This window comes from Panthera leo, chromosome C2, assembly GCF_018350215.1.
Source record: "Panthera leo isolate Ple1 chromosome C2, P.leo_Ple1_pat1.1, whole genome shotgun sequence".
In the NCBI taxonomy this organism is placed as follows: domain Eukaryota; kingdom Metazoa; phylum Chordata; class Mammalia; order Carnivora; family Felidae; genus Panthera; species Panthera leo.
In genome coordinates this window covers 150,168,235-150,239,613 of record NC_056687.1, presented here as the reverse complement: position 1 = coordinate 150,239,613, position 71,379 = coordinate 150,168,235, and the positions used below count along the sequence as shown (strand labels likewise).

At 46.8% G+C, this 71,379-nt stretch overlaps 2 protein-coding genes across 2 annotated transcripts in view; both read left to right on the top strand.

The window, feature by feature from the left end:
• The first annotated feature begins 16,132 nt into the window (after window positions 1-16,132).
• Window positions 16,133-54,440, top strand: ENTPD3 (ectonucleoside triphosphate diphosphohydrolase 3). The gene is made up of 11 exons (XM_042955957.1): window positions 16,133-16,200; window positions 17,149-17,200; window positions 22,622-22,749; window positions 30,430-30,547; window positions 38,153-38,303; window positions 40,894-41,053; window positions 42,042-42,275; window positions 48,773-49,045; window positions 49,220-49,330; window positions 50,737-50,874; window positions 53,115-54,440. The coding sequence occupies exons 2-11, from the start codon at window positions 17,161-17,163 to the stop codon at window positions 53,349-53,351; spliced, it is 1,590 nt and encodes a 529-aa protein (XP_042811891.1). The 5' UTR covers window positions 16,133-16,200; window positions 17,149-17,160; the 3' UTR covers window positions 53,352-54,440.
• Window positions 54,441-70,287: 15,847 nt separating this feature from the next.
• Window positions 70,288-71,379, top strand: part of RPL14 (ribosomal protein L14) — a 3,731-nt gene continuing 2,639 nt past the window's right edge. Inside the window, exons 1-2 of the mRNA XM_042903096.1 lie at window positions 70,288-70,614; window positions 71,130-71,231. Of these exons, the coding sequence (XP_042759030.1) occupies window positions 70,303-70,614; window positions 71,130-71,231 (414 nt within the window). The 5' untranslated portion in view covers window positions 70,288-70,302. The remainder of the gene's footprint in view (window positions 70,615-71,129; window positions 71,232-71,379) is intronic.

The window sequence follows — 71,379 nt, the reverse complement described above, 5'->3', positions numbered from 1 at the left end:
CCAAAAAACAGAACCATTTTCTCCCAGAATTACAATCCTGGGTTTTATTGTCCACGCCAATGTTACAGAGGGGTGGTGGGGTGGGGTGGGGCGGGGCAGGGCGGGGCGGGGTGGGGGGAGTGGGGAGGTTGGTGGGCACGTTCAAGGGCTAACAGCCCTCCTGAGGGGACACTTAGATCTTTGGGGAGTGCAAGGTGGGGACCCAAGGTTTTGCTGGGCTAAGAAGAGGGATGCTTTCTTCTTCCATTATAATCTGCTTTCTATCTTATAAAAACGTGTTAATTTTAGAAACAGAGAAAACAGGGGCACCTGGGTGGCTCAGTCAGTAGAGCATCCATCGCTTGACTTTGGTTCTGGTCACAGTCCCAGGGTGGTGACATCGGGCCCTGTGTTGGGCTCTGCACTAGGTGTGCAGCCTGCTTGGGATTCTCTGTCTCCCTCTCTCTCTGCCTCTCCCCTGCTCACCCTCATGCTCTCTCTCTCTCTCTCTCTCTCTCGAAAAGAAATAAAATAAAAAACATTTTAAAAAATCAAATAAGAGAGATCATGGGTATGGTACAACACATACTAATTTAAAAAATACAGCAGCAAAAAGTGTTGGCCGGAGAATATGGAAACAGCGAAGTGTTAATTATCGAAACTAGCTTATAGGAGTTCATGACACTATTTTCTTCGTTTCTGTATATGGTTAAAATTTCCATAATAAAAACTACTTAAAAAGAAGCAATGGAGCACAAAGAAACTGGTGAACATAACAATTGAATGAAAAAATAAGCCACGAAATCTCTCGTACAGAAGAATTCTAAATAATTTATGTAGATGCTTCGCCCTCCAGGATGTGGAAATAACTCCCCACCCCTTAAGGCTTCCTTCTCAGAAGTACACAATGGAAAAGAAGAAAAGAAGAGTATGTTTGGATAGAACTAATGAACATGCTCTGGCCAGGTGTTCAAGGTCAACATCATCAGTGACGGTCATGTTGACAGCTGGTACCCCTGACAGGAAGTGATGAGAAGGGCGCTTCACCTCTGTGTTCTTCCTCTCCCAAACCTGTAATTCCTCTCTGACCCTGAGAATGTCACACAAACCCAAACTGAAGGACAATCTACAAAATTCTTGCCCAGTGCTTCTCCAATTTGTCAAGCTCATCAAAAATAAGGAAAATCTGAGACCCGGTCACAGTCTAGAAGAGCCTAAAAGGAACATGATGACCACATGTAATATGGCATCCTGGATGGGATCCTGGGTCGGAAAAAGGACAGTAGGTAAAAACTGTAAATCTGAATAAATATGGGCTTGAATTCATGATCCGTATCAATGTATTAGTTCTGAGAAATGTACCATAGTATTGTTAATGTTAGGGAAGACTGGGTATGAGGAATACAGAAACGCTGTGATATTTTGGCAACTTTTCTGTAAAACTAAAACCATTCTAAAATAAAAAGCTTGGGGCGCCTGGGTGGCTCAGTCGGTTAAGCGGCCGACTTCGGCTCAGGTCATGATCTCGTGGTCCGTGAGTTCGAGCCCCGCGTCGGTCTCTGTGCTGACAGCTCAGAGCCTGGAGCCTGTTTCAGATTCTGTGTCTCCCTCTCTCTGACCCTCCCCTGTTCATGCTCTGTCTCTTCCTGTCTCAAAAATAAATAAAACGTTAAAAAAATTTTTTCAAAAAACAAAAAAAAATAAAATAAAATAAAAAGCTTATTTTAGAAAAATCACTACTTCTGAGGAAGTGAAAAATACAGATGTAAAGGTAATGTCATAGTAATACTGACTCCAGTTCACTTAAATCAATATCAGGCATAGTTAGGGTTGTTGTTGTTTTTTTTTAACGTTTATTTATTTATTGAGAGACAGAGAGAGACACAGCATGAGTGGGGGAGGGGCAGAGAGAGAGGGAGACACAGAATCCAAAGCAGGCTCCGGGCTCCAGGCTCCAAACCATGAGAACCTGACCTGAGCCGGAGTCGGATGCTGAACCACCCAGGTGCCCCGAGGCTCTATCTCTAAATGTGACTATATTTGGAGATAGGGCCTTTAGGGAAGTAATTAAGGTTAAATGACATCATAGGGTGGGACCATAATCCAATGGGACTGATGTCCTTATACGAAGAGACCAGATGGGGTGCCTGGAGGCTCAGTGTCTGATTCTTTATTTCGGGTCAGGTCATGATCTCTCACAGTTCGTGAGTTCAAGCCTCTACACGGACAGTGTAGAGTCTGCTTAGGATTCTCTCTCGCCCTCTCTCTCTCTGCCATTCCCTGATCTTGCTCTCTCTCTCTCAAAATAAATAAACTAAAAAGAAAGATTTTGTTTTTAAAGAACAAACCAGATAGATACCCCCCCACACCCCCGTCTCTTTCTCTCTCTCTGTCTCTCTGCCTATGCACAGAGGAAAGGCCATGTGAGGACATAGTGAGGAGCTGACCGTGTAGAAGCCAGGGAGAGAGATTTCACCGGAAACCAAGCCTGACAGCCCCCGGATCTGGGACTTCTGGCGTCCGGAATTGTGAGAAAATAAATACCTGGTGTTTAAGCCACCCAGTCTGTGGTATTTTGTTATGGTGATCCGACCTGACCCAATAATGGCAACAGAAGTGGCAAGCGGAAGTCAGAAGTTGGGAACAGAGTGATTGCCATCTACGGATTGTGCATTGTTTGGGGCTAAGATAATAAAGTTACCGATTACCTTCATCAAGCATGCATTTTACATCTTTGTTGTAACAAGTGCACATGTTGAAGAGTCACTGAAAGGAAAAAACCCCACCTGTTTTGCTCTACTCTTAACCTCTGACACCAGATGTGGGACAGCTTTCCCCCCGCACTAACTTTCCAACTCTCCAGACATTAACTGGGTGTCCTAGAATCCAAATGTGACATTAACTACCTGGGGTGAGTGCAGTCCCCACAGGCGAAGGGCTTCGTCCTACAAGACTGTCCCCCTGTTTCCGCGGCCAGTCGCAGGTGTCTGGCTGTCGCTTACACTTGTGACTACTTGGCTACAAATTGGGGGTTCCCACAAGCCCCTACTCAAGTTCAATAGTTTGCTACAACTGCTCCTAGAACTCAGGGAAACACGTTTATCGATTCATTATAAAGGAGAGAACAAAGGGAGAAAGGATACAGAGCGAGAGATACATAGGGCAAGACCCAGAAGTGTTCTACGTGTAGTGAACTTGGGATAAGCCACCCTCCTGGCACATGGCCAGGTTCGCCCAGAAGCTGTCTGAAGCCCATAGGTTAGGGATTTTTATAGAGGTTTCATCACATAGCGTGATTGATTTTTAACTCAGTCTCCAGCACCTTTCCCTCCTAGGAGGATGGGGGTTGTGGCTGAAAGCTTCAAGCTTCTAACAATGCTTGGTCTTTCTGGTGAGCAGGCCCCATCCAGGAGCCCACTGAGGATTGTCTCATTAGAATAAAGTATGCTTCTATCGCCTAAGAAATTCCAAGACATTTGGGAGCTCTGGGTCACAAACCAGGGTTAGAAACCAAATATGTGTATCTTGCTGTCATAGCAACTAACAAAAGAATAAAAATAGGATGTATGCATTAAAAAATGGCAGATGGATGGGGTGCCTGGGTGGCTCTGTCAGATAAGCATCCGACTTGGGCTCAGGTCACGATCTCACGGGTCGTGGGTTCGAGCCCCGTGTCGGCCTCTGTGCTGACAGCTCAGAGCCTGGAGCCTGCTTTGGATTCTGTGTCTCCCTCTTTCTCTGCCCCTCCCCTGCTCATGCCCTGTCTCTCTCTCTCTCTCAAAAGCAAATAAACATTTAAAAAAATCAAAACTGGTGGATGGAAAATAAGGGAATAAAGAAAGCTCAATAAATTCTAGTGGAAGGCAGGAAGGAAAGGAGGGAGGAGAGAGAGTTAAAGCACAGTGCATAAAGGTCGTTAAATAAGATGGTAGAAAAATGAATGAAAATATATTAGTAATCACCAATTCATCTTAAAAATGGAGTGGTTTTTTTTTTCAGTATATTCATTTATTGTGAGAGAGAGAGAGAGAGAGGGCGAGCCTGAGCAGGAGAGGAACAGAGAGAGAGAGGAAGAGAGAGAATCCCAAGCAGGCTCTGTGCCGTCAGTGTAGAGCCTGACGTGGGAGTCGAACTCACACACTGTGAGATCATGACCTGAGCCAAAATCAGGAGTCAGACGCTTAACCGACTGAGCCACCCAGGTGCCCCTCCAAAATGGAAAGGTTTTAAGAGGCACATGAAATCTAGGGACACAACAAGTCGACGGATGGAAAAAAATCTACCAGGTGAATCAGTCTGGGTTCCAGTAGAATCCAAATCAGACGGTTCAAAAGACTTTAGGGACAACCCACAGAGGGACAGCCCACCGAGGGAGGTAGAGGAAGATTCAGGAAATAAAACAGGGATGAGAAGCGGAGAGAAATTGTTGATACTCTCAGGTGACAAGTGACCTGGGGAAGACAGTTTTGCTAGACTTCAGAGGATGTCAGAATCCTGGAGGAGGGGTCTCCATGCCCTACAGTCGTGGAAGGATGTCGTTTCTGCCATATAATGCAGTTTGGAGTGAGGAAGAAGAGGGAAGGAATACCTGACCTCTCTTCTCCATTCTTACCTCTCCTGCCTCCCATTGGCAGCCTAACCACAGGCAGCTAGCAAGAGAGTCTGGGGTGGGGTGGGGGGACAGTTTGTGCGCCAGGCAGAGAAGAGAAGGGGGGCAAAAGGTATGGCAGTTTTCACGCTCAGTACAAAGGGCTATGGGGCGCCTGCGTGGCTCAGTCGGTTAAGCGTCCAACTCTTGATCTCAGCTGGGGTCTTGATTTCAAGGTCATGAGTTCCAGCCCCACGTTGGGCTCCACACTGGGCATGAAGCCTACTTAAAAAGGACGGGGGTGGGGGGAGGCTTTAAAGACAAAAGGCACTATTAGGCGTGAAAGGGGGTTTTGCATAATGGTAGAACAAATAATTCATCTAGAAGATGTAACAGTCCTGTAGCTATATGAATCCAACAACATAAGCTTTTCAGTATATAAAGAAAATACCACAGGGGTTATAAGGAGATAATAACAAATATACTATCATAGTGGGAGGTTTTGACATATCTCTCCCAGAATGCGATGGAGGCAGCAGACAAGAATTTTCTAAGTCTACAGAAAATTTAAACAACACAATAAGCTTCTTTTAAAAAATAGAGAGAGTATTCTACTCCCAATAATTTAAAACATACAGTGTTCCTGGGGTGCCTGGGTGGCTCAGTCGGTTAAGCATCTGGCTCTCGGTTTCAGATCCTGTCATGATCTCATGGTTCATGAGTTCGAGCCCCGCTGACAGTGCAGAGCCTGCTTGGGATTCTCTCCCTCCCTCTCTCTTTGACCCTCTGCCCCCCTCTCAAAACAAATAAATAAACTTAAAAAAAAAACAACAACATAAAATAAAATATACAGTGTTCCTGAAAACCATACCAATTTCTTTCAGCTGGTGGATGGATAAAGGAATGGCAGTACATCCACACAGGGGAATATTGTTCAATAATAAAAAGAAATGAAATTCTGTTACTTGTAACAATGTGGCTGAATTTCAAACACAGTATGCTGAATAAAAGAAGCCAGACTCAAGAGGTCACATACCTACGTGTCCATTAATATGACTACAAGAGGCAAAATTAAAGGAACAGAAAGCAGGTTAGAGATGGCCAGGAGCTGGGGGGCAGGGGGGCAGTGGAGGATGACAACCACTCTAGTCCCATCATGGTAGGTACTTACTCGACCCGATGCATCCGCGAAAACTCACTGAACCGACCACCAAAACCAGGAATGTTACTGCCTACAAACAAACTTTTAAATTGAGTTTTAAAAACATAGTCTATTGAAGTTCAATAAAATATATACTTGACCAAGTGCCTGGTCACAGAAGGAATCTTAAGAACCAGGAAAGATCCATATTACACACACAGATCTTCTAACTACAGTCCAATAAAACTCTGAATCAGTTATAAAAATTTAGCTCCCAGACGTTATCCTTCTGGAAACTAAGAAGATGCATGTTAAAAAAAAAAAAAAAATCAATGGGGAAAAGAATAGCATGATAGAACCCATAAAATATTTCAAGCAGAATAATAACAGAAGCATTAAATGTGAAAACGTGTAGAACACAGCCCAAGTGGCCTTTGGAGTAAAGAGCATAATCAGAGAAGACAGGAATTTTTTTTGTTTGTGTATTTATTTTGAGAGAAAGAGAGAGAGAGGGAGGGAGAGAGAGAGTGCTTGTGCTCAACTGCGGGAGAGGTGGGGGGGGGGTGGAGAGAGAGAGAGAGAGAGAGAGAGAGAGAGAGAGAGAATCCCAAGCAGGCTCCCTGCTCTCACTGTGGAGTCGGACCCAGAGCTTGATCTCCATGAGATCATGACATGAGCCGAAATCAAGAGTCAGATGCTTAACCTACTGAGCCACCCAGGAGCCCCAGAAAACAACTTTTTTAATAATAAAGTAACCCTTTGGCTCAAGGAGTTACAAAATGGACAATGACAATTTAAAAAGTGGAAAGAAGGAAGTAATAAAAATAAGAACAAAACTAGCTGTGATGGCAAGTAAGGCACACTGCAGAGAGGACAGTAATAAAATGATAATGGAATTGCGACTGCCAGCCAGCCAAGAAAGCTGTTGAAAGAATGCAGAATCCAATCAGGCAGAAAAAAAGATACACTGAAGCCAGTCACGTGGAAAAGGAAATCAGGCATATTCCAGCTCGGAGTGCAGAAGTTCATTCCCTGAAATCAAGTGATGGAGAAAGATTGCAATTATTGGTTCCCCAGGAGAAACACTGGTTTCTTTCTTTCTTTTTTTTTAAATTTTTTAAAATGTTTATTTATTTTTGAGAGAGAGAGACAGGGAGACAGAGTATGAGCAGGGGAGGGGCCAAGAGAGAGGGAGACACAGAATCCGAAGCAGCCTCCAGGATCTGAGCTGTCAGCACAGAGCCCAACGCGGGGCTCGAGCTCACGGACCACGAGATCATGACTTGAGTCGAAGTCAGATGCTTAACTGACTGAGCCACCCAGGCACCCCAAACTTGTTTCTAGATCTCAGTCCACCTGAAAGGTTTTGGCCAGGTCCGCCCATGCCCACCTGGTCCTGGGCACAGACAGGGCCCCATCCTAAGAAAGGGCTGAGTATGTGCTGATCTGTGGCGCAGGCAGAATTGGCCTAGAATAGTTCTCAGGACCCCAAACGGCTTTTATTTTCATGGATTTTAGCTACCGATATTCACTGTATTCAAATTTAAAAAAATTTTATTCACTTAAAAATAACAATAATAAATTCAATACATCATTCACAGACAATGCGAAATGATAACAAGGCAAATATCCATAACTGTGGAAAACCATGAGTGAACTGTGCTTTATTTGTTTAATAAAATAGTATACAGCTTACTTGTAACTAAATCTATAGATGACGGGTGAGTCTCAGGGGAAAAAAAAAACTCTTGAATGGGAAAGGCAGGTTGGCAGAAGAGAAGAAGAGCCATATACAATACCATTTACATAATTTTTCAAGTTAGAAAAGAAATTAATTGGTAGAAGCAAATCTCTGAATGTCGGGCTGAATTTGGACTTACTTTAGCAGGCAGTGAGAGCTCACTGTTGAATGAATGAACCACCAAAAGATTTTGAGCAGGAAACCCACACTTCTGCTATAAGATCAGTCTGGCAGTTTCTTAACCTGAGGTCCACAGACAGAAGTCAGGGGGCTTGTGTCCTTGCCTGGGGGGAAATTTATCTTTGTTTTCAGGAAATGGGACGTTTCCTTCCATTAAGTGTAGTCAACAAAACACAGTGCTATTGACAGGAACCGTGACTTTGGCCCTAACAGAAACCGCAGATATTTTCCTATCACATTATAGTTGCGGTAGATTTCTTTAAATACCCTTCTACTCATCACCCTTGGAAATTACAGTAGGCTTTAGATCTGCTGCTGGGTCTCATTACTTAGTAAATTGATTTAAAAAACACACATAGGGGCACCTGGGTGGCTCAGTAGGTTAAGCATCTGACTTTGGCTCCGGTCATGATCTCCTGGTTTGTGGGTTCGAGCCCCAGAGCAGGTTCTGTGCTGACAGCTCAGAGCCTGGAGCCTGCTTTGGATTCTGTGTCTCCCTCTCTGCCCCTTGCCTGCTCACGCTCTCTCTCTCTCTCTCTCTCTCTCTCTCTGTCTCAGAAATAAACATCTAAAAAAAATTTTAAAACACACATATATATTACATCTCAAAATTGATTTTTAAAACATTTCAAAAATGCATTTTAATATGAAGGTTTCCTTTGTAATTCTGTGTTTCATTTTATGCGTTTAAAAAAATGATTCTGAGAATGTTCATGTTCATGAATGCCAGTTCACTGGACTGGCAAAGGGGTCCAAGGCCCCAAGGAAAAAGAAAAGTGAAAAATAAGACGGCTAAGAGTGGGAAGAGGAGGGAACATGTCTGAAGGCTGCAGCAGTCTGATCCAATGATAGCGGGGCTGGAATGAGGGTGTGAAGGACAGAGGGGAAGCTCAGCCCTACAACCCGATCTGACTCATTTCCTGCCCAGCCCCAGCCCCTAGCACAGTGCCTGGAATACAGAGGCCACCAAGTCTAATTTGTTAAATGAATGGAAAATGGAACTGGCGTGGGAAGCAGCAGTGAACTGGGATATACTGGGCTGGTCCAGTAAGTGGGCTTATGAGGTTAGAAAGAAAAAAGGATCCTGGTCCCCGGGGGGCTCAGTCAGTTAATCGTCTGACTTTGACTCAGGTCGTGATCTCGCCATTTGTGAGTTTGAGCCCCGCGTCGGGCTCTGTGCTGACAGCTCAGAGCCTGGAGCCTGCTTCGGGTTCTGTGTGTCTCTCTCTCTGCCCCTCCCTCACTTGTACTCTCTCTCTCTCTCTAAAATAAATAAATATTTAAAAAAAAAAAAAAAGAAAGAAAGAAGGAAGGAAGGGAGGATCATAGGGGGATAGAAGCTGTTGCATCAAACCCGGCTGCATTCCAGTGGGGTCTGGCCCCGGGGGCAGGTCTAGAAGGATGGAAACGTGCAGGGAGCCCCTACTAAAGGGCAAGAATAGCCCAGAAGTGCGCAATGGTCTCACTTTTCAATTTCACTGATCTTGTTCCAGATTTGCCTTTTCTCCTTTCTAGATGGGACTCTGGAGCCATTGCCACAAAGCACATCTGTCAGTCTTCCTGAACGTCTCCACAGAAGCAGGTTGGGACAAAGCTTTTCCCGGCCCAGAACTTCTATTGCAAAGAATGGCTTGCCTATGTGACACCGCCCAGGCAAGATGTGGATCCGGGGCCAGGATCGACATGCAAGAAAAGGCAACTGGATTTGAGAAGAGTTAATTTTATATGTCAACCTGACTGTATCATCCCATGCTCAGATATCTGGTTTAACAGAGAAAGGCAAACTCACTGTGCCTGTTTTGGAGGTAGGACTTGGTTTTCTCCGGTCTCCAGACTTGGACTCAAATTGAAACTCACGGCATCGGCTTTCCTGGTTCTCAGGCCTTTGACTCAGGCTAGAAATACACCATTGGCTCTCCTGGGTTTCCAGCTTGTCCAGTGTGGATCCTGGGACTTCTCAACCTCCATAACCACACAATTGATTGATTGATTGATCTATCGATCTCTCTATCCCCTATTGATTCTGTTGCTGATTCCACAGCAGTAGAAATGATCTTTGTCCATGGCCCTTCACCTACGAAAGTGGTACAGATGTGACCAATGTCGTAAATTCAGAGAATACATGCTCCTCGTGCTTTATTAAATTTGCTAAATCAACAAAAGAACATCAGGGAAAACGAGGTAATGAATTTCAGTAGAACTTAAGTTTGGCTCAAATGGTGGAGGTGAGGACTGCTTTGGAGGGGGCAGGAATTTGGGTTGTCGGGGGCACATGGACACAGACACACACACACACACACACACACACACACACACACACCTGCTTCACATCCTCCTCGTGCATTCTTCATGATCTCTGGCAACATGACTTCCACCCCGAGACTCCACTCTTAGATCTTTACCCTTGGTCGCCTCTAGTCTCCAAACTCCAGCCCTTCCCAGCTAATGATGTATATCCCTAGCCTTGAGCTTTCAAAAATAATGGAAACATAGATAGTATGATGCCACCCAGTGCCTTCATTTCACAGATCATAACATTGAAGAGCTTAGAAACCTAGAGATGTGTCCAGGGACGTGTATCTGCTGGTAATTTAGCAGAGTTGAGACTAGAAGCCAGATTTCCCCAATAGAACTCTAGCACTCTCTCGGATAACCTGGTTTTCCCTCTGGTCTATATCCTTGTTAGCTATCTGCTGTCTTCAATTAGATATGCTCTGTTCACCTCAGATACTACAAATCCTCAACATACAGCAGTCACCCGTAAAAACATTGAGTCTTTTTTAAATTAAAAAAATTTTTTTTTAATATGAAATTTATTGTCACATTGGTTTCCATACAACACCCAGTGCTCATCCCAACAGGTGCCCTCCTCAATACCCCTCACCCGCCCTCCCCTCCCTCCCACCCCCCATCAACCCTCAGTTTGTTCTCAGTTTTTAAGAGTCTCTTATGTTTTGGCTCCCTCCCTCTCTAACCTTTTTTTATACTACGTGGCAATGAGAAAGAATGAAATCTGGCCTTTTGTAGCAACGCGGATGGACCTGGAGGGTATTATGCTAAGTGAAATAAGTCAGGCAGAGAAAGACAGATACCATATGTTTCCACTCTTATGTGGATCCTGAGAAACTTAACACAAGACCACGGGGGAGGGGAAGGAAAAAACATTGAGTCTTAAATAGAAAGCTAGGGGCAAGTATTTGTCCCGTCGGAGAGTCACAAGGTTAATATCCTTAATTTGTAAAAGAGCGTCCTGTTCATTCAACACGTTTATTCAGTGCTCAGCAGGTGCACTGTGCTAGACATTAAGAACACAATGGTGAGTAAGAATAGCACGGTTTCTCCGTGCGTGGAGTTCACTGTCTAGTGGGCAGAAACAAATGAATCTGAAATCGCCATTGGGAAAGGCAGTCACGTGCAGCTTCTAGGCTCCTGCATCGGAGGGCGGCCCTGGGCCTGGAACATTCCCTTACAAAGTGATAAAGAGCCCTTATGACCTGTGCTGGGTATAGCTCTGGGCTCTGGAATATCTTTTCCCATCCCACGTTTGAACAGACGTAGTTCTTTGTTCTATTTAAGCGTGGTCAAAGGCCCTCGGGCCTGACTTCAGCTTTCTGGATTTCAGACCCCAAGGGGGAGGGCATGGGGTCCTCGGCCTCCAGTGCAAAGGGGGTGCGTGCAGACCATCTCCCCGTGTGGGCTGTGAGGTAAAGACCCGCTGGCCATGCGTAGGAGACAAACACGGCTATTGAAGCCGATCTTGCTCTGTCTCTTCTCTACGTGAGTGAAGTGTCCTTCCACCCAGGGCCCGCGTGAGTCATGTCTTTCCTGGCAACCTCGACACCTGCAAACTAGGCAGTGGTTTGACATCCTGGGACTCCTGTCCCTGCTGTTAGGCCACAGGTGCCACTCACCCGACAATTATCATAATGAAACACGAACTGGAGGAAAGGAATGCCTGCCGAGGACACATGTCATGGAGGGCCTGACCCATGCTGGATGTGTGACCCAGACTGGGGAGTGTCGGGGGCTATGAATGAAGTTCTGAGCTGAGAATGAAAGCCTACACAAGCACGAATTAAGGAAGGGTGGAAGAAGGGGCAGACACCACAGGCCAAGGAAATTACGTGCAAAGGCCCTGTGGCATATTTGAAAAACTGAAAGAAGGCTGCTATGCCCTCCGGGTATAAAGTGGGAAGAAGGATGTGGCTCAAAGAGATTGGAGAGGGAAGCAGGCACCAGACAGTGCAGGGCCTTCTAGGTCACATTAAGGATTGAAACCTGCATCGACTGAGGAATGGACAGCACAGGAGCGATTGTTAAGGAGGCGCTGACACAGCGAGATTTGTGTTTTGACGAGAGGAAGCCGGCGGTGGTGGGAAAAATGGATCTGAAGGGGAGAAAGTAGACACCGAGAACTAGGTGGGACCGTTGCCAGCATCCAGGAGAAAGAGAATGGTTGCTCAGGCCAGAGGTTCTCAACCAGGGACATGTTGCCCCCTCGGAAGACACCTGGCAATCTCTAGAAACGTTTTCGATAGTCACACCGTGCGTGAGGATGTTACTGGCATTTAGCAGCTAAAGGTCAGGGTTGCTACTAAATAAACACCCTATAGTACACACGATTGTTCCCGCAACAAAGAACTACCTGGCCGGAAATATAAATCGTGCCTAGACTGAGAACCCCTGGCTCCGACTGTGGTGGCGGTGGAGACGGGGCGCACACTGCGGGGAGAATTAGGAGGGGAAAGTCAGCCGTGCTCGGTGACTGGTGGATGATGAGGGAAGAGGGAACGATTAGCAAAGGGAACCCTCCGCTTTCTGGCTTGCTCACTCGAATGAGTGAGGCTACCATCCACTGAGACAAGACACGCAGGAGAAGTTGACGGTTTGCTGGGGGAGGATGAGGCGCTCGGCTGGAGCCCGACAAAACTGAGACGCCCCTGAGACATCCAGAAGAAATCAGACAGGCCATTCCCTGGGTCCACGGCTCAAGAGGAAAAGCCTGAGCAGGACACGTGCGTTTAAGAGGCTTCGGTGCGCCTTGGTGGGGCGATTGAGCGACTGACTTGATTTCACCTCAGGTCACGATCTCAAGGTTTGTGAGTTCGAGCCCAGCACTGGGCTCTGTGCTGAGAGTGAGGAGCCTGCTCGGGATTCTCTCTCTCCCTCTCTCTCTGCCCCTCCACTACTCTCCCGCGCACGCTCTCTCTCTCTCAAGATAAATAAATAAGCTTTAAAAAAAGAGGCTTCTGTGAATAAAACGGGAGCCACAGGCATGGATGAGATTACGGAGAAAGGGGGTACAGGGTTTGGAAGAAAGAGGGCCCGGGGCAGAGTCTTGAGAAACTCTTGGGAGAGGAGCACAAACCAGCAAAAAGCATCTAGAGAGCATCTGGGGAGGCGGGAAGAAAACTAGGGGCATGTCACCTCCCAGAAACTTCAAGAAGTGTTTCCCCCACACCTTCTCCAACACAGAGCACCTACAGAGTTTTTTTTAAAGCTTTGCTAAACTGATAAGTCAAGAAAAATCTTGTTTAAAGATGTCAAGGTTTTTTTTGTTTTTTGTTTCTGTTTTTTCTTTTTAGAGAGAGAGAGTGTGTGTGTGTAAGTGGGGGAGAGGGAGAAAGGCAGAGAGAGAGAGAGAGAGAGAGAGAGAGGGAGAGAGAGACTCCCAAGCAGTCTCCACGCTCTGTGCAGAGCCCCACATGGGGCTCAATCCCACGACCCTGGGATCTTGACCTCAGCTGAAATCGAGAGTCAGACGTTCAAGTGACTGAGCCACCCAGATGCCCCAAAGATGTCAAAATTTTAATTGGCAATTTTGGGGTAAGTAATGAGATTAAGCACCTTTGCCATATTTACTGGCCATTTATACTTCTTTTGTGAATTGGCCAGTGTATGTCGTTTGTCCATTTTCCTTTTCTAGATACTCCTATTTTTCTAGATGGGTATGACCTCATTATATATTTTGATTTTTCACTCTTTGCTGTCACATTCTTATATATTGCTACACAATTTTTTTTTTTTAACTGAGCTCACAACCGTGAGATCATGACTTGAGCCCAAATCAAGAGCCAGATGGTTAACCGACTGAGCCACCCCGGTGCCCCTCTTTTCTCTTTTAAGATGTCTTTTTCCACGCAGTTGTTTCACGTTTTTTTTTGGGGGGGGTGTTTTTTGGTTTTTGATTTTTGCAAGATTGTTAACTTTGTCTTCTTGCTTTGGTTTCATGCTGGAGGACGCTGTTCCTTTCCAAGGATCATAAAAATGTTCTCTTCTATTTTCTTAGGATAGTAAATCCTTTTTTACATTTAAACTTTTAATCTGACTAAAATCTAGTTTTGTCTGTGATGAGTAATTGGGATTTTTTTTCTCAATTCAGTTGAGAAATGTCATCTTTCAATCCCCTCTTTATGTTAAACTAAATCCCGTAGGCCATTAATCTGATATCAGCCTATCTCTTAAATTTTTTTTTTAACGTTTATTTATTTTTGAGACAGAGAGAGACAGAGCATGAATGGGGGAGGGTCAGAGAGAGGGAGACACAGAATCTGAAACAGGCTCCAGGCTCTGAGCTGTCAGCACAGAGCCCGACGTGGGGCTCGAACTCACGGACCGTGAGATCATGACCCGAGCCAAAGTCAGACACTTAACTGACCGAGCCACCCAGGCGCCCCAATATCAGCCTATCTCTTTTGTTCTTTAGATCTCTTGATATATTCTTGTACCCAAACCACCTGCTTTAATTACTGTAGCTTTATGTTATGGTTTGATATCTGGTAGTGCACATCTGTATTACTTTATAATCAGGAAAACCCATAACGGTTTACATATGTATGAATGTGTATGCACCTGTGGAGGGTTGATAGGGAAGTGTGTGTGTGTGTGTGTGTGTGTGTGTGTGTTCTTACACGTGGAAGGTTGGTGGAGAAGTGCCTCTGAATGACTAGGAGTAGTTTGGGACCTGCAAAGGAATTTGAGACAGTGCCAGGAGCAGAGTTTCCAGGGACATTTGGAAAATAAAGGAGACCATTGGGCCCTCAAAGGAGGTTGGTGCTCACATTTCCAAAGCCTCTAAATTGAGGGAAGCAAAGAGGAAAGCTGGCAACACGGACGGGTCTCTGTTATCTTTAGAACGAGCACCAACTGCATTTCAAAGCCCCTTAGGCCCAGGAACCTTCTCTCAGCTCCTGGGGAATCACTGAGGATCTTAAGGTCAGTCATTCACTCCATAGCCCAAAGTCACTGACCTCAGGTGTCAGTGCAGCATCAGCAGCTGTTTGTGGGTTTACGGCCCCGGGTGCAGAGATCAGCTCTCAGTCGTGTGTCTTGTCTCTCATTGGCACAAAGCTTTCAAAGAAAGTAAGTCTTGTAATTCAACAAGCATTCACTGATTGTCTGACATCCTCCTCGAAGACCCTCTACAAATCTCCCAGAAGGGCCCATTTCAAACAACTCAGAGTGACGGATGCTCCTACACACACACACACACACACACACACACACACACACACACACAAATGCACACGCCTAGCTTGGAGCCCTTGTCTCTGGGCTCAGAGGTCTCAAATGAGGGCATTCTTCTCTAAAGGGCCCCATAATAGTGGGTTTGGCCCCATCTGCACACGACAGGAAACCTAGTGGCACATAGGGTCTAGCTCTCCAGGAGAACAGGCAGACACAGCCCAGACCTTAGCTCTTCCTTCCAGGTAGTCTGGAGCCACTAGGAGGGGTGGTCAAACAGAAGCCCACTTAACCCTTTTGCTGGATCATTCCAAGAGTCCTTGAGGTCGCTGAGTAGAGCCAAAAGTCTGCCTGCTGCTGCATTAAAAACAGACTCCTGGGACATTTGAATCGCTGCATTTCTGTCCTGTTTGGCCTCTTCCAGGAAGAGCTTGCCCTGAATCATAACCTAATGATACCCATATAAAATGAGGTAGGAAAAACAGATAGATAAGAAAGGAAGAAATGAACTGCGGTGGGGTAGATCATTGCTGAGTAACCAGTGAGGGGGTCCTTGGGCAGGGTCACCCTAGTTCTTCTAAAATACATGCCAGGAAACGTCTCTGTATTACTTTCCTCCCCTGGCCCAAGTGACTCAGGGACCGGGGTGCCTGCTGGCCTCACGCTCAACACTACGGGTGTTTACCGGCTTCCACTGCACGGAGAGATGGGGCACAGGGCTCACCTGTGCGCACCCGCGAGGCGCTTTCCGTGGCCCCACTCCCCCTCCACTTGGGCTTGGGGTGAGGGTGGAGGAAACCGAAAGAGAGGTCCAAGCGTTCTTGGCCTTGACGTTGACGGAAGAGGGGGTCGGACAGTCGACACCCTCCTCACCTTCTCCAGGTAGCGCTGGCGGGGCGGGGACGGAGGGCACTGGAAGAAGTGTGTACGAAAGGTGCTGGGCCTTGACCCCGCCGAGGGGGCGGCGCCGGGCCGCGGCGGCCCCGCCCCCGGCCCGCGCAGCCCCGCCTCCCCCGCCTCCCCCGCCGCCGCAGAGCCTCCCGCGAGCTGGCGGCCGGCGGCCACTGCGGCAGCGCAGCTCGCCCTCCGCCGAGCGTCCGCGCGCAGGTGAGGACCGGGGACCCCGCGCCCCCGCCGCCGAGGGAGGCGCTGGAAGCTTCGTGGCGCTGGGCGCTGGGAGGGAAGGAGGCGAAATCGGATTCCGCAGAGGCAGGGAGGGAGGGACCGAAGGACGCGCGCCCCAACCTTCGGGCGGCGGGGAGGGGTCCGTGCCAAGCGGGGAGAGGTGGCCGCGTCTTCCCCGAGCGCATCTGTGGGCCCGGAGATGCGCCGGCGCGCAGAGAGCCTGGCTGCGCGGAGACGCAGTTCCAGAGCGGGGCCTCCCAGATCCTGGGGCGCCGGAGCCGGGGGGCCCTGGATCCCCTTGCAGTTGGTTCCAGCCGGCAGCTAAAAATAAACCTCCCGGGGCTTCCAGGGGCGACTCCAAGTTCACGGGTCACCGACCCCCCACAGGAACCTGCCCTGCTGCTGTGAGTTGGAGAGCCCTGCCTCAGCCCTGTGAATGTTACCAGAAGGTGGAAGATTCGTTCTGCCCAGGGCGGTGTGCACAGGTGGAAAAATCTGCAGGAAGTGATTGACTTCTTCTCTGAAGATTTTCAGTTTAAAATTTGGGCAGACCCGGTCTTTTCCTCGCGTCTGGGGAGGGGACGCTAGAATTTCAGCCGAGCTTTGGGTCTGGGGCCGAAGATCTTAGGTGTCTGTGTCCCCCGGAAGGTTTTGATTTGGAAGAAGTGAAGTGGGTTGGAAAGCGGGTTTTGCTTTGTGATGGGCTTTTCTGCTGGGACCAGTGAGATTCCTTTGCTAAAGGTAATCATAGCCTTTCTATCTGAAAAATAGGATTAAGAGGCAGCTGCGTGGCTTCCACATCACCCCCCTCCTGCCCCCCGGACAGATGTTCTTTAGTGGCGCCCCCAAATTGGGTTTGACACTGCACTTTTGGGGAACTGAAGTCAGGGTCCACGGACACACTGTCATTCTGTGTTCTCTCACCTACAGTTGGGAGGAAAGATGTTCACTGTGCTGACCCGCCAACCCTGTGAGCAAGCAGGTTAGTATCTCCGAACAGGCAGCAAGTGTGATATTGACAAGGCACAATCCCGGCTTCAGCCCCCAGTGTTTTAACGCCTGTCCCCTGCCAATGACTTTAAGGTCTTTGGTTTGAGCCTCAGTTGCTCGCCAGGCTTTCACCACCAGGCATGCCTCAGGTGGAAGTAAGGCTTTCCATCAAAGTTAACACAAAACGAGGACTAACGTAACGTGCATGTTTTGCTTAAATGGTGTTTCCGGGTTGCATAATCCACTAATTTGGCCCTTTGTGGTTTCCCTTACCAACCTGTGTGTGAAGGTTTGCCTGAGAGTATTGTTGATTCTGTGATGAGTTGCGAGGTACTCAGATCACTCCTCTACTTCCACCCAAGTGTTGCTGCTGGCACAGCACCTACGGCACCCGGCGCTCCCCACCCCACCCTAGGTCAGCGTTGTTACCCCTGACACCGGAGGCACATGTGCAGAACTCTCACACACCCGCTTGCAAGCTTGCCCTGCCTGCCTCTGGAGTATGTTTTGCGGTTGTTCGTGTAGAAGCCCAGAAGGGTCTGGCCTCTCTACTCTCAGGTAGACCCCTTGTAATTACGGGGTTTGTTCACTCCTAATGACAGCACAGCTCTGGGCTGTATCCCCTAAATGAATGAGACCTGGTCTGGTCCATTTTGCCTTGTGATACGCTTTTCTGCTGGGGCAAAGTTCTGCTTAAGGGTAATCATAGCTTTTTACCTGAAAACTGCTGAGGCGAAGGACTGGGGAGTCCAGGGTGGTCAGCCACTGCTCACGTATCACCCCCCTCCCTGCCCTGGACAGATTATCCTTAGTTGCGTCCCAAGACTGGGCATTCTTGTCTTCCAAAACGATATGATTTTAGGATAGTAGAAGCAGTTTATACAAACCTTTTTCTGTAGAAGGAAATTGTACCTAAAGAGCTAATTTACTTTGATTTCCAGGTTTTCCCCCAAAATGCTTTCAAATTTTAACACATATGCTGTAATACCACACATCAGGCTAACTTGTTACACTGTTTAATTTAGCAAATTAAAGTTCTCCCGTGTCTTGTTAGGGGGCCGGAAAGTGCCTTAAACCTGTAAAGCTGACACTGACATGTGACATATTCTTTAAATGTTGATGCAGACTCATGTCCGCGGATAAACTGGTTTCTGGCTAGTTCATGTACTTTTATCTGGAATCACAGAAAAGTGATCTGGGACCCATTTAGAGGCTCTGAAGGTCAACTTCACAGTGGCTGGCCTCCCTCCAGTTGCTGTCACATACAATTCTGCAGTGAGTAACTTTAGGTACAAGTCATTTTGCATGCACGGGGCTAGTTCCGTGGCATAAATTCCCAGAAGTGGGATTGCAAGTCAGATGGCACACACCTCTGGAACTTTGATAAACATTGACAAACCACCCTCCGTTGATGGTGTGCCGGTCTACACTCCCAGTGACAAGGTAGGAGAATTAGGTGTTGGGTGACCATCTTGAGTAACAGGAAGTGTCTGTACCTCAGGGAAATCAGAATGGGCGAAGAGAGTTGGCTGTTCTGAGCTACAGAGATGCACTACGTGACTGGCCTTGCCAGCTACTCAGTACTGTGATATAATCGGATATTGAGACCGAACCTAATTCTATACAGTTTTATACACATGCCCTTTTTTCTTTCCAGAAAAATGTCTCCTAGAAACAACGAAGAAGCAAAGCCTGGGTTATATGATCTACAAGTAAATGTTCTAGAATAGGAACACACGTGGCTATAGAACACTTGAAATGTAGCTAGTGAGACAGAGGAACTGAGTTTTTGATTTTATTTTAATTCGTCTACATTTATTTTTTTTTAATGGTTATTTATTTTTGAGAGACAGAGAGAGACAGAACACGGACAGGGGAGGGGCAGAGAGAGAGGGAGACACAGAATCCGAAGCAGCCTCCAGCTGTCAGCACAGAGCTCCACACGAGGCTCGAACCCAGGAACCGTGAGATCATGACGTGAACCAAAGTTGGATGCTTAACTGACTGAGCCACCCAGGTGCCCCGATTAATTCATCTACGTTTAAATGCCCAATTGGTGATGTTTACAGCAGCACTTTCAACAATAGCCAGATTACAGAAAGAGCCCAAATGTCTATCAACACATGGATGGATAAAGAAGATGTGGTTTATATATACAATGGAATACTGCTTGGCAATGAGAAAGAATGAAATCTGGCCATTTGCAACAACATGGATGCAACTGGAGGGTGTTATGCTAAGTGAAATAAGTCAGAGAACGACAGATACCATATATTTTCACTCGTGGGGAACTTGAGAAACTTAACAGAAGGCCACGGGGGATGGGAAAGGGTAAAAATAGTTACACACAGAGGGGGAGGGAGGCAAACCATAAGAGACTCTTAAATACAGAGAACAAACTGAGGGTTGATGGGGGGTCAGGGAGAGGGGAAAATGGGGGATGGGCATTGAGGAGGGCACTTGTTGGGATGAGCACTGGGTGTTGTATGTAGCGATGAATCATGGGACTCTACCCCCAAAACCAAGAGCACACTGTATACACTGTATGTTAGCTAACTTGACAATGTTAAAAAAAAATTAAAATTAAATAAATAAATAAATAGAATGCCCAATTGGTAAGAGACATATTGGGATTATCTGAATCCAGTGATCCTTCTGTGATGCTAGTGTTTATCATATTTCAGCCAATTGGGTATCACCATTGACATTTATGTCATAGTTTTACCAAGACTATTATTTAGTGAATATTTTTTTTAATTTTATTTTTGTTAATTTACATCCAAATTAGTTAGCATATAGTGCAACAGTGATTTCAGGAGTGGATTCCTTAATGCCCCTGACCCATTTAGCCCATCCCCCCTCCCACAACCCCTCCAGTAGCCCTCTGTTTGTTCTCCATATTGAAGAGTCTCCTCTGTTTTGTCCCCCTCCCTGTTTTTATATTATTTTTGCTTCCCTTCCCTTATGTTCATCTATTTTGTCTCTTAAAGTCCTCATATATGTGAAGTCATATGATATTTGTCTTTCTCTGACTAATTTCGCTTAGCATAATACCCTCTAGTTCCATCCACGTAGTTGCAAATGGCAAGATTTCATTCTGATCGCTGAGTAATACTCCACTGTATATATATGCCACATCTTCTTTATCCTTTCATCCATCGATGGACATTTGGGCTCTTTCCATACTTTGGCTGTTGTCGATAGTGCTGCTATAAACATGGGGGTGCATGTGCCCCTTTGAAACAGCACACCTGGATCCCTTGGATAAATGCCCAGTAGTGCAATTGCTGGGTCGTAGGGTAGTTCTTTTTTTAATTTTTTGAGGAACCTCCATACTGTTTTCCAGAGTGGCTGCACCAGCTTGCATCCTCAAGTCAATATTTTAATTGAATGCCTTTTTATGTTTAAAAAAAAAAAGTATAATTTATATACAGTGAAATGGATAGATCTTAAGTTGTGCCCCTAAATTGGGTACCCTTGTCTTCCAAAAGGGGATGTTTTTAGGATGGGACAATTTCTTTTTTTAATTTTTGTCATGTTTATTTATTTATTTTGAGAGAGAGAAAGAACACAAGCAGGGGAGGGGGGGGGGGAGAGAGAGAGAGAGAGAGAGGGAGAATCCCAAGCAGACTCCACATTGTCAGCACAGAGTCTGACACAGTGTTCGAACCCATGAACCGTGAGATCATGACCTGAGCCAAAATCAAGAATCAAACCAATTGAGACTCCCAGGCACCCCAGGATGGGGCAATTTATTGAAAAAAAAATTTTTTTAAGGGAAATTATACCTAAGGAGTGGTTTACTTTATTTATTTGTTTGTTTGTTTGTTTATTTTCTGCCCTGAGGAATTCTGTCAGTCTTTTATTTTTCTTAAACCTTTTTTTTAAAATTTCCCCCCAGAAGGGTTTACTTACTTACTTACTTATTTATTTATTTATTTATTTATTTATTTATTTAATATAACTTATTGTCAAATTGGCTAACATACAGTGTGTAAAGTGTGGAGCTGGTTACTTTAATTTTCACATTTTCCTCAAAGGACTTTGAAAGTTTTGATGAATTTTGACAAAAGCACACACCCATATACTCCACAATTCTGTGAAGATATGGGGCATTTCTATTACCCCAGACAGTGCTCCTGTGTTCCTTCCCGGGGAACCCCTGCCCCAGCCCTCTAGACTGTCACTGTTCTCATCTTAGTCACCTGCCTGTTTTAGAACTTCACGTGAATGGAATCATTTCGGTACAGAACGGTATTTGTTTCTTTCTTTAAAAAAAAAAAAAAAATCTGTTGCTACTGCATTTATGAAATTTCCATTAGCCCATACTGGTTTCTTACGACCCAAGTAAATATCTGCTCAACATGATCTAGTTAAGTGGGGCGCCTGGTTGGCTCAGTTGGTTAAGCATCCAATTTCAGCTCAGGTCATGATCTCATGGTTTGTGGGTTCGAGCCCCGCATCAGGCTCTGTGCTGGAGCTGGCTTTGGATTCTGTGTCTCCCCCCTCTCTCTGCCCCTGCCCAGCTCATGATCTGCCTCAAAAATAAATAAAGCATGAAAAACATTTTTTAAGTGATCTAGTTAAGCAATATTAGTTAATCATTAGTCCATTATGGTAATCATGTACCTTTATACAATACAGATATAATTATCTTTATTCAGAGGCTATGTATTTAGATGAAGATGATTCATATGCTTCTTCTTTTTGTTTTGTTTTGTTTTGTTTTGTTTTGTTTTGTTTTGCTTTGCTTTTAAATGAGTATAGTTTCCATGTTGTGATTAAACTACGAGTACCAGAGATGACATGACCCCTTTGGGAGTGAACACGTGGGTCTAGTGATTCTTTGTGAATGTAGGGGAGACCCTATACCTTCACTGAAGACACAGGAAAAATGGCTGAGGTTGACGTCTTACTGGAAACTCAAATATTTCAGAAATACATACATGTTACTGTTTCCTTGACAGTATGTCACTGAGTACTGAGCCTGATAATCATTGACTATATCTGAAGCGTAGTATTCATTTCTCTTTGTCTGATGTTATTTTTAAATGAAATATTATACCGCTGGCATTAATAGAAAACCCATATTTTTTCATCTACATTGAAGTAAATGTTATTGTAAAGCATCTCAGGGCTGACCGATAATATGCATAACACGTTTCGGGAGATACCAGGAAACTAAACCACGCACCCCTTCTCTGCAAATGGCGTTTTAGTTCCCTTTCTGGAGAAAAGATAAATGGGCTTTGGAGCCCAATCACTCCTCTGCCTCAAAAAGTCTTGGCCTTACTAAAGCCAGAGGAAGTGCTGTAGGCATGCAGTCGTGCACCCAGTCCTTGGATGCTACAAAGAAGGCCAGTGCCTTGTTCCTACTTTCCCCTCATGTGTCTTCTGGGTCTTTCCATTTTAGGCCTCAAGGCCCTCTCCCGAACCCCAGCCATCATCGCCTTGGTGGTCTTGATTTTGAGTGTTGTGGTGCTTGTGACCATCACACTCATCCAGTTTCACCAGAAAGAGGTCCTCCTTCCAGGACTGAAGGTAAGTGAAGGGATTGGCACTGAAGGGATGGGCTATGACGTCAGGTATTCTAAGGCCGTGAGTTAGAAGAAAACCCTTTACCCCATCTCCAGTGGGGGAAGACCCAAGGAAGAGCCCAAGGATCCTTGACATAAGACCCAGGGGAGAAGCTCTGGACATTCTGGCTTTGTGCTGTTTGACACTACAGATTGATAATGGTGACCCTTCTCCAAGGACCGTGTGGCCTTGCTTTGACTCCTGACTGTTGGAGCCCAAGCTAGTCCTTGTAGCCAAGGATTCCAGAAGGCTGCCAGAGATCTAGCAGCTTGTACATTTCCCAAGACCACACAACCCTGACCATGAGTGAAGACAGGGAGACCCAGCCTCCTCTTCTGGCCTGATCTGGTAAACAAGACATCAATGACTTGAAAAGGTCCCCTTGAGCTGTATTTGTGCAACCTCTCTTGAGTCTAAAAGTGTGCCATGATCCCTCTGACTCTTCCCCTTGAAAAATTACTCAGGCCCCGTGCTCAGTTTCAGAGGCTACTCTTAGCCCTTTTGATAAGTGCCCAAATGACCTCTCAAATGATGTCTGACAGTCTGAGAACCATATACATCACCCCAGCCTTGGATGTAAGGGTGATGGGAGGTGATCCTGTGCAAGACTGTCAGACAAAGGGGAAAAGAGTCCTTCAGTCATTTTGGGTAGAGGTTGGCAAAATTTTTCTGTAAAGAGCTAAGTACTACATATTGAGACTTTAAAGGTCATTATAGTCTCTGTCACGTATCTTTTTTTGTTTGTTTCTTTCCTATGACTCTTTAAAAATGTACAAACCCTTCTTAGCTATAGGGCCATAGGAGCCAAGAAAACCAACTGTTATTTGAATCTCATTTAGCCTTTACCCTTGATCTCAAGAATCCTGTCTACATCTTCCTGCTCTTAGTGACTATTCAAAGGCTGTATTTGAAATAGAAGTTTTTTTTTAATTTTACAAGATAAAAAAGAAACTAATATTGCCTCGGCTGTGTGGGTGAGTTAGACCCACCATTCTGAGGCTGCTCTTCTGAAGGATCAAAGTAAAACTCCTTTAGATGATGGCATTTGGTTCTTTTATAAGACATTTTACTTAAGAATCTCAGTCCGCCCCCCCCCCCCCACTCCAGGGGCGCCTGGGTGGCTCAGTCGGTTAAGCAACCGACTCTTGATTTCAGCTCAGGTCATGATCTCACGGTTCATGAGATCAAGCCCCGAGTTGGGCTCTGCGCTGACAGCATGAAGCCTGCTTGGGATTCTCTCTGCTTCTCCCCTGCTCATTCTTTCTCTCTCTCTCTCAAAATAAATAAACTTAAAAAGATCTCAGGCCCCCATGAATAACATGAAGAAAAAAAAAAAAAAAAACCTTATGCAACTGTCCAGTGACGAGAGAAAACCAAATTATCTGGTTGTCTAAAGACAATAGCCAAGGCCAAGAGAAGCCATTTTCCCAACCTCCGGGCACTGTCTTCTTCTCTAAACTGCATAAAATCAGGATTGCAACCAGGAGAATCACCATCTCCTTATGCTTTGTAAACTTTTCAGCTTGGTGAGCACTTTTCCCTGAATTATCTCATGTAACCCTTGTGGCAGCGATAGCAGGGGGACAAAGCAAGCATTGTCACCCCCACTTTGCAAGTGAGGAACCATGGGTTTGGCCAGTGGATGGCAGGACGGGAACTGAAACCTTGTCCCTCCTGTTCCCAAGGCCAGGGCTTTCTTCACTACCTCCCTCCTCTCCCTGATCCTAAGTTCAGAATGAGGGACCCAGGAGGAGGTACTGACCTTGACTAGAGAACTTATCCTCCTTTGCACAGGAGGGATGGGTGGGGGAGGGTGGGTGCAGATGCAGGAAGGCTTGCTGAACGGGGGGATGGAAGTACCCCCCAATTGGGGCAAGACTAATGCCACTCTTAAACCCCAGGAACCACTCTTACACCCCATATTTCAGAGGAACCAGCTCTAGCTGTATTCCAGGTTTATCTCTCTCCATGGCGCAAGGGAATGTGCCCACCCAGAGTCATGCGTCCCCTTCTAGAATGTGCTGTGGTGCCTGAGACTCCAGAAGCCAGGGTCTGTGTGGACCTCCTCCTGAGGACCGGCCTCACCAGTGATCTGAGGGGTGGCAAAGGGGCAGCCATTTGCAGGAAGTGTAGACAGGGCGTGGATATGGGGTCGGAGCTGTCCCACCTTCTATAGTCAGCATACAGGTGCGTGAGGCTCTTTGCTCTGTGGATTTGCCAGGGGTGTGGGGTGAGGACGGGTGGAAGTTTGGAGGGAGAGTAAAAGTCTTCATTTAAAAAATTTTCTCTCAGGCCCTGCAGAAGTTTGGGATGGGTTGGTTAAGGCAGTTGACAGCCGCTAGCTTCCACTTGTTCTAGGAGGTAAGAGGGAAGTCCTCTGTTCATACTGGAGAGGCGTGGAGGGATTAGAAGAGTAGAAGAGGAAACTGAGTAGAGAAAAGTAGACCCCAGGGCAGTAAGGAGGCTACCATTGAAAGAGAGGACCACACATGTCTCAGGCTCCTGGGTCAGGTGGGTTCCCCTGATCAAAGATGTGAGTGAAAGCAGGCCATCTGGGAATGACCCGAGGAAACACAGGTAGGGGGTGGGAGGTGAGACAGGAGGGAAGGCGGCCCCTGGAGGGCCTGCCACCCAGCAGGTTACCACCGTGGGCAGTGGGGGCTCAGTCCTGGGGAGGACTCTCAGTCTGGGAGCCAGTGTAAAACTCATCCCCAGGTGAGTCCTCTACCAAAGGGCATCTGGAACACCCGCTTCGCGGGTATCCCACTCAAGGACATACTTACACGACCAACTTCCACTAGTCATTGGCGGAGTGGCTGCTCCCTGGGAGACGCTAACCCCCTCGTATCTCTGGCACGCTGCATGCTCAGGGGGGTTCGGCCACTAGAGAAAGGCTTTAGACGCGTGGAAAGCGCATGGTTGGACAGCACAGCGGTAAGGCCTGAGGAGTGTGGGCAGGGAACCCTCCAGGACTATTCCACGTGGATATGATTACTCACGGGTGAGAACGGAGGAGCAGAGAGGGTGGGTCGCTTCTCACCGTTGCTCGCACTGGAAACGGCAGACGTGGGACCTAAGAAACAAAAGAGAACAGAAAATAGGGCCTCGAACGAGGGTTTAGAAGGACCAGAAGCACCACGCTCGCCAATTAGCAGACAGTTCGTTCAAAGAGGGGATCTGTAATCTGCTCAGAATCGCGCTGCCAGGCCCCGGTCACAGTTGCAGGGGACAAGAGGTTGTATAACCCTGGAATGTTGACTCAGAGGACTCCTTCTGCTTAGCTGGGTGGATTAAATGTGAGAAAAGACAGATGTTCTGAGCCGGGGGTACCGGGAGCAGAACGGCCACCTGAAAGAACATTCCACATGCAGCCCTTCTCAGGTTGAGGACAAGCCTCTTGTGTTTGGCTCTTCGGTGTGTGCCAGGGGTGGGAAGGGCACTTGTGGAAGTGAAGCTGAATGAATTCAAGGGCTTTTACGTTGTGATGTTTGTGTTTTCATAACCTTGAACGTTGTTTTGCCTCTGTGTAAAAATGACAGCTGGTTACCAGAGCCGGCTCCACAATGGCCTTTTGGGGGGGGGGGGGCTGGAATTTTCCTTAAGACCCTAATGAAAGGTCATGATAGCTGGCTATTACATGCAACCTTGGCTTACCTAACCGTGGTCTATCGGAGTTTAAGAGCAGAAGTATCAAAACTCAGTCAAGGGTCAACGCGTGCCCAGTGCCATTTTCATTGTTGCTGGTCCAACCTGCTCCACCAGCCTGAAGGGTAAACATGGTGGCATCACTTCTGTTTTTCACTCGGCCCCCCACCTGCTTCCTTCTCATGAAGTCCAATCTCTTCCTCTCGAGACTTCTCCCTCCCCAGCCCCAATCACAACTGTCTAGAAGCCCTGGAGTTTCTCAGTCCAGGATGATCAGTACCCCATTGCCGCTGCCCCTTGCGGCCACAGGACATCAGTGTCCAAGAGGGGCCTACGTAGTCCCGCTCAGGTCCCATGAGATCGCCGTATTGGGTCACACTCCCGTGCTTGGCCGCTATTCTCCAAAGCACAACCACGAGACCAGGCTGTGCTAAAACCATTCCCTTGTAGGGGCACCTGTGTGGCTCCGTCGGTTAAGCGTCTGACTCTTGATTTTGCCTTAGGTCATGATCTCATGCTGCGTGGGTGTAAGCCCCGCCCTGGGTCTGCGCTGACAGTGCAGAATCCGCTTGGGATTCTCTCTCTCCCTCTCTCTCTCTCTCTGTCCTTCACCACTTGCATTCTCGGTCTGTCTCTCAAAAACAAACAAACAAACAAACATTCCCTTGTAACCCTCATTGGTTATCAGTCATCAGCCGGGATCTCTGGTGCCTTGTGGCCCTCCCTGGTTACCCCTTAGAGAGCGAAAGTTGGATAATTAGTTTCTTCCTTTCCAGACAGGTGTGGCTTCTTCATCACATCGGTCCACCTCCTCTGTAGTCAGATCTGCACACTACTTAGCTACAAGCTTGCTTTTGAGGGACTTTTTGTCTGAACAAAGAAAGTCTGCTCTACGCACCAGGCATCTTTTTTTTTTTTTTTTTTTGAGAGACAGAGAGAGAGAGAGTGTGCATGTGAGTGGGAGAGGGGCAGAGAGAGGAGGGGGGAAGAGGATCTGAAGCAGGCTCCGAGCTGATGGCAGAGAGTCCAAGGCGGGGCCCGAGCTCACAGACTGTGAGATCAGGACCTGGGCCAAAATTGGGTGCTCGACCGACTCCCTACCGAGGCACCCTAGGCACCTCATTACTAAACAGTCAACCCTGTTAGACCTGGTTTCCTTGGAACTCAGTGAAAGCATGGGGGCTGTGTGTAGAGGTCTGACGGCCAGTTAGAACCAAGCTCGGGCCCAAGTCTGTGACTGTGGGCAATGATTTACCTCTGTGAGCCTCAGTTTCCCCATGTGTCGAGTGGGAAGGATGACCACACCTGCCCTGTAGATGCAACACTAAAGCACCTTGGGCAATGCCTGGCATATTAGAAGTGCCCCACAAATGTGTATTACTGCTAGGATCCCTCTTGTTATGCCAAGAGGGATGATGATGGTGATGGCCATGGATGATGATGACAGTGCCAATAACAAATCTAAGAAAACTGTTCTTACGACTTTTGCTTTTGTTAGAAGCTCACACATCCCTTAAGTTTTGGATCATGGGCTTCTCCCGGAAGACCGTTTCCTTTCGGTTAACCCACTGAGTGTGTCTCCGGTTCTACGTTCAAGCCACGTTCTTTTCTGACACTGCGTTGGACAGGGGGTTGCTCACTGCCCAGCTGAACTGAATGAAATCAGTCCCCATCCCACCCACTCCATCAAACCACATTGAGTTCCGCTGATTTAGGTAAGGGAGCTCTCGAAAAGACCAACTTTTCCACTTTGGAAAACGTCAGCGAACAGTGGTGGGGTGGATACCTAGTCCTCAGGAGTAGCCCCGGGCTCAGGGCTGGTCCCTGTCAGCACATCCGGCAGGTGCCCGAGGGGAGGGCCAGCTGCTCCCACCTTGGTGAACATTGGATGCCAGCTGGGATGACGATGATCGTGAAAATGGCCCTTCTTCCTCCTTCCTGAGCTTGGCGCAGCAGCCCCAAGCCTCCTTCACAGGGAAAACGCACTCTTTGTGAAGAGCTGGGATCCAGAAGATCTGGGAAGGGTGGGGACCCTGCAGAGTGGTTGCTCACGTGTGCTCCCTCCTGTAGTCAGGACCCGGTGTGGAGGGGCCAGGGGCCGGTGCTGGGCTGGTGGGGGGTCGGCAGCAGGAGGGAGGAGAGAAAGCGGACTGGTAGGGAGGCTCAGATCGCTTGAGTGCCCGGTTTCCTTCAGTGCCACCTGTGCGTTATCTCCGGGTGAGCAGGCTGTGAACAATGCCTTCCTTGTTCCCCCGGGGGGTGTCACGTCAGGATCCCCGTCAGCATTCGTCAGACTGAAGGCTGAGATTAGCAGGGTGTCTAAGTTCAAATACCGACGGACGCAGGATGTTCCGTCTCAATATAATGGGAAAGCTGCGATTGAGGAACTAGGGCCACCCGTTTTTATTCGGTCCCCTTGTTTCAAATGAAACAAGCGTTTGTTGACAGTAGAAAGCTGGAGCCCTCCCAAATGGCTAGCATCAGGGAATTGGTTAAATGGATTATTGTACATCTCACGGAAGAGGTGGGGAATGTATTGAAAGCGATATCAGTATTTTTATTGGCGGCGAGAGATGTACACGATACACTTTTTATGTAAGAACAGAGCGTTGGAAAAGTCTACGTGCAGTGTAATCCTGGGTTGAATTGAAAACATATGTGTGACCGCATTTTCATATATGTAGCTGTATGCACAGGCGGCCATTAGAAAAGATATATAACAAGGTGTTATAACAATGGTGGGATTTGAGGGGTGTTATTTACTTCTCTTTCCTCTGGTCTTTGTGGTTTTGTTTATTTTGCTTTGTTGATCTTTCCATATCGCCTGTGTTTATTGAGCAGCCACGAGTGTTAGGCATAGGGTCTGTTTACTTCTGCAAGTTAAGTTGTCTGCCCACGAGGAAACCCAGAGACGTTAGGCCTCTTGCTACCTAGGGTCTCAAAGCAAGCAAGCATCCATCTGAGTTCGACCTGCTTCCAGAACCCAAATTCATCTTCCTCCCTGAGACCAGCTAGCTTAACCCAACAGCAGTGGAATTGGAGAAAAGCTCCAGAAGCCTCCACTGCCCTGGGCTGACTCCAGGCCCACGCACATACTGACCTAGGTCAGCATTACTCATTCCAATCCCCGTAGGCTGCTAACGCATGCCCTTTCCTGCTCAGGCTTGGTCCAGGGCCTGGGCTGGGCCACACCCTCAGGGGAGGAAGCTTCCTGGTGCCTGCCTCAAGGTGGGGACATCGTCCAGGACTCCTAGCCTGCTCTCCTGAGCACAGCTAGTCCTAGCACTGCTCTGGCAGACCCCCCTGTCTGTCCATGTACCGTGTTACCAAAGGGGGACAGTATGTCAACGTTAGTTGGCATTTTGGGGTTTTTCTCCTTAATTGTGAATACCTTCATTCTGCAGGCCAGTGCGGGTATTGACGTGTGTCACCCTTGTGAGAATTTCCTATATTTACTTCAGTCTTATTGGCCTGGAAGTTTGAAGAACAGAGGGCAGCAGGCGACTATTTTCATTTCCCTCCTGAGGCCCAGGTGGCTTCTGTCCCCCACCTCAGAGGTCTGGAAGAGGAAGAATCAGGGAACAAGTAAGATCCTCGGAGTATTAATTTTCAACCTTGGCTGCATATTGGAATCACCAAGAGAGCTTTAGAAACTGCGGATGCCTGGGTCCACTCCCGGAGATTCTGATTTAATGGGTCTGGGATGTGGCCTTGGCCCTGAGAGTTTCCAAAACTCCCCAAGTGATCCTAATGTGGGCCAAGAGTGAGAACCATGCCCCAGAACACCTGACCCACCCCACCCCCATCCCCTTCCCCCACAGCCCAAGGAGACAAAGTTGGTTTGGAGAAACTCGGTTTTTTCCCTTGGTCAGCCCCTCCCCAAATGAAGCAGTGTGGATTACCCTCTGGAGAATATTCGGGGTTCTCGGTGGCCCATTGGAAAAGAGTCCTCAGAGAGGCCCAGCCCATTTCTGACTCTCCCTTCCCCCTTTTGTTCAGTATGGAATCGTGCTCGATGCCGGGTCTTCCAGAACCACCGTCTACGTCTATCAGTGGCCAGCGGAGAAGGAGAATAATACTGGAGTGGTCAGTCAAACCTTCAAGTGTAGTGTGAAAGGTAAGGCCCAGACTGTGTGCGGGAGGCCCAAAGGGAAGCAAGGGAGAGTCCTAAGGGCCTTCGGAGGCCTGGAGGGATCCCAAGAAGCTGCCTGGAGGCAGGAATGAGCACTGCACTGGGCATCAGGAACATATGTCATCCAATGGTAGTGGCACTCCCCATCCATGCAGTGACCTTGGGCCAGTCACCCCCTTCCTCTGGGCTTCAGTTTTCTCATGTCTAAAACATGGCGGTGCGTGGTGTGAGATTTTACCCTGCCACATTTGCTCGAATGCTGACAGAAGGCACAAGTCTCCTGGGTCAGAACAAAGGATGGTTTCTTACTCACAGTAATAGCAGTAGGCAGAGTATCAGCATTTTCTTGTGCTGGTTCTCTGAGTTTCACTTTGCACCAGGTGATGTAAGGAGGGCCAGATAGTATCTGCTCGCACGGTGGGTCGTATTACAGAAGAGGAACCCCGAGATTAGGGAATCTGAGACATTTATAATGCCTGCCTCTTGATCTGGGGGGGAAACACTGTCTCTATCTTCTGAGCCTTGAAAGTATAATCCGGAGCAAAGGCAGTCGGGGCTTCTGCTCGTAGGACATGCAGAAACATGAGGGAGTCGTGGAAAATTGTATTCCAGTAGGGGAATTGTATTCTAATTGGCCATGTATGTCAGGGTGGGGGTTGGCGGTGGTAGAGATAGATGGACAAGGCATAACCAGCTGGCCATGGCTCGGGTCCAGTAAAGCTTGATTTATAGACCCTGAAATTTTGAATTTCATATAGTTTTCAAGTGTCACAACATAGTCTTTTAATTTTTTCCCTAGTATTTAAAATTGTAAAAACGGTCTTAGCCCACGGGCTGTACAAAAAAAAAAAAAAAAGGTGATGAACTGGATTCGGCCTGAGAGATGCCCACCCTTGAGACAGAACATTCTCGGCATCTTTAATGGCCCTCCACAACATAGCCTGAATTTTACATTCACTGTTTCCTTTGTCCTTCTTACAGTTTCATCCTTATGCGTTTAGTTTTTCCTGTTTTTGAAAGCGGGATCAAACATGTATACACATAAATGGAGTCAACATTTATTCTGTAATTTGCTTCGTTGACGGACATCGGGTTTTTAAGATCCATCTGTGTGAATAGGGAGGAGAGGAAGCTCATACGTTCTTCCCTGTTGATGGGCATTTGTGTTTCCATGATTATGGAAGGGATAAGGTTGAGTATGTTTATATTTTAATTTACTTATAACATTATAAGTTATAAATATGCTTATGTATTTTATATTTATATGTCACATGACCATTTCTGGTTTTGTGAAATTCCTATTCTTGACTTTTTCTCATTACTCATTGGGGTTCTTTTTTTTTTTTTTTAAGGTTTATTTATTTTGAGAGAGACAGAGCGTGAGTGGGGGAGGGGCGTAGAGAGAGGGAGACACAGAATCTGAAGCAGGATCCAGGCTCTGAGCAGTCAGCATGAGCCCACTGTGGGGCTCGAAGGCATGAACTGTAAGACCATGACCTGAGCTAAAGTCGGTCACTTAACCGACTGAGCCACCCAGGCACCCCCGGAGTTCTTTATACATATTGTGAATATGAGTGCCAGCTAGCATTATTATTATGTTGTTCTCATATTTCCTCACAGCTAGTGATTTGTCTTTTTAAGTCTCTTCATTGTGTCTTTTGGTGAATAGAAGTTCTTTCTATGTAGGCACAATTATCAGTCTTCTCTTTTATGGTTTTGCTCTTGTGTATTTAAGAAATCCTTTAGCCTGAGATCATAAAGATATCCTTCAGTGAAAGTTTTGTAATCTTGTCTTTTACATTTAAGGTTTATTTATTTTTGAGAAGGGGGGGGAGAAAGAGAGAACGAGTGGGGGGAGGGGCAGGGAGAGAGGGAGACAGAGAAACCTGAGCAGGCTCCACACTGTCAGTGCAGAGCCCAGTGTGGGGCTCGAACCCACAAACCGTGAGATCATGACTTGAGCTGAAACCCAGAGTCAGACACTTAACCGACTGAGCCACTCAAGTACCCCACAATTAAGTCTTTGGTACACATAACCAACCCCAGTTAGTGAGTGTGTGTCTGTGTGTGCCTTTTTATTCTCTTAAATGTATTTATTTAAATAACTTATTGTTTAAATAAATTATGTATTTAAATTCAAACACAGTGTAGTATTGGTTTCAGGAGTAGAACCCAGTGATCCATCCTTTATGTGTGTGCCTTTCTAAAAACCACCCTCTTCAGAGCATCATGATCTCTGACTTGGCCTGGAGCTTCCTGACCAGGATGTTAACACATCCTGAATGTGTTACTGAGGTATACCCTCAGCCCACGGACAACAGGTTAGAGACCCTGGACCGGTTCCCCCGGCCCCAAGCAGCCTCCTTCATTTGCCTCCATGATCTGCCCAAAGATAATCATCTCTGGGGGTCATGGCATTGAAAAAGCTGGGAAGCAGAATTAGCCTTTCCCACAGGGAGACTAACAGAGATCTTTGAATAACAGGGTGAATTCTGATCATCTGCCTTTCAATGGAGGGCAGCCAGGAGCTCACCTACCCCGGTACCTAGGTGTCCAGGTTAGGTTGTCGATGAGCGGATATTGAGACAGAGTTTGGGATGCAAGGTAATTGTGAGAGATCCATACCTGTGGGGGGAAGGGGGAAGGAGGAGGACTGGCCAGAAAGAGAAGTCGTACTGCCACGTGGGCCTGACGGAGCTCCGGGCGATCAGTTATCTTGCATGGCCCAAATTGGCTGGGCTGCGACACCCCCGTTGCCCTCAGTTGTCGGATGGCGGCATCCTGGGAAGAGCAAGACGTTGAGCCAGGCAGCTGTCTGCAGCTAAGGCAAACCATGAAGGAGCTGACAGCGGAGACCCTAAGCCTTTATTTGAAGGGGCGTCTGCCTGGCCTCTCTCACAACGGGGCACTCGGATGTTTTCTGAGTACTGATTGCGTTGTTATCCACAAGACACGGGTGGCCACGGCCTTGCTCGGAGCTCAGCCAGAGATCCCCTCTCTGCTGTCCTCACTTCTGAGCCATCTCCTCCCCTTCAAGCGTGAAAGAGGGCAGCCGGATGTTCATTTTGAAAGGTGAGACCAGCCACTTCCAGAAAAGAGAGGGTCGTGTAGGGTAGTCGTTAAGACTTCACCTCATCCCTCCCGTGTGAGTTCTGGGATGTTTCTGACCTCTCTGAGTTTTGACCTCTTCATCTCTAAAATACGAAGCATGAGAATAGTAATGCCCATCCCCGGGGAATCATTTGAAGATTCAATGACGTGATATGTGCAAAGCAGGTAGCAAATGTGTGGCACGTGGTAAGCACTTAGTAAGTGTTAGCTGTTATTATTCATGGCACGGTTTAGAGCTCCTGGATATTCTTGCCACGAAGTTAGTCTGTCCCAGATCTGTCTTTAGACCCGGAGAGCAATTCAGCCAAGTCAGTCCTGATGATCTTCTGGCTGTAGGGGGAGATGTGACCTTCATGGGAGGGGCCCTTGGCCACCCAGGATGTGATTTAGGGGAGGGGCAGGGTCATGGAGCCCACACCGTATCCATAAATGAGTCTTCCCTTTGATCGTAGTAGCCTCGGGGATCCATATATATACTCCAAATGACCAGAAGACCACAAACTAAATCGCAAAATACAGAGTTGAAGTTTGGCAAGTGCCATCGCCTTGAAGACACGTGGCTTCTCCAAGGATAATTTGGGTTTCTGGTTTCCCAGTTGCAAATTTCCCAGGGCTCCCCTGCCTTGGCCAGTCTGAGGGGGTGGTGAACGCTTGCTTGCCCTGCAGTGTTTCCCGGATACCCAGGCTCTTGGAGATTTCTTTCTTGTGGGCGAGGAGGGACCTGGTGCGTATCATCACTCCTCACTTGCCGCTGTTTTCCTGAGTTCACCGGGTGCTGCCTTAGCTGCTGGTCCCCATGCTGGTGTCTGAAGCTCTGGCTGCTTGTCGTAAAGCCATTCCCTGGAGGGCACCGGTCCCCTACACGCCCCTCCTGTCTTTCGCGGTGTGCGGTTCTCAAGCCTGCTGCTATCTCCTCCCACAAAGGACATTCACGTGTTCCCTTTAAACCAGTGCTTGAACTCTACTGGGGCCTAAGTGTAGCCATCTCCTCCATTGAAATGCCTTAAGGAGTTGCTTTGGGGACCTGGCTATTACAGGTTTGAAAGCATCCTTTGCTTGGGTACATATCCTCGAGTAAGTTTTGTGTCATCTGTCCAGCCGCCTTTCTCCAGACTGGAATAGCAGTTCCAACCCTCCTTTCTTAGGGTTGTGAATCCCAGGATCCCATGAGCCCATGAGGCCATGAGCCCAATCCCGTCTTCCCTCTAGGAGGCTTATGGGACCTTATGCAAATAGGTCTCAGGTGACATGCTCAGATACCCCAAGTTTTGACATTCCAGCAAGGTTCCTAACCAGTCCCTTTCCAGAGACCAGCTCTGGCCGATCCAGATTGAACTGCATGATCCCCTTAGTATAGAGTTTCATACTGGTTTGAAAATCTCATTGACTGATTGATTGATTCATTTATTTCATAAATATGTATTGAGTGCCAACTGTTTGCTGGTAACTGTTCTTGACACTGGGGATTCCAAACTGAAATATACAGGGGCACCGGGCTGGCTCAGTCGGTGGAGCATCTGACTCTTGATCTTGGGGTCATGAGTTCAAGCCCCACGTTGGGCACAGAGCTTATTTAAAAGTAAATAAAAAATAGGGGCGCCTGGGCGGCTCAGTCGGTTAAGCATCCAACTTCGGCTCAAGTCATGATCTCACCGTTCATGAGTTCACGCCCCGCGTCGGGTTCTGTGCTGACAGCTCAGAGCCTGGAGCCTGCTTCCGATTCTGTGTCTCCCTTTCTCTCCCCCTCCCCTGCTCACGCACTCTCTGTCTCTCAAAAATAAACATAAAAACTTAAAAAAAATAGATAACAATAAATTAAAAATAAAAGATAAATAAATAGGTAAATAAAATATACAGTCTGTGCTGTTGTGGAACTTGCATTCGAATCGAGGCAATAGATCAGAAATAAATGGGTATGAAACACATCAGGGAGAAGTGCTGTACGGAGAAAGCAGCAAGGTAGGCGGACAGAGAGCGGTCTTGCTGTTTTTGACAAGATCATCAGGGAAGGACAAAGGAGGGGACAGTTACGCAGAGGCAAAGTGCAAGAGTGTAAGCCGTACACATTTTTGAGGGAAGAATGTGCTCAACAGAGGGCCCGACAAGGGAGAAGGCCAGGGGTGGAAGACGCTCGGCATTTTCTAGGAAAGGCAGAGGGGCCAGTGTGGCTGGGGCAGGATGAATAAGAGGACGAAAGGTGAGAGATGAGGCCAGAACTTCGGCCAAGGCCAGCTCGTGGAGGCCCTGAGCTGCAGTGAGGCGTCTGACTTGCGCTCAGATGCGGCTTCCTCAGAGTATCCTGGGAGGCCACTAGGAGATTCTGGTCAGGGGACTAACATGGATATGACCTCTACGTTTCACGGAGCATTCTGGATGTAGAACATGGAGTCAGAGGCTGTGACCGGAAGCAGGGTCACCAGGGCTATTATGATGTCATGAAGTTATGATGTCATGAAGTTATGACGTGATGGTGGTCTGGCGGAGACTGTACTTGTCAGCGTGGGGCGAGTTTGCTCCCCAGAGAACATTTAACAATGTCTGGGGACATTTTTGGTTGTCCCCACGGGGGTTGGGGATACTTCTGGCATCTAGTGGTGGCCAGGGATGCGGCTAAACATTGCGCAGTGCGCAGGACGGCCCCACAGCAAAGAACTGTCCGGCCCCAAACGGGGGTAGTGGCAACGTACAGAAACTGATCTAGAACAGTGCTGGGGAGGGAGGGGAGGAAGTGCTCAGATCTAAGAGGTATTTTGAAAGTAGAGCCCGGGCACCTTGGGCGGCTCGGTCGGTTAAGCGTCTGATTGCGGCTCAGGTCATGATCTCGGGGTTCATGGGTTTGAGCCCTGCATGGGGCTGTGCCCTGGCTGTGCAGAGCCTGCTTGGGATTCTCTCTCTCTCTCTCCCTCTCTCTCTCTCTTCCCCTCCTCCACTTGTGCATGAGTGCACGCTCTCTCTCTCTCTCTCTCTCTCTCAAAATAAATAAATAATCTTTTAAAAAAGAGAGACTCAAGAGACACACAAGCCAACTGGAATGGATGGAATTTATTTGGACTCTAATTCAAACAAACTGGGAGAGAAAAAGAGAGAGGTGGGGGGAGGGAGAGAGGGAGGGAAAAGGAGAAAACGGGCACCTTAACTAGAATTTGGTTCTGTTCATTTCTACAGGCGTAGTAGCAGGCAGGGGCTCACGCTGCTTTAAAAGAATTCTTGCCTAACTCTACTTTCAATTCTTTCTGTGATCGTTCATTTCAGCTTCATGGAGATTTCTGACCAAGCCGAGGAACCCTGTCATGGGTTTGTTTGAGTTATAGGTCTCTCTAGCTGTGTTATTTCTTGTCGACATTGATAAACGTGGACTTTTTGGTACTCTTTCATATTTAATGTTTAGGATAACATCTTAAATCACATATAGTTATGCCACAACGTTTCCTGAAGATAAATCATGACAAGATTCCTTTTTTCCCCTCTATGTTTGCACGCATGGAATAGATTTGAATTTTTGTTTCATTTTTCCTGTCCCACCTTTTACTGTGTCTCAAAACCCATTGGGTGGAAGTTCTGTGAAGAAGTGAATTTACTAGAGCACCTGGCTGGCTCAGTCAGTGGAGCATGTGACTCTTGATCTTGGAGTTGTAGGTTCGAGCCCTGCGTTGTATGTAGAGATCACTTAAAAATGAAATCTTTAGGGGCGCCTGGGTAGCTCAGTCAGTTGAGCATCTGACATTGGCTCAGGTCATGATCTCTCTGTTCCCGAGTTTGACAGCTGACGGCTCAGAGCCTGGACCCTGGTTCAGATTCTGTGTCTCCCTCTCTCTCTGTCCCTCCCCCACTCATGCTCTGTCTCTCCCTCAAAAACAAATACACATTAAAAATTTTTTAAATTGGGGCGCCTGGGTGGCTCAGTCGGTTAGGCGTCCGACTTCGGCTCAGGTCACGATCTCGCGGTCCGCGGGTTCGAGCCCCGCGTCGGGCTCTGGGCTGATGGCTCAGAGCCTGGAGCCTGCTTCCGATTCTGTGTCTCCCTCTCTCTCTGCCCCTCCCCCGTTCATGCTGTGTCTCTCTCTGTCTCAAGAATAAATAAACGTTAAAAAAAAATTAAAAAAAAAAAAAAGAATGAAATAATACCATCTCTGCAGTTCGCTCTGTAGGGAGAGACGGACGACACCAGAGGTGATCATTGTGAGAGCTGGGAGGTGGGCACAAGGGGGTCCATTATACCTTCTTCCCTACTTTTATTGATGTTTGAAATTTCCGTAATGAGACCTTTTTCTTAAGCGGCTCCTGTTTCATTTTTTCGCTTTTGTAATTCCTTCCTTCCGTATTTGGGGAGTTGACACTTCAGTGTGACCACACGGGACTCAGCACATCCCCCCACTCGAGCCCACTGATTCCCAAAGCCGATTTGGTGTTTATTTCGAAGTTGTGTTGCTCTTGTTGGTTCCTGGGAATGCTAAGAAGTGCTGACTGCTTGCTCCTCAGGCTCTGGGATCTCCAGCTATGGGAAACACCCCCAAGATGTGCCCAAAGCCTTTGAGGACTGCATGCAAAAAGTCCAGGGGCAGATTCCAGCCCACCTCCATAGATCCACCCGCATTTACCTGGGGGCCACGGCGGGGATGCGCTTGCTGAGGTAAGGGCTGGGGTGGCCCCACGGAGCCCATCTGACCGAAATCAAGAATGTGTGGAGCCTTGCCAAGAATGTAACTCTCTGCCTGGGGACAGATCCGAAAGAAAGAAGCCCATATTCTGCCATAAATTTAGCCTTTAAAAGTTGGGACGCTTTTAGTCTTTATTTTAATACCCAGAAAGAAACTGCTCTAAAATGGATTCCCTCCACCTTGGTGATTTTCCCAAGAACTCTGGGGAAAAAAAAGGCAGGTGACGTGAAATCCCATGGGGTATACCTCTAGTTTTTTAGAAAAGTAAAAACTGTTTTGGATGCCTGGTCTTCTGACCCTGGTGTGCTAGCAGCCACCCTGAGTGCGACCCACAGTTACGTGGCGTCTACTCACGTACACGATCTCGCTGCAATCTGCTTTACAAGAGTGGTTTTTCACTGGGGCGCCTGGGTGGTTCAGTCAGTTCAGCGTCCGACTCTTGATTTCAGCTCCGCTCACGATCTCACGGTTGTGAGATCGAGCCCCGTGTCAGGCTCCACACTGATGTGGAGTCTGCTTAGGATTCTCTGCCCCTCTCCTCCCTCTAAAAAAATCAGTGGAATTTCTGCCCTTCACCTCAGGCAAAGCCTTTGCAGCTATCAGGAAACAAACAGCTCATTTCATTCAATTTAGCAGTTCCTTCTAGATTTGTAGCCATGACTTTTAGCCCAGTTGCACTGTGTTCAAGTGCCCTTTCGATCTCTCTTTTTTTCCCCCATTATTGTAGCTCCTTGACCTTGAAATAAAGGAAAAATAGTTTTTATTTTTATTTTTTAAGAGAATATATTTCTTTTTCTTTAATGTCTATTTATTTTTGAGAGAGAGAGAGAGAGAGAGAGAGAGAGCTCACAGGGGAAAGGCAGAGAGAGAGGGAGACAGAGGATCTCAAGTAGGCTCTGCATGGTCAGCACAGAGCCTGATGTGGGACTCAGACTCACGAACCTTGAGATCATGACCTGAGCCGAAATTAAGACCCAGACACTCAAGCGACTGAGCCACCCAGGCGCCCCAAGAAAGATAGTTTTTTTTTTTTTTTTTTTTAATCAAACTTAAATCTACCCAGGGTAAAGCCTGCTCTGAACTTTGAAAATAAGGCTTTATCCCCCAAAGATGACCCTCATATTGCTTCAAAGCCACTTTGTCTGTGGTGCCAGTAACATAAAATTGTATGTGTGGGCATAAAGAAGATACACCGAAACAAACAAACAGGGCCACTTTAACATGATGATTAAAAGAAATCACTCGGTTGGATTGGGCCTGTTCCTTGAGGTTTTCCTCTCCTTGTTTCTATCCCTCTATCCTCGTTGACCGAACAGAACGTGGGAGAAAGTTGCATGTCTTTGCCCCGCTTGGAATCTGCAGGGTGTTTCAAAATGATTGCGTTTACCTGAAAGAAATGATACAGAAATGCCTTCCTTCTGCCTTTTCCTTTTTTATGGAAACAAAGCATCCGACTTTCTCTTAGTTGCTTTTTCTCCCACTCCTCTCAGTGAGGAATAATTAGAAGACTCTGTGACTTACAGGCCCTGACAAAAACCGTGGAATAGGAAGTTCGCCACTTGGGAAAACAGTGAATGTCCCATTTGAATAAATTAAATATTAACTCCTCCTTGTAAAACTTTCTGATGGTAATCCATTCCTTCTGAGGATCTAGCTGATGTTTCCATTGAGAGAAAAGTCGACTATTAAAAAAAAAAAAAAAAAGCATTTAATGAGAATCCTCTGGGAGGGGAACTGATAAAACTAGGAAGATTCTTGGATTATTTTCCAAACAGTGATCACTTGTGGCTGAATTAGAATGGACCTCAGCTTGTGGCATGGCTCTTTCTCCTCCTTGAGCCAATAGTGAGCCAGTGCCCCGGTTTTCTTAACCCCGTGATGAAAGGGGAGGTACCCTCCCAAGTGAATGTGCTTCCATAAGGTAAAATGGCAGCCAATGAACAATAGTATAATGCCCCGTCATGGGTGATATTAGAATACTATGTTTCCACTTTCCCGTGGGTCAGCGCACTGATGGATTCCAATCCAATGACGGCCATGATAGCCGTTATATACCCTCATGATGAAGCCTTCCCTGAGAGCAAAGCAGAGACTGCTGAACGCCTAACCCTCTTTCTTTCCCCCCTCCTCCTAAAGATCCCCCTTCCTTCTGGCCTGATGAGGGCTCCTCTATATGATGCCCCCGGCGGATTCCTTATGCCACCCCTATGCCTTCACCAACCCCCTTTCCTGTGCTGATCTGAGACAGAGCAATGGTGATTAAGCAGAAGGCCCTTTTGACCAGCTGGTTGCTAGCGAACGAGACAGGAACAGGTAGGGGAGGAGAGAACAAGGGGTGTTTTTACGTAAAGCTGTCTGCTTGGCGGTGTGACAGGTAACAAGGGCATCTTCCTTGGTTGCCTGGGAGGTTTTGACTTGCGAAACGTTGCCAGTTTTGCACACATCTGGAAAATCATCCCTGCCAGCAGAGGGGTGGGGAGGTTTGCCTTTTCACCTGAGTGACATTATTTGAAGACTCTCTTGTCCAGGCACTCAGCCTTTTGTGTTCTGTGCCTTGCATAGGTTACAAAATGAAACAGCAGCTAATGAAGTCCTTGCCAGCATCCAAAACTACTTCAAGTCCCAGCCCTTTGATTTTAGGGGTGCTCAAATCATTTCTGGGCAAGAGGAAGGGATATATGGATGGATTACAGCCAACTATTTAATGGGAAATTTCCTGGAGGTGTGTGAAAACAAATGCATGGTTTTTAATTTTGCTATCTATCCCGTCCCCTGTGGGTGGTCACTTAAGCAGAGGTGCATGCTGACAGGGGCATCTGTCCTGTGTCATCCCTATCATCTACTGCATTGAGGAAACAACGATGAGACAATAGCTAAGAAAATACACATAGAGCTGGGGCAAAAACTGCATCGTAAATAGGACCAAATGCACAGGGGAGAGGGAATATCATCACTTTACTAGCCGATAAGAAATTGGAGGTGGGGGGATCTAAATCTAAAGGCTATGGGTTTTTTGAAGGGTAGCTGGAGAATGACTCTTCTAAGAAGCTCCACAGCCCTCTGGAACTTCCAGAGCCCTCAGGCAGTCTGCTTCCCAAACCATCCTGTGTCCCCGGGTCCCTTACCCTGCCCTGCCCCTTGTGCAAAGGAAAGCTGACCCCCAGGGACAATCACCGTGTTACAGAGGACATGAGCCTTATCCAGCCCAACACCTATCTTGTTCCCCCTCAAATATATTCTTAAATTTTAGTTAATTGCCAACAGTTCATATTTTAGAAACGTCACACTCACACACACACACACACACACGAAGAAATGTCATATACAAATGCACATTTCTAGCTTTCCCTGACCCCCACAACCCGCAAAAGCTGGAAGCACTGGTCCCAGTGGGCTCACGTAGGCAATAACCAACCGGAAGAGTGTGGCTAGACCGGAACAGAACGTGGCTCGTGCGGTCCCCAGTTTGCCACAGTCCCCCACCTAACCTTCCCTGTCGTCCCCACCTAACCTACCTCGTTCGTTCATGTTGCCTGTCTAGCCCCTGGAAGCATTTGAGTTCGCCACCCTTGAAATAAAAGAGCGTTTTGGCCTCCAGATGCTCATGTCAGACTTCTTAGCAAAAAGAGCTGGGCCTTGGGTGGAGAGTCCCGGGCAAACAGAGATGGTGCCTCTGGCCTTTTCTCTTGTTTCCTTTCCCCACCGTGCAGAAGAACCTGTGGCATATGTGGGTGCATCCAAATGGAGTGGAGACCACAGGTGCCCTGGATTTAGGCGGTGCCTCTACCCAAATATCCTTCGCGGCCGGAGACAAGGTGGGGCTGAACAGCAGCCATATCATGAAAGTGTCCCTCTACGGCTATGTGTACTCGCTCTACACACATAGCTTCCAGTGCTACGGCCGCAATGAGGCTGAGAAGAGGTTTCTGGCCATACTTCTTCAGGTACCTGAGCCGGGGGGGTGGGGGGGTGGGGAGGGCGGGTGGAGGGGAAGGGGAGGGGCGGGCAGCAGGCGTTCCTTTGGGGGTCTGGAGGGGAGGGCGCCTTCTGGGGTCTGCCCATCCATCTTCTGATGGGATCGGAAACGAGACCAGTTTGCCAGTTCACTCACGGGGGTCCAAGCTTGCTCGCCCGCTCCCTGCGTTGTACTGACCACTTCCAGTGTATTTGCGTCCAAAGTCTAGGGAAATTACAGGGTACCAGATGTTTGGCAAACGATTCAAGACCTGGGATCCCTTTGCGGACACAAGCGGCTTTAAACCAACAGCTAAATAAACCTGAGAATCTTGTGACTCCCCCGAGTGCTGACAAGATAATGAAAGTGGTCCCAAGAGAAATACTTGCTGACAGGGGAGAGGACTGAGCCCTCCCCGGGTGCGGCCTCCTTTTAGATGGGCCTATATTAGGTAGGTTTGATGCCCTTTGTATGGTGGGATTTCGGAGTAACCGAATGCCATCACATTGGTCAGTAATTGACACGGTAACTGTCCCTTGGCCCAGACGGCTTCTTCAGGCATCAACTGGAAGCTTGTCATTAATATATAATTATTATTTCTTTAATGTTTATTTTTTTGAGAGAGACAGAGACAGAGCTTGAGCGGGGGAGGGGAAGAGAGAGAGGGAGACACAGAATCCGAAGCAGGCTCCAGGCTCCGAGCGGTCAGCACAGAGCCCGACGCGGGGCTCGAACCCACGGATGGTGAGATCATGACCTGAGCCGAAGTCGGACGCCCAACCGACGGAGCCACCCAGGCGCCCCGAGGTTGTCGTTAATATAAACTCAGTGTTAGTGTGGTGTGTGTATCAGTCAGCACTGACTCCAGGGATACCCTAGACCCCAAATTCCAGTGCTCGGGGGACATCAGTCTCAACCATGCATGGCTGAGCAGGGAAAATGAAAATGAAAGAAAGGGACTTTGACCACCTAGAGGGGCATGAGGCCAGCCAGAGGCCACAGATCCTGGCTTCTGGTGAGACCCAGGGGCAGGGGACAAGGGCTGGGTCAGCCTGTGAACATAGTGGACACAGCACCCTTGGTTAATCCCCACCCCTCCCGCCTACTTGGGCAGCTGAGGAAGGAAGCAGTGCCCGCCCCGCCCCCAGCCACTAGCCTGAGGGAACAATGGGCTGGCTCAGCAAAGTGCCATCGGCAAAACGGACATCTTCAGACCCCTGCATTTACTGAGTAGTCATGCAGGGATGTGCGTGAGAATTCACCTCCGGATCCGGCCGCTCCCCAAAACTTTGAGCCTCGCAGGAAAGGCTGGAGCCCCGGTGCACATGAGTGTGACAGGCCTTGTCGGGAGAGGCTGCACACTGCCTGGGGAGGACAGAGCGGGGGACCCTGCAGGCAGCCCTTGGGGCTCGGGACACCCAGTGCCCACCCCAGACTCACACCACCCCCACTTGGCCAAAGGGAGCCCCACAGGGAACCGGATCGATCCTCCCTAGCAAGGTCTCCATGACCTCTACTCATCCCTGATCGCTTGCTAACGTACTTCAGCCAACATGCTCTTCTGTCCAGGAGAGAAACTCTGGAAACACCTCTTCTCTCCATCTCCTTTTATTTCTGGCAATGCTTAATGCCTCTCCCTCCAGTTGTGACCCTAGTGGGGGCAGAGGGCAGGGGGCTCCTCTGAACTCGAAACAGGAGAGGGGGCAGGTGAAATCATCCTTTTCCCAGAGAGAGTGAAGGTCAGAGAAGCTAACCTCTTAAATTCGACTGGCCCTGAGGAAAATGTGTGCATGTGTTTATTTTTACAAAGTTTATTAAAGAGTGATTATTGGGGCGCCTGGGTGGCTCAGTCGGTTGAACGTCCCACTTCGGCTCAGGTCATGATCTCGCTGCTCGTGGGTTCGAGCCCTGCATCGGGTTCCATGCCGACAGCTCAGAGCGTGGAGCCTGCTTCGGATTCTGTGTCTCCTTCTCTCTCTGCCCCTCCCCCTGCTCATTCTCTCTTTCTCAAAAATAAATAAACATTAAAAATTAATTATCTATGTCGGGGTACCCGGGTGGCTCAGGCAGTTAAGCATCTGACTCTTGATTTTGGCTTAGGTCATGATCTCATGGTTTGTGAGATCGAGCCCCATGTCCGTCCAGCTCTGTGCTGACAGTGCAGAGCCTGCTTGGGATTCTCTCCACCCACCCCCCCCCCCCCCGTCCCTCCCGTCCTCTCAAAAATAAACAATAAAAAAATTTTAAAAAAGAATGATTATCCACGTATCCAAGAACCTACAGCAGAGAAGCCAATACTCCACCTGTCTGAGGTCTCACTTGGGTTTGAGAACGTAGGTCTCAAGGCGTGAGCCTGGCCTGGGGGCAGAGGTGGGCGATCCCACCCTCTAATGTGGACAGTCCGTTCAGAGGGACAGGGGCAGCTCTCCAACTTGCCTGGTAGGCTCCGGATGCCTGAGAAGGTGGCTCTGCCCGCAAAGCCCTCTGACTCAGGTGAGGGAAAGGATCCAAGTGCGCTGACGATCACCCACAAATGCACGTCCCGACCTGCCTGGCCAGTACTTCCATGTGCCAAATACATGTTGCCAAGCCCCGGCCTAGAAGGTTCACAAAGATTATTACATCATGAACACTGGCTGAGTAAATTCCACCAGGTCTGGATCTGGTTTCCTCATGTGTCCCAGTCTGGTGTGGATGGTACCCGGAGCCCTACTTTGCAGCCTGTTGTCATATGAACAAGCCTCCAGTGGCCCCAGGGTGACAGCATTTGTAGATGCTAAGGATGCGCATTCGCTTTCTTTCTTCCCCTCTTTAAGACGTTTTCTTCTGTTTTTAAAAAACAATTTTTTTAACGTTTATTTATTTTTGAGACAGAGAGAGACACAGCATGAACGGGGGAGGGTCAGAGAGAGGGAGACGCAGAATCTGAAACAGGCTCCAGGCTCCGAGCTGCCAGCACAGAGCCCGACGTGGGGCTCGAACTCTCGGACCGCGAGATCGTGACCTGAGCCGAAGTCGGCCGCTTAACTGACTGAGCCACCCAGGAGCCCCTCTTCTATTTTAAAGTAAAACATGTTCAGTGAAAAAAAAATTAGAAAATGCAGACACAGACACACAAAAATATAAATAATAAAACCAAAGAACCCTAGAATTAACCACCATAAACATACTGTTGCATTTTCTTCCAGTTTTTTTTTTTCATGCACGAATACGTATATTTACAAATTTGGCTTCATATGCTATATATAGTTTTATATCTAGCCTTTTCTTTTTTTCTAACGTTTATGTATTTATTTTGAGAGAGAGAGAGAGAGAGAGAGCATGAGCAGGGAGGGGCAGAGAGGGAGAGAGAATCCCAAGCAGGCTCCACACTGTCAGCACAGAGCCCGACACGGGGCTTGATCTCACAAACCATGAGATCATGACCTGGGCCGAAATCGGGTCAGACGCTTAACCGACTGAGCCACCAGGCGCCCCTCCAGCTTTTTCTTTTACCTAACAATATATCATGAACAATCGCCTGTGTTGCTCAGTAGCCTCTGAACTTACTATTTTTATGGACGCATAATATTCCAGGCACCATTATTTAAAAAGAAAAACGAGATAGGTCATTTGCTTATAAAAGAAAGTGCATTTTTATTGTGAAACTGTCAAAGCATGCAAAAAACGCATTGAAGTCAAAATGACTTTCCAATGCTGGTCACCTAATGTCTTCACTGTTCACAGCTTGATACATTGTTATTCTAGACTTTCCAGATCAATATCTAACTGGTTTTCTTGATCCTTTAAGATTTCACAATTTGTCAACCATTCCGATCCTGATGGACAACAGGCTATGCCCTGTTTTGCTGCAGCCACAATAACACCGTAAACCTTCTTGTGCACGTAACCTTAGGAACTACTGACTTTACTTCCAGAGGATAAAATCAAAGGATAGGTATATTTCTCATATAAGTGGATAAATAGGCACTCTTCCAACACAAAACCATCCAGATTCCCACCAACAATGTTGTGATGACCTTTTGCAACCTGAGAATTTTAGGGATCCTGAGCCATTCCATTAATAAGTCTTTGGATAATGAGGATCTGCTTCTGAACTCCCTATTATAGTCACCCGTTTTTCCATTCTTGAGCCAGTATCATGTTATTCTAGTTGCAAAAGTTTGTTTTTCTACTCTCAGACATTTATTTTATTTTATTTTTTTAATTTTTTTTTTAATGTTTATTTATTTTTGAGACAGAGAGAGACAGAGCATGAATGGGGAAGGGGCAGAGAGAGAGGGAGACACAGAATCGGAAGCAGTCTCCAGGCTCTGAGCCATCAGCCCAGCGCCTGACGCGGGGCTCGAACTCACGGACCGCGAGATCATGACCTGAGCCGAAGTCGGCCACCCAACCAACTGAGCCACCCAGGCGCCCCTCAGACATTTATTTTAAGCTTCAAAATCGTTTAAAGTGGCAACAAAGAGGAACTTTTTTTTCATTGAGATTATGATTGCAGTTGCATTGACTGCAAATTAGTTTGGTAAAATACTGGCTTATTAATGATATTAGGAATTTCTGTGTAGAATTACAAAATATTGTTCCAATTATTTAGTTCTTGGTTTGCATCCTTCAGTAAAACTTATCGTTTTCATTATGGGTCCTGTACCTTCCTTTTAAATTAGTTTCCTATGTGTTTTTTAATAGTTTCTATCAATATTAAGAATAGTTCCTATCACTGTTTTTCCACTTTTCATAGGATTTACCCTAAGATCAAGTTATGCTATAGTTTTCCAGTGGCCTTTTTTGCTCTCAAGCCTAATGGTTGACCCTTTAGTGCCAATGTCCTGCAAATACTAAGTTCAGGCGAGATTTGTTCCATGTTGAGGGCCTGAACAGCTTGGCCCATTGGCAAATTATATTTAAAGAAGGCATAACAAATAATTCGAACTCCAAAAAGAGCACAGAAATCATCTTTCCTGAGCTGCTTGTATGTTCCAAGCCAGAAACAATTTATATCTTGCTTCTTGTCCAGGCCACGCCAGAAATAATGTATTTTATTTTAAGTATCTTAAAAGCATGTCAGATTTGGAGGGGGAAATTAAATAACCGGGTATTAGTTTCTTTTCTTTTCTTTTTCCCTTTAAAATAGTATTTCCACCACAGGGTGACCCTGGTGCGACATGTTACAAATTACACATAACAATTTTTGGAAACCATGGATTTTTTTTCATACCATTGAAGCAGAGAGGAACCTATTTGCTGCCTTCACAGATTCAGTCATAGTAAGATCTTTCTGGAGGACACTCATTAGAGTTATACTGGATGAGTGTTGGACTTCTGTAGGATTTTGTGTGAAGTCCTGTCGCTGACCTTTGTTAAATGATTGCATTACCTTGATACGTGCCTCAATTTCCTCATCAGTAAATTAAAGGAGTTGGAATAAACATTGCCTGAAGCCAAAATGTGACTGAGTCAAAATGAGTGGTTTTGAAATTGGGCAAAGTTCAAATACAATTCCTTAGAAAAGAGAGTCCATAAATAGAACCCTACACATTTTGGAATTTAGCATAAGATAAAACGGAGCATTTTTCACCAGTAAGTAAAATACTGGATAGTCATTTGGAAAAAGTAAAGTCAGGTCTCTACAACAGTCTTTATGCCGAATAAATTACAAGTGGATCAAAGATTTTTATGACTAAGGATATTTGTTGCAGCGTTGTTTATAATGGCAGAATGATCGGAAACCATCTAAATGTTCACATAGAGGAGATACCTTAAACAAATTGTAGTTAATTTGTACAGCGGAGGGCTATGCAGCTACTAAAAAGAAGAGGCCATTCTATATGTACAGTGAACGGAAAGATCTGAAGATACGTTTTTCAGTAAGAACAGCAAAGGGTGTAACTGTGTATAGAGTACTACCATTTATAGTTTTTAGAAGAAGGAAGAGGGAGGAGAAGAAAAGATATTTGTGTATGCGTACAAGAAGTATACACAAAATCTCCGGTAGGAAATCACGAAAACTGGCAAGAGTGGTTACTTCTAAGGAGGGGATCTCGTGGCTAGACATGGTGGGGAGGGAGCCCTCATTTTCACAATATACTTATTTGCAAACTTCTGGGTCATTTTGTCGGTGGATAGATAATATTCTGTTCCAAATGATCAATTAATCTCAACATGTCTTGTGTTCTCCTCAAAATGGATTTCCTAAAACCTGCTTCACAGGACTGTCGTGGGGCGTGGGTCCGGTAACGTGAGTGAGAGCCCAGCGTGGTGGCTGGTGCAGGGCTAACTGTTCACCCACCCCCACTGGACGTATGGAGGCAACCTGGGAGTTGCCTTCAGGCACGGGCTGACCCAGAATGGCATGTTTTCATCCATTTCTCTCTTGGCACTGGAGGGTAACAATAGTGAGAATTTGCAAGAGGGGAACACTTGCCCCCACCATCCCCCACCCCCCGCCAAAAAGTGGTTTCTGACACCTCACTCTTGTACCTGCAGGATTCTCCCACCAAAACCAATCTCATCAACCCCTGCTACCCTCGGAATTATCTCACCACCTTCACCGGGAGCTACATATTTGACAGCCTGTGCACAGCAGACCTGAGGCCTGTCAGTTACAACCCTGACGACATCATCACTTTTGGAGGAACTGGGGACCCATCGCTGTGTAGGGAAAAGGTGGCTTCCCTGTTTGACTTCACAGCTTGCCGTGACCAGGAAGCCTGTTCCTTTGATGGGGTCTATCAGCCAAAAGTTAAAGGGACATTTGTGGTAAGAGCAAAACCCGCCCAAAAGCGTCCTTTTTCCCCCCAGTGAGTATTTACTTCTCACCTTTCTGTTTCTCTTCTGTTGACCTGCTTCCCCCTCTCTTATTCCCCTAGCCTGAAAGCTCCATGGTGTGTCCCATTCTGAGAACTAACTTCCTTCTGTGTTACATCCTTCCAGGCATTTGCAGGGTTCTACTACACAGCCAGCGCTTTCAATCTCTCAGGGAGCTTCTCCCTCAGTGCCTTCAACTCAAGCAGCTGGGATTTCTGCTCAGAGAGCTGGAGCCAGGTCAGTATTTAGAGAGAAAGGGGCAGGGTGCCCGGGTGGCTCCGTCGGTTAAGTGCCAGACTCTGGGTTTTGGCTCAGGTCATGATCCCACGGTTCACGAGTTCGAGCCCTGCGTCAGGCTCTGCTGCTGACAGCACAGATTCTCCAGCTCCGCAGAGCCTGCTTCAGATTGCCTATCCCCCCTCTCTGTCCCTCCCCTACTCGCTCAGTCTCTCTCTCAAAAATAAATAAATAAACATTAAAAAAAAGGAAAGAGAGGGGCGCCCGGGTGGCTCAGTCGGTTGAGTGTCCGACTTCAGTTCAGGTCATGATCTCACTGATAGTGAGTTCAAGCCCCGCGTCGGGCTCTGTGCTGACGGCTCAGAGCCTGGAGCCTGCTTCCGATTCTGGGTCTCCCTCTCTCTCTGCCCCTCCCGCATTCATGCTCTGTCTCTCAAAAATAAATAAACGTTAAAAAAAATCTTTTTAAATTAAAATAAATACATTAATTAATTAATTAACAAATAAAATAGGGGCGCCTGGGTGGCTCAGTCGGTTGAGCGTCCGACTTCGGCTCAGGTCACGATCTCACAGTCTGTGAGTTCAAGCCCCGCGTCGGGCTCTGGGCTGATGGCTCGGAGCCTGGAGCCTGCTTCCGATTCTGGGTCTCCCTCTCTCTCTGCCCCTCCCGCATTCATGCTCTGTCTCTCAAAAATAAATAAACGTTAAAAAAAATCTTTTTTAATTAAAATAAATACATTAATTAATTAGTTAATTAATTAACAAATAAAATAAAGAGAAAAGGGCAACACCAGTACAAAACATGGAGTAGATCCGAGTATGTTCCATTTGTGAGCACGTGTGTGTTCCGAATTTGGATTTCATGCCATTCTACCTTCCCCACATCCATAAAATGGGGTAATAAGGGAACCCACCTCACACCTGCATTGTGGATTAACGTTCCAGCCACAGACACGATGGTGAGAACAGCGTGCGGTAACAGACGCAGCACTCGGTAAACTTAGAGATGGTTATCGCGTGATGCTGTACGATATGATACAATTCGATTATTTCGTGGTGATTGTCTTATGAAGTTCTAGGTGGTGAGGTTCTTTAAAACGCGGTGTTCGGGGCGCCTGGGTGGCTCAGTCGGTTAAGCGTCCGACTTCAGCTCAGGTCACGATCTCGCGGTCCGCGAGTTCGAGCCCCGCGTCGGGCTCTGTGCTGATGGCTCAGAGCCTGGAGCCTGCTTCCGATTCTGTGTCTCCCTCTCTCTCTGCCCCTCCCCTGTTCATGCTGTGTCTCTCTCTGTCTCAAAAATAAATAAACGTTAAAAATTTTTTTTTTTTTTTTAAATAAAACGCGGTGTTCTGGAGCATGCATTTTCCAAGCACGCCTGCCTCATCTGTTTGGAACCTCCTTTTCAGCTCCCGCTGCTGCTGCCCAGGTTTGACGAGGTATATGCCCGCTCCTACTGCTTCTCCGCCCACTATATCTACCACTTGCTGGTGAATGGATACAGATTCACGGAGGAGACCTGGCCCCAAATATATTTTAAAAAAGAAGTAAGTCAAGGCACGGGTTGTTTCTTCCCCTTGCTCTCAAAAGGTTTGTGTGTAGACGTGCGAAAGAAATGTAGACTTTACAGGGGGAGTGGTGATTTCAGTTTGCTGAAGGGAAGCTGAGGAGACTTCGGTCCCTCGTGACCAAAGAAACGACAGTGGAGAACTCAGAGGAGGTGTCGCTGGAGACCCTTCCAGACGAGGCAGCGGTCAGAGGCCAGGTGCCCACGGACCCTGAGCTCCGCGAGCGCAGGACTTGTTTCATTCTTTTCATACTCCTACCATTCAGCACGGGACTGAGAACCTAGAAAGTGTTTACTTAAATGTTTGGCGAGCGTATAAATAAATATGTTAAGGATTAGACCTTTCATACTGAAAAGAAACTTTAAACATAACAGTAATTTTTAAAGAGGATAGTAACTAACTGCTCTCCATTCTACCCAGATGTCAGGGTAACGGAGGGTATTAGGGATTCATAGCAGCAGTAAGTAAGAATTTCTCTTGGAATGTGCCTGAAGTCACCGTATGTACGTCAAGTGTCCAGGGACGGTCTGAAGCTGCAGTCATAGCTGCTACCAGGTGACTGTTCGGTCTGTCACCCTCCGGGCCTTGTTTCCAGGCAGGACTCAGCCTTGCTGACATGTCCACGCAGCACTATGTTCAGGTTTGGGGAAAATATTCTCATTTCAGGAATAGCTGATATAAAGCCTGAAGCCAGTATGTTCAATATTAGCTTTAGCGATAATTAGGATAAACCAATCAATATCCAGCATGAGGCCTGTGATTGTCTACTTTTACATAAATAAAATTGAGTCATCCCACAAAAGATGAGGCTGTCTGGAGACACAGGGACTGTTGATGGCATGCACTCTCTAAGCTTTGCCTGTAATGAATCTAATTAGCAGGAAAGTACATTAAGAGAACGGAAAGTGACTTCCTCTTGAATACCAGTTTGGATGGATACAGAATCCCAGCTTTCAAGTCCCTTTCCTTTATTCATAAAGAAGTTTATATATAGTTAAATTAGCATTCAAATGTAAAGGCATAAAAAAGACTTAAAGATTTGCCACACAAAGACATCCAAAATATTTGTGGAGGAAATAAATACGGAGAGAAATAAATCCAGGAGGATGTTATAAAAATATAGGCAGTCAGAATAAGTGAAATGGTGCCTTGAAGTTTTTTTAAAAAAAGAAAACTTACATCAAAGAAGAGTAAAAGAGAAGAAACCATCCATAACAACCCAAAATTCAAGTATAGCTAATATCCAGTGTGAAGGGAGCAGGGTAAGGGGTCATAACAGTGGCCTAAAATGCTCATCTTGTAAAGGAGGCCTTTAGATATATAACATTTTTAAGGCAAGAATGGAAAAAATAAATATAGGAAAATAGCACTGATTGAAAATTTAAAACTAAGACATTAGACGGAAGTCCAAATATATCAATAACCAAAATAATTATAAATGGACTAAACCTACCGGTGAAAAGACAGATATTGTCAGATCAGATTTTTAAAAATCAAGCATATGTTGTTTGTAAGAAAAACCCTTAGGCGTTAAGCATAAGGACATGGAAAGATTCAAAGTTAAAAAGTTTTCTTTAACTATCAGGCAAACACTACCCCAAGAAAAGGGGTGGAACTGACTGTTTCAAATTTCAGTGGAGCTCTGTAATATCTGACCAAATAGTCTTTAAGAGGATCATTCAAGATACAGAGGATTCCAACATAATGATACAGAGTCCATTCTGAAGACTGTAAATTCTAGACTTTTTTTGTATCTAATAAAACAGCCTGAAGACATGGAAATGAAAACTGATGGAACTAACGTAAGAAATGGCCAGAGTCTGTGCTGCTTGTTTAAACTGACCCCCTGGGCTTAGAAACTGGTTCTAGATTTATGTAAGCTGCTCATTACCCTCTTTCTTTAGCCACAGACACTTGTGGACCCAACAGTAGAAAAACTCTTGCTGTTATTAACTGTGCTGACATTCCACTTGGCTGTGACGAGGCTGGGAGGATGCTGACGGCTTTTCTCCACGGTGCAGAGAGGGTAGGGCCCTGAGCCTTTGTGGTCTCAGTGACCTGCGTTCTAGCCCAGTCTCTGCAGTGTCTGAACTTGGGCAAGTCCCTTGACCCTAGGCCACAGCTTCGGGTGGGCGGTTCACGAGGATGACAGTGGTGTATGTGTGTAACTTCTGCCTCGAGCCTCGTCCTGAGAACGAAGCCATCTTTCTATCATACAGGTGGGGAACAGCAGCATAGCCTGGTCTTTGGGCTACATGCTTAGCCTGACCAACCAGATCCCAGCCGAAAGCCCCCTGATCCGCCTGCCCATGGACCCACCTGCCTTTGTGGGCACCCTCGCCTTCTTCACGGCAGTGGCCTTGCTGTGTCTGGCGTTCCTCGTGTACCTGTGCGCTTCATCCGGGAAGCAGAGGCGCTCCCAGCATGCCTTCAACCACACAGTGGATTCTGAGTGAGCCTCTTGAAGCAGCTCCTGGAGCCTGAGGGCTGCCCGGAACCAGCCTGGGTAGCAACAGACAACGCGGGCGAAATGTCCATCTTCGGGAGATGCGACTCAAGTCAAATACCTAGGTTACGTGCCTCTCCGATAACTAATTTATGCCAAAGCACCTCTTGGGGAGTCTCTCAACTGTTTATTCCTCCAAAGACCCTACCACACACTTGTTGACCTACTGGGGAACAGAGGAGAGACAGGCCATCAAAGTCAGGCTCTTTATTCCAAGTGCCCTAGAGGAACAGTGAATTGAGACTATGACAGTTTAATGTTGAAGAATTGACCTCAGGGCTCAGTTTGCATTTCTCCTTCCACAGAAACGCCATATTCCTCCCGGCAAGTTTGGAAGCTGGCAGGCACCCATGAAGCATTTGACACAGATAGATATTTGACCATATAGCATTTCACACGCTTTGTGGTTTCCTCCAGTTGATTCTTAACTAAAACGTAGCAATCCCATAAGCATTGAGCTCCCTCAGTCTACTAGCATAATAGCATCTGGGGGAGAAGACTCCATTCCCCCGAGGACAGTGGCCATGGCCAGGCCCTGTCATTCAGGCAGAACCCAAAGGACAGAGACGCACGGAAGGTCTCCCAGGATACCGCAGGGGGAGTCCCATTCAGGGCTCCGGTTGGTAGATTGCAGCCCGTGTGTGTCTTCATTCTCACCTCCCCTTCACGTTGCTGTGTCCTCCTATAAAACATTTACTCCTAGCGAGGCTACCATGTTCCAGATCTTTTTGCCTTTGCTAGGCTTTCGCTTCGGGCTGTTTTCTCACTGGGTCATGGTGTGTATGCTCCAATACGCCATTCCGGCACGGGCACTTGCCGCTGTCCCAAGATCCCCTTGCTTACCGCCTTCCTGGATGGCAGGCCTCTGTGCGATAGCCTCGTCCTTCTTCACTTTGGGGAAAGGAGAGGAGACCGCAGGGACATCTCCTTCCGATAGAGGATGAGAAAGAATCCAGTGAGTGGCTACAAACTGAAAACCAACGTTATTCCAGATTGTTGTTTGTTAGCTGCATGTGGAATAAAGGACTCTTTATTGGCAGCGTGTGTGTGACCTTGCAAACAGGATTTTGTGTTCTCCTAAGGACCCAAGGTGGCATTTATGAGAGGAAGTTCTTAAAGTGAGGAAAATTTGCTTAAGAATAGACTTTCCTGAGCTAAGAAGATTATGCCTTAATGTCACCTTCATTCGCGAGAAGTCAAAGTGCTTCCCTTTGATAAAAGCCGTTGGCTCCTTGAGATATTTGAGTCACACGTTTCTGTACCTTATTTGACACTCAAAAGTGGGGAAGTTAGAACCCGTCACTCAGTTCTTGACGCCTACCCAGAATGGCTGCTCCCTTCCTAAAGTGCGCCTTTGCCTGTGCCCCACCTTTGCCCCACCTGGCCTGTGGTTCATCTCCCCAACTGTCCAAATAATGCATATTTCTCAAGGCCTAATTCTAGCTCTGCTTCTTTCACAAAGCTTTCTCTACACACACACACACACACACACACACACACACACACACACACGTGATCTATCTCCTGGATCACCTTTTAAAAACTAGTTAGGTGAATGTTTATATTCTTGATCTTATGTGTGCACATGGCTTATTTCTAAAATAGACAGTAGGCTACGGAACGGCAAATCCCACCCTTTATCACTCCCTCCTTCATTCAACACACATCCAAAAACCACTTACGATGGGCCTAACACCTTGCCAGGCGTGAGCTTAGATTTAGATACGTGCCAAGGATGTACTATACTCAACATATTTGTTGATTGATGTCATTTCCATAAACGAGTGAAGGGTGGACAATAAAGTTTAGAGATATCAGATGAAAATAGCATCCAAATCACCAAGATTTTGCAAGAAAAAAACAGGTATGTCTGTGCAGGGAAGAGGGCCAAGGTTTCACGAGAACAATGTTTCTGGCTTTGGAACACGCTGATGAGGTGTTTTGGGCTTTCTGACATGCATCAAAGAATTCTTACCAGATGGACCATCATGAAATCTGCAGTACAGGTAACAACCTATCTAGTAAGAACTGTGGTAAGCAGAAGCCTCACATGGCCCCCATCACCTTGCCCTCTGGTGGTACTCCGGAGATTACGTCATTACCTGGCAAAGGGATTTGCAGATGTAATCACTAATCAGTTAACCTAAAAACGGAGAGATTATCCAGGTAGGCGTTTTCTCCTCACATGAACTCTTTAAAGGCAGGGGATTTGCTCCAGAAGTCAGAGAGATTCAAAGCACGAGAAGGATTTGATGTGCTGTTGCTGACATGAAGACAGAGGAGGTCAGGTGTGAGAGAACCCGAGAGCAGCCTCTGGAAACTAACAGCAACCCTTGGCTGACAGCCTGCAGGAAAGCAGGGGCCTCAGGCCTACAACTCCAAGTAACTGTTCCACCGGCAACTGCATAGACTTGGAAGTTTTAGATATTAGATAGAAATTAGATAGATAGCATTAGAAATTAGATATTTCCCCAGAACTTCCGGTTAAGAGTTCCACCAGATTGACACGTCGATTTCAGCCTTTTGAGGGCCCTAAAAGGAGAACCCAGGGGACTTTTGACTTATGGAACCGGGAGGTAATACATAGGTGTGGCTTGAGGCTACTATGTTTATGGAAATTCGTGACACAGCAATAGAAAATTAATACTGCAGAACCCAGGCCCCAAGACTCCAACCAAAACAAGTGAAAATTTCAAATGTACTTTTTAAAAAAATTTTTTAAAGGTTTATTCATTTCTCAGAGACAGACAGAGCGTGAGCAGGGGAGGGGCAGAGAGAGAGAGGGAGACAAAGAATCTGAAACAGGCTCCAGGCTCTGAGCTGTCAGCACAGAGCCCGACGCGGGGCTCGAACTCACGGACCGCGAGATCATGACCTGAGCCGAAGTCGGACGCTTAACCGACTGAGCCACCCAAGGGCCCCCAAATGTATTTGAAAGTGATTAGGTATCACAAATTGTGTCTACTCTTTAGAATAACCACGTAGGAAAGGCATGGGCTCAGAGGTAAAATAACATCCAACATCACGCAGCTAGTAAGTGTTTTGGGAGGTGGAGACTGAGTTGAGATTCTGGTCTGGTTGAGTCTAAAACCCATTATTTCTGCCACATTTCCTGTCACAGGGAAAGGCAGCGTCACATGGCAGATAGGAGTCTGACTTTAGAATGCTGTAGTGCAACATACTCATTCACGTACAGACACTTGACTTATGACAGAGGTGTCATGGCAGAGCAGTGAAAAAGATGGGAGTCAATTGGATTTCCATATGCAGAGAAAAGGAAATTCGACCCCTTCCTCATACCATTTTCAAAAATTATTTGCAGGCTGGTTAAAGACCCAAGTGTGAAAGGTTGACTTACAAATGTTTTAGAACAGAAACGAGAAAATTTTTAAGATCTTGAGTAAGTGAAGGGTTTATTTAGCATTATACAGAATGCATTAACCATTAAGAGGATATGTATACATTTGATCACATTAAAATTAAGAAATTCTGTCCCTCAAAAAACACCATTGTAAAAGTGAAAAGACAAGCCACAGAGTTATTTGCAACATATATAACTGGTAAAGGACCAGTTTCCAAATTTCATGGAGAATTCTTAAGTTTCACTGAAAAAAAAGGCAAATGATCCAATTTTCCTGAATGGGCAAAAGGCTCGAAAAGCCATTTTACAAAAGGAGAAATCTAACTGTCCAATAAATATGAAAAGGTGCTCAACCTCATGCACAGATCAGGGCAACGCAAATTAAAAACTATGATGAACTGGGGCGCCTGGGTGGCTCAGTTAGTTGAGCGTCCAACTCTTGATTTCGGCTCGGGTCATGATCTCAAGGTTTGTGAGATCAGTGAGATGAAGCCTGAGTTGGGCTCTGTGCTGACGGTGCAGAACCTGCTTGGGATTCTTTCTCTCCTCTCTCTCTGCCCCTCCCCACCCATTCTCTCTCCCTCTCTCTCTGTCAAAATAAATCAATAAACATTAAAACAAACTCCCATGAATTAACACAATACACCCATCGTTTGACAAAATTAAAAACTCTGACAACGCTAAATGTTGGTGAGTGGGGAGCAACTGAACTCTTGGGCACGGCTGGTGGGGATGTGATTTAATGCGACCATTCTGGTTTGTCTATTAAAGTTGAAAATATGCGTACTGAATGACCCAAAAATTCTAGTGCAAGGTATAGACCTTAGACATACGTGTTCTAAGGTACACCAGGCTACATGCCTAGGAATGTTTTTACCAGCGGCCAAGATGCCTATTCCATAAAATGGAAGGGTATATTGTGATGTATCTGTACTAGAAAATACCATAAAGCATGGAAACAGAAGAACTGCAAATATATGCAAATATATGGATGGATCTTGCTAAGATAACTTTGAGGGTCAAAAGCAAGTCACAAAAAAAATACATATATAGTATAATTCCATTTATACAAAGTTCAAAAGCAGCAAAAACACAGAAGGTAACTCTCAAGGAAATCAAGAAATTATTACTCTTAACTTTGGAAGGGGATAAATGAGTGTCTTAGTCTGCTAGGGCCGCCATAACAAAATACCAGAGACTAGGTAGCTTAAACAATACACATTTATTTTCTCACAGTTCTGGAAGCCAGGAAGCCCAAGACCAAAGTGCCTTCTAATTCAGTTCCTGGTGAGAGCCCACTTTCTGGCTTGTAGACTGCCCATCTTCTTACTGAGGCTACACTTGGCCTTTCCTCTGTGCTTGTGTTGGGGGGAGAAAGACACTGAGCTCTCTGGTATCTTTTATTTTAAGGGCACCAATCCCATCACGAGGGCCCCACCCTCATAGCCTCATCTAACCCTAATTACCTCTTAAAGGTATTTTAGGTATTTTAGGCATTAAAGGCATTACCTCTTAAAGGCATTTTCAGATGCCATCATGGTTGGGGTTAGGGCTTCAATATCTGAATATTGGGGGATACAAACATTTGGCCCATAACAATGGGACTTCTGGGGTGACGGTGATGTTCTATAACTGGCTAGTAGCTACATGTATTACCTTTACTCAACCATTTGTATACATTTATTTACTTATTTATTTACTTAATTTTAGAGAGAGCGTGAGCTGGGGAGGGGGCAGAGGAAGAGAGAGAGGATCGTAAGCAGGCTCCATGCTCAGCACAGAGTCCGACTCAGGGCTCAGTCCCATGACCCTGGGATCATGACCTGAGCCAAAATAAAGAGTCAGACGCTCAACCGACTGAGCCACCCAGGTGCCTCATCAGCCGTTTATATACTTTCTATTGTCTTACATGACATTAAAAAAATAAAAATTGTAAATCTAGGTTAACTCAAAGATTTTCTACCTTTATGATCTTCATAAAGCCTTTAAACTTCTTTGAGCCTTGATTCCTTCATATATAAAATAAGGATAATACCTATACCTCATGGGATGGTTATAAGAAAAGAGAAAATTTAGTACATAGCCAGTGCCTGGCACAGAGGATAGCCAATGAATTCAAGTTTAAAAAGTATTTGTTTCGCCCACTTATTCATTCATTCATTCATTCATTCATTCATTCATTCATCAAAAATTTTCCAAAAGTCTACTCTGTGCTAAGGGCTGGGCTGCGGCGTGACTGAGGTTATAGGAGAAGCCAGACCAACTTCTTTCCTTTGGAAACACATGAGACCTGAGGCCCTCTGCTGGAGCCACAGAGAAAATCCTTCGAAGACGGTGTTTGCTTTTTCTCTCCCTAACTAAAGATGCTGAAAAAAATCGCTCGTTCAAAAATATTTTTAGTATTATAAAAGAATGTGACAATTAGAGTTCTGAACGTTTGATGATATCAGGAAACTGCTTTGCATTTTTGTTTAGGTGAGATAATGAATTTGTGGGTATGTCTCAAGAATCATTCAGGGTTTAGGCAGAGAAAGAGAACCAGTAGGAGATACACGTCAAGGTACAGTTTTTCCAAGAAATTGGCTTGTGTGATCACGGGGGCTGAAGGTAAGTCTGAAATCCACGGGGCAGGCTGTCAGGAAGGGTGGGCCAGAAGCCGAGGCCTGAGCTAACGCTTCTGTCCACAAGTAAAGGAGTCAGCCATCTGAACCCCTGGTGAAAGGTCATTCTAAGCTCAGGACATAGCACGTGCAAAGATTACATGCGGAATTTCTTCTTGCTCAGGGAGGCCTGGCTCTGCTCTTAAGGTCTTTCAACTGATTTAGTCAGGCTCACCAAGATTATCTAGAATAACCTCCTTCACTTAAAAACTCTGATTATGGGCTTTACTCACATCTGCAAACCTTCATAGCAACGCCTGGATTAATAAATAACGAGGGTCTGTAGCCTACCAAAGTTCACACATAAAGTTGACCATCACCTCCCTGTCATTTCCCCACCTCCTGGGAACATCAGTGAGGAGATACAGTAGGATAAAGGAACCCAAAGCATTGAAGTATCAAGTCTCAAGCCAGCTAAGACACCATAAGTACTTTTCCCGGAGCTAAAGGCCATTCTATCTTCTCTGTCCCTTTACTCGTTCAGAAATGACTCTGTCCACTGGTGCAGGAGCATCAACCTCACCCTGGGATCCCAACCAACCCGCCAGCTCTCCCCACAAACTTCCTACGTCTCCGCCACCCTTTCCCCAAGCAGACAGCCCGACCTTCCTGAGGCAAACTCATTCTACAGGCGATAAAGGAGCATCAGTGGGTTCCAGCACAGCCATCGCGGAGGGTGCTGCTTCTGTACCACTCTTCCAGAGCTCCGTCGGTGCCCCCAGAGGAAGAGCCTTCCCCTGTTCCCAAAGGAGCACAGAGGTGAGAACAAACCAGATCCAACTCTTCTGAGAAAGAGGCTGCCCCAGGCTACGGAGCCCAGTCCTGCCCGGTGAACTCATCCCAGCCTGCAGCACTGAGCTGCGAGAGGGCAGTTTCATGAGAGAAGAGCTGTCCCAGGCTACAGGTCTTTGAGGGCAGAGGCTGTCTTATTGACCACAGGGCCTTACTTAGCACAGGGCTTGGCGCTGTGTAATCAACAAATGAGAGCTATAATCATTATGTGTATGTGCTAGTTTGCTAAATAAGTGAATCAATGGATGACAGTCTCACTACAAATCTCTTAGCACCAGGGTAGTTAACCACATATACAAACTTATAATTTACAAGATATTTGTCACAACTTCTATCCCAATTCAAACTACCAGCAATGTTTAGGGAAATACAGAGAGATTTTTTTTTCTTTCCTTTTTTTAAAAAAATTTTTTATGTCCATCAACTGATGAATGGATAAAGAAATTGTGGTTTATATACACAATGGAATACTACGTGGCAATGAGAAAAAATGAAATATGGCCTTTTGTAGCAACGTGGATGGAACTGGAGAGTGTGATGCTAAGTGAAATAAGCCATACAGAGAAAGACAGATACCATATGGTTTCACTCTTATGTGGATCCTGAGAAACGTAACAGAAACCCATGGGGGAGGGGAAGGAAAAAAAAAAAAAAAAAAAAAGAGGTTAGAGTGGGAGAGAGCCAAAGCATAAGAGACTGTTAAAAACTGAGAACAAACTGAGGGTTGATGGGAGGTGGGAGGGAGGGCAGGGTGGGTGATGGGTATTGAGGAGGGCACCTTTTGGGATGAGCACTGGGTGTTGTATGGAAACCAATTTGACAGTAAATTTCATATATTAAAAAATAAAAAAAAAATTTAATGTTTATTCATTTTTGAGAGACAGAGAGAGACAGAGCACGAGTTGGGGGGAGCAGAGAGAGAGGGAGACACAGAATCCAAAGCAGGCTCCAGGCTCTGAGCCGTCAGCACAGAGCCTGACGCGGGGCTCGAACTCACGGACCGTGAGATCATGACCTGAGCTGAAGTCGGACGCTTAACTGACTGAGCCACCCAGGTGCCCCCAGAGAGCTTTTAAACCTCGATTTCAGGGGCACCTGGCTGCCTCAGTTGGTAGAGGGACTCGTAATCTCAGGGTCATGAGTGCAAGCCCCAGATTGGGTGTGGAGTCTATTTATAAAGAACAATAACAACAACAACAACAAAACACCTTGATTTCAGACAGGAAAGGAGATTAAGAGGTTAAGTAATGCAACCAACGTCACACAGCCAGAGAGGGACACGGGATATGTGAACCCAGGGCTGACTCAATAGCCCGTGTTTCTTCCCGCAAACCCCACTGCTGCTCTGCCAGGCACCCAGGCACACTCCTCATCAAGTACGTCTTTTTTCACTCTTTGAAGGTCCCCTTTTCCTCCCTTTCCCTTGCCTCGGGTCCTATAAAAGGATTCCTTGACTGTACTAATGATTCTATAGTAGATATTGTTGCTTAGAAAGAAAAATGTGCGGGGTGCCAGGGTGGCTCAGTTGGTTGAGCGTTAGGCTCGGGTCATGATCTCGAGGTTTGTGAGTTCCAGCCTTGCATCAGGCTCTGTGATGGTGGTGCAGAGCCTGCTTGGGATTCTGTCTCCCTCTCTCTGCCCCTCTCCCAGTCACATGCAGTCAGTCTCTCTCTCTCTCTCTCTCTCTCTCTCTCTCTCTCTCTGTCTCAAAAAAAAAAAAAAAAAGTGTACTTGGGTTTCTACCCAGAATTTCTCTGCAAAGTTTTTTTAATGTTTATTTATTTATTGAGAGAGAGAGAGCATGCACAGGGGAGGGCAGAGAAAGACAGCGAGAATCCCAAGCAGGCTCTGCATTATCAGTGCAGGGCCCAATCCAGGGCTCAAACCCATGAACTTTGAGATCATGACCTGAGCCAAAATCAAGAGTCAGATGCTCAACCAACTGAGCCACCCAGGCGCTCCTCTCTGCAAAGTTTTAATCCAATAATAGCAGGGAAAGAAAATGTACAAAGCCACTTGCCTTTAAGAACTCCTCATGAATTCTAATTTCTTTACTGAACCACAGTGATTAAGATTTAAATATACTGAGCACCCCTGCTTGCCTCTTATGAAATTGTCCCTCAACCTGACTGCATTAAAGGTTCACAAGATTCACCTCCTCTAGTACAAGGTCCATTACACTGGAAAGCCTTTTAAAAACAATCATATAAATCAAATAGCAAAACCCAAAATTATGTTCAGCAGATGCATTTTCCCTGGGCCAAGTTCCAAGTACCAGTTATAAGCTCAGCAACTCAGATAGCATCCCAACCACTCTTGTCTGTGTGTGTGTATGCGTCAAAGTCATCCAAGACCCGATGCCTAGCGGCTGTCCTGAGGAATTCATGTCAGAGCCAACCCAGGCAAGCCTTTGCTCCCTGCCAGAGTGCCTTGTAAGGTTCAGATTCTCTTCTGCTGCAGGGTGTACATGAAGAGGCATAGCGGCCAGGATAGAGACAGCTGTACTGATACAGGGGTAGGAAATGAGGTTCAAATGTTACGTACAGTATCAGCCTGCTGAATGTCCTGAGGCAAGGACTCGGTATATGAAAGGATGTACTCAACACACAGTGTCATCACCATAAAGTTGAACGTGCTGATAGAATAAAAAAAAAGTCTTGGACCACCTGGGTGGCTCAGTCCGGCTCAGGTCTCGACCCCACAGACTTCGGCTCAGGTTGTGAGCTGACAGTTCGTGAGTGTGAGCCCTGCATCGGGCTCTCTGCTGTCAGCACAGAGCCTGCTTCGGATCCTCTGTCTCCCTCTTTCTCTGCCTCCCCCACCCCTCCGCACTGTGCTCTCTCTCAAAAATAAGTAAACATTTAAAAAAAGAATAAAAAAGGTCTTTCAGCACCCCTGTAGGTGCCTATTTCCGAAGAAACTTTGATGGTGATTGTACACTTAGCTGTGAAAAGGCTCAGATGCTCAGTCTGCCCCAGCTGGCATTTTTCTCTGATGCTTCTGTCTCCCCCCTCCTCCTCCTCCTCCCCCTCCTCCTCCTCCTCCTCCTCCTCCTCCTCCTCCCAGGGATTCCCCCTACTCATTCAGGAATGCCTGCCGCAGACCAAGCCTAGTGGTGAAGTGCTCCGAGAATGCCTTTAGCCATCTGTGACTTTGCCCACAGTATCTAGAACCTTGGTAACTGGTTCCACTGCACAGGACCAAATAATAGCGAAACCAACTCCCTCATCTTAAGAGGTAAGAAAAAGACCGTGGGAGAGCTGTCACAAACCGTCACCAGCTGGCCATTGATGGGATGACCACCCTCTGGCAAATGAAACCCCACAGGAGTTCCTCTGATAAACCCCAGACTGCTGTCGTCTGCAGGGGACTCTCAGTCATGTCAACAGCCTCTACAAAATCAATTCGATCTTCACAAAGTTCCACCTTAACTTCTGCACCCTGGTGAAAATAGCACACCAAGAAGGGGAGACTTCCTTTGAAAGAAATGCCGGTGCTCTCATCTATGATTACACTGAGGAAGGTAGCTGCTTTTCCCTGTTCCTGGAACTTGTTCTGGATTTAGGGGCCTATTAGCTTGACCAGTTCACTCTGCATTTGTTCAGCAGTTCCCAGAGTGCACAGGTAACATCTTCTTTTAACATTGGGTCCGGTTCGGTAATATAATATGAGAAGGCATATATAATCTTGGTGTTAGTGAGCCCTCCATGCAGTGGAATACTCTGTCTTCCACTGAGAACAAAGAGTTTAATGATCTACTTTAGGGCATGACAACTTCTTTCTGTCAACAGCTTCTTATACTCAAAGGCAACAGAAGCCTCCACCTTTGCTGTGGCCTTGCTGTGTTCCTTACATCTGCTACATTTGCAAGCATTTTCTTGGACCAATCTTTGAAAAGCACAGAAACCAACACTACCTCTTTGGTTGCTAAATACAAAAAACAGACCACAAAATACCCGACCCAGGCCTTTGGAGTATTGGACAAACCTGGACTGCTGAAGGAGCTGGGTGCTACAGCCCAAGAGTCCGATCCATTCCAGGGTCCATCATCTCTTAGGGAACTTGAAGCTGGAAATGAGCAACCAATGGGTTGCTAAAATAACCTTCATTTGCTCTTACTCCGGTCCCCGGGATTTAATAGGCCATTGTCTTCCTCCCTATGGACATCTTTCTCATCCCAGAATATGTGGTTTGTGAGTGTACCTCCTGCTTTACAACATAAAAGATTTAAAACTTCCCCATTGATAATAAAACCTTCAAAGTTCTTTCCTCCTATAGCTATCATCAGCATGTCTGTGAAGTAAAAATTCGCTCTGACTGGGGAGCCTGGGTGGTGCAGTCAGTTAAGCATCCGGCTTCAGACCGGGTCATGATCTCATGGTTTTTGAGTTTGAGCCCTGAATTGGGCTCTCAGAGAGCCCGCTTCAGATCCTCTGTCCCCCGCCTTCTCTCTGCCCCTTCCCCGCTCACAATCCAAAAAAAAAAAAAAAAAAAAAATAGCTGTGAGTGAGGAAGTAAAACCTGCATGGCTCTTCCTTCGGGCAGAAAAAGCAGATACAAATAAAGACAGCTAGGGGTGCCTGGATGGCTCAGTTGGTTAAGTGTCCGACTGTTGATCCCAGCTCAGTTCTCGATCTCAGGCCTGCGAGTTTAAGCCCCATGTTGGACTTCACACTGGGCACGGAGACTACTTAAAAAAAAAAAAAAAAAAAAAAAGACAGCTATAAAGTTAAAAAGAAACAATATTTCTGCAACCAATGCTACATCCATAAAGTGTCATAATAACCTTCTTGTTTTTAATGTTTATTTTTGAGAGACAGAGACAGAGCTTGAGCAGGGGAGAGGCAGAGAGAGGAGACACAGAATCCAAAGCAGTCTCCAGGCTCCCAGCTGTCAGCAAAGAGCCCCATGAGGGGCTCCACCACCAGAACAGTGAGATCACAACCTGAGGCAAAGTCGGATGCTTAACCAACTGAGCCACCCAGGAGCCCCAATAACCTTCTTTGACTGCTGCTTTCTTACTTACGGAGAAACTTTGTTCTCTAAAATCAAAGACTCTCAGAAACTTCGGTGTTTGAAGTTTTATCAGCAAGAATGAAATAGCTTCAATTTGCCATCCAGGTGCAAAGCCGCAGAAAAGGGGTTTCTGGACAACACTCTCAAAGAAACAGGACCTTGGGTCCATTTTGCTGTCTAGGACCGATATTGTTCCCTTAACACAGTCCTGCTTTGCTTTGAGTCTATCAAAACAGTGTTCCATTTCCATTCATCTAAACTTCACATCTCCCTCCAATCCTGTAACTTTATTTGGTTAAATGCCCCATGATGTTTGTGATGTGCAGTCTCCCTCATTACGATGAATCAACATACCTGATTTTGTAGGACTACAGGTTTATTCCCGGTGGGTTTTGGTTGACTGGGCTGAGACACTGTCTTGCTCAGCTTCGGGGCTCCTAACATGAAAATTTTGATAACAATTGTAACGTGCGCTTTTTTTTTTTTTTTTTTCCACTCCTAAATATATTATGCCAGGCAGGCATACACATGACTACCGTGCTGGTTTGGTCGTCACTGGGATCGGTTCACATCTCGGAAAGGTTACCCGGTTCTGGGTAGCTTTTGGTTCACATCTTGAACAGGCTTAGATTTCTCTTTGGGGACATCGACAAACTTGGCTGAACTGACGCTTCCATCCCCCGTGACTGAAAGAAACAAACGAGACACACCTACTCAGCTGAAGCTGACAGGCACTCTGGGGAGCAGCTGGTTACAGGTGGACAGCTGGCCGTGCCGACACCCGCAGGGACTCTAAGGGGAAGTCGGCGTGCTGCTGCCGTCCCCCGCGTCTCCCAGCCGAAGCTGGGACCAAGCGCTACTCCCATGTTCGGTGCTCCCCTGCAGGCACCCGAAGGGCGCCTGCCCTGCCCCTCACATTGACCTCTTCCCACAAGCAAGCGCAAGGAGCAGCTTGAAGCGGACACAGCTTCCCACACATCCCACGCGAAACACCAGCCAGGAGTGCCCGCGGACTGCCACGTGGGTTACCGGTGCGGGCTGCGGCTCGCCCTTCCTCTCGGTGATTGGACGGGCAGGACGGCGTACGGCGGGGGCGTGGCCCCGCAGGGAGGAGCCAAAGGAACTACTGAGCGCATCCCTGGCGTGGTCCAGGAGTTGCCCTTCCTCCCGGTGATTGGACGAGCCTGTTAGGTGTCCCGGAAGGGGCGTGGCCAGCCACCCCTCACGTGTGTTTGATTTGGTAATTTGGTTTCTGAAGTCTCGGCTGTTAAAGATCTTCCTCCTCCCAGGACGCTCGTGAGCCGGCGAGGTACACAAAGTTTGCTTGGAGAGTTGCCTACGCATTCTAATGGAGCTTCGAAGAAATCTGAAAACCACCTTGGGGTTGCTTGGGAAGGGATCTTGACGTTACAGGTGGGTGAGAGAGACCCTGGTCCTTGTCTCACAGAGTAGAAGAAAGAATCTCCCGGACAGGAGAGAGTTGAGCAAAGCGATAGAATTTATTGAGCGAAAGTACAAAGCTCTTGAGAAGGAGAGGGGTCCCAGCTGGGTTGCCGCCAAGGACTTTTGTCTCTGACTTTTTATTGGGACCTTATCAGGAACTGGATAAAAGTCTGTGAAACTCTATTCATGGCACCTAGCATGGGCAGGTCTGGAATCGTTTATCTTTTTTTTTTTTTTTTGCCCCCCAAAACCCGTCCGCAGGTATAGCCTCCCACTCGCATCTGCAGCCAGGGGCTGGGGGCACGATGGACGCAAGGAGTACGACGGCCGCTGCAATCAACCTCTGGAGGGTACCTATGTATCCCTGCCTACTGTTAACCCTTTCTCTACTCACTGAGATGCTTTCTTTAAGGACGTGCTGTCGTTCTTAAGGGAGAGTGGGGATCCTATTCCAGGAAGAGGGGGCACAGCTGCATGAATGGCCGTCAGACTTGTAGCTACAACGGGATTTGGGGTGAGGGACGCAGAATTGCCAGAGGGAAGAAGCTAGGAAGGGGTTGGGGTGAGATTGTGGGAGGCCGTGAATGCCAGGCTAGGGAGTTTGGACTTCATCCCGCAGAATAGGGGATAAAAAGAAACATTGGAAGCACTTTAAACAGGAGCGACATAATCAGATAATGAAATTAGGAAAATAATTCAGTAATTGTAGAGAAAACTAAAGTGCTTCTCCAGGCGTGTTTCAGTGCACCCGTTGGGGAGCTTGTTTTTAAATGCAGGTTCTTACCCCTCGCTAGGCCTGCAAATCAGATTCTCTAGTTGTAGAGCCAGGGAACATACATTTGGGGAAAATAAATGCACAAGTCATAAGATTTGAGTTTTCACAAGCTGAACACACTGGTGTAACCAACACCCAGATGAAGAAACATCACCCACAGCTCAGAAGCCTCTCTTCCCCACCCCATCCCCAGTCACTACTGCCTGCACCAAGGGTAAACATGATCATTACTTCCGACAACAATAGATTGCCTGTTTACTATTTTGAATTGTATATAAATTAAATCATATACCATACGCTCTTTGAATCCACCTTATTTCACTTGGTGCCATATGTAAATTCATCCATATTGTTCTTGTAGTTGCTGTCCATTGCTAGCAACTTTGATCCATTCTCTTATTTATGACCTTTCAATAGTTTCCAGTTTGGGGCTACTAACAAAAATGTGCTATGAACTTTCTTACTCATGCCTTTTGCTTTGTAAATTATAAAGCAAATTACCAAGGCCTAAAGACTAATTCATTCACTACCCATTTATTGAGCCTACTGTACAAAGAAAAAAATGGCCAAAGTCCTGCTCTCATGGAACTTATCGCACCTGGTGCAAAACTACAACCTACATGGACAGAAAAATAAGTCAACAATTGCAATTGTGATAATGGTTCTGAGGAAAACATAAAATTGAGCTAGAAAAAGAGGAAGGGCACTAACCTGTCTTTTTATGTGATAGGTTTAGTCTCTCAGAAGAACGATCTAGAAAGAAATACAAGAGATGAGTTGGCACTGCCATGCATTGAGTGGGAACAGAGGGAAGAGCATCCCTGGCAGGGAGTCACTATGTGCAAAACTCACAGACCAGGAGAGAACTTGGCCTGTTAAGACCAGCGCAGCTGAAACACAATGAAGATGGGAAAGGAGGGTTGGCACAGGTGTGTTTGAATATAGGCGCATATGATGCGGGACCTTGTAGGCCAGAGTAAGGAGTTTAGGTTTTATTTTAAATACTATAGAAAGCCAAGCCACTGAAGTGTTTTAACAACGAAGTGATATAATCTTAATTTTTTTTTTTTTTTTTTTAAGGATCCCTCTGACTGATGAGCAGAGAATAGATTAAGGGAGGCAATGGAGAAAGCAGGTCACTTAGGCTGGTAGTGCAGTCCTGGAAGATACTGGCATAGAGTTTAGAGGAAAGGACTGAAAGATATTTGGGAATTGCCAGTACAATGACCACCTTAATCCAGCAATGAAAGGTAACACTGCATATTTAGACAAAGAGATATCCTATGCATGTATCCTGACATTCTGCATCAAGTGGCACAGCATTTCTGCCAAAAATGCATGATCGGAATCTGACTACAAGTCCATATTGAGAGACATTCTCCAAAACAACTAGCCTGTATTTTAAAGATTTAAAAAAAAAAAAAATTTTTTTTTAACGTTTATTTATTTTTGAGACAGAGAGAGACAAAGCATGAACGGGGGAAGGTCAGAGAGAGGGAGACACAGAATCTGAAACAGGCTCCAGGCTCTGAGCTGTCAGCACAGAGCCCGACGCGGCGCTCAAACTCACGGACCGCGAGATCATGACCTGAGCCGAAGTCGGCTGCTTAACTGACTGAGCCACCCAGGCGCCCCAAGAAGGGCACTTTAAGGAAGGATGAGCACTGGGTGTCATGTAAGAGATGAATCACTGGGTTCTACTCCTGAAGCCAAGACTACATTGTATGTTAACTAACTTAAATGTAAATAAAAATAAAATAATAAAGTTTATTTATTTATTTTGAGAGAGTGAGCGAGAGCATATGAGAGTTGGGGAGGAGCAGAGAGAGGAGAGAGAAAATTCCAAGCAGACTCCATACTGTCAGCACAGAGCCTGATGTGGGGCTCCAACTCGAGAACTGTGAGATCATGACCTGGACCAAAACCAAGAGTTGGATGCTTAACTGACTGAGCCACCCAGGTGCCCCTGAAGACCTTTTTTTAAAATGTTGATTTATTTATTTGGGGGGGGGGGGGCAGAGAGAGGAGAGAATCCCAAGCAGGCTCTGCGGTGGAAGTGCACAGCCTGATGCGGGGTTTGACCCACCAACATGAGATCATGACCTGAGCCGAAATCGGAGTCTGAAGTTAGACTGACTGAGCCACCCAGGCGCCCCTGGCCTGTATATTAAAATGTATTATGAAAGACAGGCTTAGAACTATTACAGATTTTAAAACACTAAACGTGACAGCTTCCAACTTGTGATCCTCCATTAGATCATGAACCAGGAAAAAAAAAAAAACTTATTTGCTCTAAAGGACATAAGTGGGACGACTGGTAACACTTTAATAAGGACTGCAGAATAAACGATAGGCTTAATATTATTTTCCTAAGTTTGATTGCACTGATTATGTAAGATAATGTCTTCGTTTTTTAGGAAATAGTACATCATGTCTAACATCCTCTCAAATGGGTTTAGAAGTAAATGACAGAACAGTAAAGCAAACATAATGTTAACATTTGGGGAACTTAAGTGAAACTGGGGAATTATTTGTACTGTTTTGCAACTTTCCTGTTAAGCCTGAATTACTTTAAAATAAAAGGTTAAGGGACGCCTGGCTGGCGCAGTCAATAAAGCATGTGCCTCTCCATCTCAGGATTGTGAATCTAAGCTCCACCATGGAGCCTACTTAAAAAAAAAAAAAAAATAAATAAATAAAACAAAAGGTAACAGAATTGCTGGGATCACTTAGAGGAAAAAAAAAACCCAACAAAACAAAACTAGTACTAAGCCATGAGTAACAACATTTAGACAAAAATCCGGGGTACTTAGGAGAAACGGAAGAAAAATGGAAGAATGTTAAAAGAAGCCAAATGGAATGCGGACACAATTATAATGAAAGTCACAGCTTCTGTGCTCTTCATTCTAAAGTCCTACTAGATGACCGTCCTGCCACTAACCAGGCTGCCTCACCATACACCACTGCTCGGGTCGGCCAAAATGCAACAAGGCTCGAACCGGCTCCGCCATGCTTTCCCAGTGAGCATGCGTGCGCGTATGCACGTACGACCCTAACCAATCAGTGCTCGCGTCGGCGGCTCGTTAATCGCAGGGGCGGGGCGGCCTTCTACACATCCGCCCGGTCGGGCGGCCCTTCTTCCTTCTCGCTGAACGCCGCCAACATGGTGAGTATTGCCGTTGCGGCCTCCCGGTGTGGCGGCCATGCCGCTCCACCTCCGCCTCGGAGGGGGAAGGAAGGCGTGGGACGATGTCCAGCGGGACTTAGGTAGCCTGGGGTGAGGGTCCCGAGGCGGGTGGGGCACGGAGTTTCGGAGCTTGCGAGGCGCCCGGCCGAAGAGCGCGTGGAAGGCCTTGCAGGCCCGGCACGCCCGGGCCTCGCGTGCGCGCGGTAGCCGCCAGAGCTGGAAAGCTGGAGCGGCCCGGGGTCTGCCGGGGCCCAGCCGGCCTAGGGCTGTGCAGACCCCACGTGCTTGGAGCTCCAGCCCGCGGGAACCGGACTTTGGCGCCGCCGCCTCTGCGTGTTTTGTCCATTCATCAGGTCGTCTTATGGCACTTGGGCGTGTTCCCCAAACGTTCTTTTTTGCCTTACTTCTATTGCTTTTGGATTGCAAAGCCTTATAAACTGACGAGTATTTTCAATTTCAGTAAGTCTTTCCATCTCCCTCCCCCTCGATTTTAGGTGTTCAGGCGTTTCGTGGAGGTTGGCCGGGTGGCCTACGTCTCCTTTGGGCCTCATGCCGGGAAGCTGGTAGCGATTGTAGATGTTATTGATCAAAACAGGGTAAGTGTAAGGAAAAGGAGCACAACTTCACATGCCAGTGACTGATCTGCAGTATGATGGCAATGGTAATTTTCCCAATGGCCCTCTGGAGATAGGAATGGGACAGGCTGTAGCTTTAATTTACCATTGAGGAAACACGCAGTGCCAA

Coding starts and splice junctions, on each gene's coding strand:
- ENTPD3 (XM_042955957.1), top strand. CDS start 17,161: ATGTTCACTGTGCTGACCCGCCAACCCTGTGAGCAAGCAG. Junction 49,046..49,219: donor AAGTTAAAGGGACATTTGTG/GTAAGAGCAAAA, acceptor ACATCCTTCCAG/GCATTTGCAGGGTTCTACTA. Junction 50,875..53,114: donor AAATATATTTTAAAAAAGAA/GTAAGTCAAGGC, acceptor TCTATCATACAG/GTGGGGAACAGCAGCATAGC.